Source organism: Bidens hawaiensis, unplaced genomic scaffold (genome assembly GCF_021521415.1).
Source record: "Bidens hawaiensis isolate Kalapana, Puna unplaced genomic scaffold, B.hawaiensis_p1.1 tig00017340_1, whole genome shotgun sequence".
NCBI classification, from domain to species: Eukaryota; Viridiplantae; Streptophyta; class Magnoliopsida; order Asterales; family Asteraceae; genus Bidens; species Bidens hawaiensis.
In genome coordinates, this window is record NW_027492621.1 from 389215 (window position 1) to 445415 (window position 56201).

At 36.1% G+C, this 56201-nt stretch overlaps 1 protein-coding gene and 3 pseudogenes across 2 annotated transcripts; 2 read left to right on the plus strand and 2 right to left on the minus strand.

Moving 5' to 3' along the window:
- The first annotated feature begins 17751 nt into the window (after nt 1-17751).
- Nucleotides 17752-19630, plus strand: LOC143553572 (uncharacterized; annotated as a pseudogene).
- Nucleotides 19631-22700: 3070 nt separating this feature from the next.
- LOC143553593 (uncharacterized) lies at nt 22701-26952 on the minus strand (annotated as a pseudogene). The gene is made up of 3 exons (XR_013138854.1): nt 25698-26952; nt 24356-24967; nt 22701-24325 (listed from the first exon to the last, which is right to left on the minus strand). The product of XR_013138854.1 is annotated as an uncharacterized LOC143553593 (transcript).
- Nucleotides 26953-31784: 4832 nt separating this feature from the next.
- Nucleotides 31785-35768, plus strand: LOC143553594 (putative disease resistance RPP13-like protein 1). The gene is made up of 2 exons (XM_077043560.1): nt 31785-34952; nt 35016-35768. The coding sequence occupies exons 1-2, from the start codon at nt 31860-31862 to the stop codon at nt 35766-35768; spliced, it is 3846 nt and encodes a 1281-aa protein (XP_076899675.1). The 5' UTR covers nt 31785-31859.
- Nucleotides 35769-36864: 1096 nt separating this feature from the next.
- On the minus strand, nt 36865-44649 carry LOC143553607 (kinesin-like protein KIN-5D; annotated as a pseudogene).
- Between the last annotated feature and the right edge of the window lie 11552 nt (nt 44650-56201).

Sequence of the window (56201 nt, forward strand, 5' to 3'; positions counted from 1 at the left end):
CTTTCAGGCTCAAGAAAACCCGTAAGTACAAACTTTATTTTCAACTTCATAGCTTAATATCATTAACACTTATCTTCTTTGTGCAGGCGTGGATGTTGACGCATTCCAGGGTGGAGCGCAGAGGAGTACCCCTCCGCCCATGACGGTAGGCTTGGTCAGCCTACCTGAGGCGACGACCCAGGCGGCTGCGCCTGCGCCTGCTTCCACTGGTTCAGTTGCTCACTCCGTTGAGCCGACTGTTCCAGCTGTGATGACATCACCGCCGGCTGTCAGTGCCATTTTTACCGCATCTTTCACTGAGCCGGCGGTTACTTTTGCTGCGGATTCCGCGGCGGCGACCGCGGCGGCTTCTACCATGCCTCCGTCATCGGCAACGACGGCCGATCCTTCAGGTATGCATGGGGCTTCTCGCCAACCTCTGCCTCCTTCCCATCTGCCTGACCTCTTGGATGGATTTCCCTTGGGTTCAGGTGATGAGTTTGGCGGCTATCGGCCTGTTGTTGACCCTACAGGTGCGTAGGGTTCTTTTGGCCCTTTTCATTTTTTTATCATCTTTTCCTAACTGCTTTATGTTTTTTGCAGTGTCGGATTCCAATGAAGTGTATGTTCCACGATGGAACATTCACCGAGGAACAACCCTTCGCACCCCTGTGGAGTGCGTGGAGTGGGCTCGTCACGCAGCTCCCAGTGGTGCGTTGGGGGAAGCCATGGCTAGCTACCAGGAGGGTAGGCTAACCAATGAGCTTCGGGTTCTCCTGGCCCGGATGCAGCCGCGCGTCGAGCTGCTTTGTCGTGAAAACGACAAGTTAAAAGCAGCTCGTCTTCAAGAAGTAGCTCGGGCGCGGGCTGTCCGGGAGGAGAACGTAAAGCTTACCGCAGCTGCTGCGGAAAAGGAGAAGGCCTTCAAGGCCCTCGAGGTTGAAGTTCAGGCCAGGCTCGAGGCCCGTTCCAAGGCTGCCCAAGCTGTTAATGAACAGCTTCGGCAGGCTAAGGAAACTGCAAGGAACGCAACCGAGAGGGCCACCAAGGCTGAAGCTGTTGCTGAGCCTCTACACGTGGAGAATGAAGAGCTTAAAGCCAAATTAGAGGCTCTCCAGCAGGCTCATGATGCCTTGGCGATGGAAGACGCCAAAAAGCTCCAAGAGATCTTGGACCAGAGGGGGGTGCTTGACCACACTGAGCGGAAGCTAAAGGGCGTCGAAGAGGCTGCGGCTAAAGAAGTGTTGCTTGCCAACCTCAACAAGAGTGAAGCCGAACGCGCCCGTAACGAAGCTCAAGCTGCCCTCCAAGAAGCTCTGGTTGCCAAGGAATGGCTTCTTCGAGAAGCGTTGTCTCAGGTATACTTTTCATTTCTTTACGCTTTTCTTTGTAAATAGAAAAGGTTCTGATACTTGTATATTTTCTTTTTTGTAGGTTGTGCATCGAGTCTTCACGGAGACGTCTTATGACGATGCTATGAGCGCAGCCCTCAACGCTTCTCATGAGGATGGGGAAAAGGCCGGCTTCCTGCTTGGTCTAGGGTTCGTTGAGAAAGGCATCCCGCCTTCCAACTTCCCTTTGTATAATGTTGATACTGAAGCTGTTTACGACCAAGCAGTGAATCAGTATGCCGCCTTCCCGCATCCGGTGGTGGAGAAGGTGAACCAAGTTGCTGCTGCTGATGATGGGCTAGCTATCCTTAAAGCTTTCCTTGAACTGCCACGCTCTACTGATGGTGCTGGTCCAAGTAGAAGTGGCCCTGAAGCCTGATCCTGAAGATCCCTTCCCACTGCTATGATAGATTTAGCTTGTATAGATTTATATTCTTGTAGGCGGGTAGTTACCCGGCCATTCTTGTAATGAATATTATGAAATATAAATCTTTGTGCGGGTAAGACCGCTTCTTTCTCTGGATTCCTTGCTTTATAAACGTTATATGACTTGCATACTTTAGTTTAAATTAGCAATTTTCCAAGTGTGTAGAATAAGTTAACCTTTGAACGTGGTAGATAATAGGTTAAAGTTTTGCTTCCTCTTTCGTGATTGTGCGGGTAGGACCGTCACTTGCACTTAGTAGGATGGCTAAACTTTACCTACATCTGACCTGCGTGGAGGTTTTCCTCATCTTTTTTGAAATTTCTAAGTGTTTAGGATAAGTTAACCTTTGAACGTGGTAGATAATAGGTTGAAGTTTTGCTTCCTCTTTCGTGATTGTGCGGGTAGGACCGTCACTTGCACTTAGTAGGATGGCTAAACTTTACCTACATCTAACCTGCGTGTAGGTTTTCCTCATCCTTTTGTTAGAAATTCTAAGTTTTGAATAAGTTAACCATTCGACGCGCGGTTGTCAATAGGTTCGGTTTCCTCTCATGATTTGTGCGGTTAGGACCGGCACTTTCATTTAGTTGACCAAAGTTTACCTATGACTGACCTGCGTGGAGGTTTGCCGTTTTTTGGGTTTATGCGGGTTTTGCCGCCTTCCCCACGCAACGACTTTCCACGTAATTATGTGGTGAAAACCGGCATATCCGTGTTGAAAAAATTAACCGTTCGACGCGCGGTTGTTAATAGGTTAGTGTTCAGTTTCCTCTATCATGATTCATGCGGATAGACCGGCACTTTCATTTAGTGGGATGACTGAACTTTTCCCCTTCAACTGACCTGCGTGAAGGTTTGTCGTTTTTTGGGTTTATGCGGGTTTTGCCGCCTTCCCCACGCAACGACTTTCCACGTAATTATGCGGTGAAAACCGGCATATCCGTGTTGAATAAATTAACCGTTCGACGCGCGGTTGTTAATAGGTTAGTGTTCAGTTTCCTCTTATCATGATTCATGCGGATAGACCGGCACTTTCATTTAGTGGGATGACTGAACTTTTCCCCTTCAACTGACCTGCGTGAAGGTTTGCCGTTTTTTGGGTTTATGCGGGTTTTGCCGCCTTCCCCACGCAACGACTTTCACACTTATGTATGCGGTAAAAACCGGCATCAGTGTTGATAGTTAAAGTATAAATGTAAAATCATTAGCGTCGATGTTCTAAGGAGAATCATTTCCATTAGAAGTGGCTCTGGGCCTTTTCTTTACAAATTTGGAATTGATCTACATGCAAACTGTGTAATTGAGCTCCCTTCCCTGTTGTTGGGATGGGAGTGCCATCGAGCCGATATGCACCTGGTTCGGGATCTCGTTGTTTGCGCAGTATGTAGTCTCCAACATTGAAGCTGCAATTTTATTCGTGTTTTCCCCAACTGGGGCTCTACACGCATCAGCCTGCTCAGCGTTCATTGCGCCACGAGGTGCGCGAGCGTCCCATCTCTGACAAATGCTTCGACCATGTCTTTTACGTCTGTGCATTCTTCAGTGTTGTGGCCTTTTGTCCTGTGAAAGTCACAGTATTTGCTCCGATCAGCATTGGGACGATGTCGGATTATTGGAGCCTTTGGCCATGGGAGCTCCTCAGTGGCGAATATCTCGGTGACGCTTTTGGTGAGTGGCGTCCATCTGGAGTTCTGGTTCGACCGTACGTTATCCCTTCCGCCTAACCGATGTTGCAAGCCGGATGAGGTGTCAAAGTTTACCCTTGACTGCCAAATGCCTAGCTTCCGCTTTTTGTTTAATCGGGCGGTAAGGACGTTGTCTTATCTTGTTTTCTGGGTGTAGAGGTTTGTGCTCTGTGGGAGATCTCTACCCAGTTGCTTCTCCGTTTCCGCAAAGCGTTTAGCTGCTGTCATGATGGCATCCCATGTGGATGGCATGCCATCTTTACCCGTTAAGGTGCGGATGAGCTCTGGGTCGTTCGCGCCCTGAATAAAAGCAGCGCGAACAAGATCTTCGCTAATGTTACCCAGACTTAGCTTCTTTGAGTTGAAGCGAGTGATGAAGTCTGGCAAAGATTCATCTTCCTCTCGAATGCATTTGAGGATTGTCCATTGCTCCTCGGTATACTTTCGTTGTTGGCTGAAGTGTTGGCTAAACTTCTGTTGGAAGTCTGCCCAGTCGTAGATGTGGTTGACCGGTAGACGATCGAACCATGCTCTAGCTGGCCTAACAAGCGTCATTTGGAACATGTAACACCACGTAGGTTCCGTCCAATTGCTGACGGTTGCCCCCGCTATGAATCTGTTCAAATGATCATCTGGGTCAGATATACCATCATATGTGCCTATGTTGGACATTTGTTTGGCACTTTTTGGGGCAATTGCTTCCGCAATGTCCCTTGCAAATTTGGACGTTCCCGCATTTGCAACAGTTGGTCTAAATGTTTTGGAGAAGTCACGTGGGCTTCCACCTGTGTTTTTTGGTTTGAAGGCTTCTCCAAAACGCCTTCTCGGTTGGGAGTCCGTTTCCTTACGCTTCCCTTTTGCCCTATGGCGAGGGTTCGCGTCGGTGTCGGATTCCTCCGAGTCATCGTCCAAGTATTCGAATTCGTCAGCCTGTTGGACGGAACGCAAGCGTTCGTCCAACTCAGCATGGAATTCCTTCTGACGTGCCTCCGCCCATGCCTTAACTTCATCGAGTGTTTGGCGGGGGAGTCTTGTTCTTTTCTCTAACTGGGTATCGGTGAATCCCAGTGAGCGATTATTTACTGCACTTGCCCCAGCTTGGGTAACTGGGGTAGTGTTCGTAAAATTTACTTCACTTGCCCCGGCTTGGGTAACCGGGGTAGTGTTTATAAAGACTGTGTAGCCGGTATTCCCCCCAGTAGCTGGGGTTGTGGTTACCGGAGTTTCTTTAACCATCTTTCCAGAAGTTTGAAAAAACTGAAAAGAAATGAAGTTCAAGCTTTTATCCCACGGATGGCGCCAATGAAGAAACACTAACCGGACCCCGGGCAGATTACGGGTAACCTGGGGGTTAGATAGATGTTTCCCACGAGGGGTTAGACCCGGTAAAGATGGTTCTTCTGATAACCTGCAAAACAGACACCGTGAGCTTGTCACTGAGAAGGGGGGTTCCTCCTTGTGACCACCCTCCGGCGTGAGAATCAGACTAGATTGCTCTTTAAATATAAATGTATATTAAGAGATTGCTAGAGCAGATATCAGGTATAATATGATGATAATATGATGAGATGAGATGATCATACCCTTTGGGGTATTTATAGCCGAAGGTAGGTTTCCAAGGAGGTGTGGCCGGCTGAATAGTGTTCCTGTTCCACCAACTGTGGCCTACGCACGTGCCCTGCTGGTAGTTGGTGGGTAGGCAGCGGCTGACAGTGACCAGACCTGCTGTGTACTATTCCTTTTCCACCAACTGCCGGCTATGCACGTGGTATGACAGGAGTTGGTGAGTAGGCAGCGGCTAATAGTGACATACAGTACAAGAGCATGCTGCTCGCCATACTGTTGTCAATAAGCTGTCGTATCTTTAGTCAGATCTTTTGCCCATACCTCGTCAGGTACAGTACAGAAGATCTTCCCGTATCGTACGGACTGGCTTAGTTGGGCGGGAGTATTCCCCCTCCCGCCTTTGTGCGGGATTGTTCCCGGCTTTGCTCATTCCTTCAGGTGACACTGAATGATTGAGAGCTAAGTGCCTTGTGCGTGTAGCCTTGCTGCGCGGGTGGCCTTCCCTGATGGCTTGTATCCGCAGCCGCGGGAACAGGCAGAGTCCTTCACCATTGGGAGGCATTTCCTGCGGGAACAGCTTGCGTACTGCGCGTAAGGACGTCACGTCTCTGAGCATGGTTGGTCCTGCGGATCCAGTTGGTTTCTGCGCAGACGTCCCTCTTCAAGGTGAGTCTTGCGGGTCCAACTGGGCTCTGCTGGGACCTACCTCTTCAGATCCTGTTCCTGCTTTTCTGCTCACCTCTAAATCAAGTGGTATTAATCAGTAAAATACCAATGGAAACTTGACATAAAAAAGTAAAGAAGAAAAGAAAGAAGAATATCAACTAGAGGTGCACAAATCGAGTTTTTAAAATATCTGGTTTCGGGTATGGAACCGGGTTCGGGTCTTGGAAATACCTGGGTCGGGTTCGGGTCCGGGCATTGTTTCTAAAAACCATACCCTATGCATCGGGTTCGGGTTCGGTATAAAATCGGATATTTTAAAACTGAGTATTCGAATACCCTATTTCTGGGTATTGAAAAAACCCTATTTTCGGTTTTTTTTCGCGTGTAGATTGGATTTTCTAAGGGGTTGCACTTTTTAGAGGTATTTTCTGTATTTTTCATGTATATATCGGGTCTTTGAAAAACCCGGTTTCGAGTATGGAACTGGTTCCAGTTTTCGGGTATTACTAGGAATAAATCGGGTCCGATTCCGGTTATGGGTTTTGATACTGGAATGCATACCTTATCCATACCGTACGAGTAGGGTCGGGTATTAAAAATACCAGTTTCCGGTATTTTTTCGGATCCGGATCCGGTTCCGGGTTTGGGTAATTGGGTTTTTCTTTCACCTCTAATATCAACAATTAACAAACATAGGCCCAAACCTACTAGTAAGTAGAAAACAAAAGGCCCAAAGGACATCAAATGACCGAGTACCAACTATGATTTGTTTTGTACATAAAAATAATTTTAGTTTTATTCAAGATGACTTTAACTTTGTCTATTTTATTAAGAAGTGATGAAGTCGTCTAGTTAACTAAGAGTGAAAAATGGGTATCACAAGTCTATAAAAACAGGGAATGTTAGTTGTCTTATTGATGACGGATCGATCCGATCAAATGACCGAATACTAACACTATGATGAACACTAGATGCTCTTAGCTAGTCTTCATAAAAGTGATAAAACTAAAATAAATGTAACTGTTAAAGAGTTGGTTTGTTAAAGACTGGATTAGCTTCATCTTGCATTCTTGCTTAATGGTATGGTTATTTTGTTTACTTAGTAAATGGTTAAGTGTGAATTAATTGTTCGAGTAATTCTTAATAGCGTAATTACTTTATTTACAAAAATGTTACCGCGTGTTTTTTTTCCTTTAATTTGCACGATTCGTATGGTACGGACCATTTTTATTTGATCCTAACACTATACACACACATATAAGCAAATTAAATTTTCTAAAATAAATATCGTATATTAATTATTTAGTATGAATAGATATAAACGTCATATTGAAATTCTTATATGATCCCATCTCTATAATTAATAGAGAAACAAAACTAAGTTTTTTTTATTAAATTTTAAACTCGGTTCGATTTAGTAAAATACCCACTTCATATATTTTTTTTCGTTGAAAGAAAGAGAAATAATAATAAGAAGAAGAAGAAGAAAGAATTGCTATTTAATTGAATAGAACTACATATTATAATTTGGTGTAAGGTTTCTTTTTCTTTGTTTTTTTTTTGAACGACCAACAAAAATATATTAGAACTAAATGAGACGCTAGGAATAATACAAACATCAATCACTAAAACACCAACAAACCAGAAGCCACAAAACAAAACACCACAGACAAAATTAAACTTCAAACTGGCGCCAATCTTTTCCCGTAAGGCCTCTCTTCTTCCCTCTATCTTTAATCGAGTTTTTTTTATCAAAATAGGGTGAGAGGAAAAAGTATTTACTAAAATAGGTTATTTAAAAAATATTTTCCAAAATGAGTTGTTTTACTCACTTTCTTTAATTTTAACTAATTTAACATAACTTTTTTTTTTCCTTTTTTCCGTTTATAATGCTATAATGTAACAGTTATCATTTCTTGTTTTTCTCCCCTAAAATTTTAAAAATTATAAACTTAATTACATTTGTGTTATTGTTTAGTCAATAATTTTTCTGTGCATTTAAAAATTACTATAATTCCTTTTTATGTACTCTTAATAAACCCATGTTAAATTCAATTAAAATAATAATTTAAACGAACTTTAAATATAAAAAAATCATCTAAATAATTCTTTTTTTTTTAAATCTAACTTCCTTCGCAAAATCGACTTAGTTATTCTCGTCGTTAACTAGTTATTAAGTAAGAATCAGTTGGTTTGCCATTGATACCGATATGGTATTGCACTCGTAAAGATTTCGATTTAAAAATTTTATATTATTTTAGAATGCCGAAGAAAAGAAATTAAACATTGCTGTGAAGAGTAGAAAAACGGGTACGGTAGTCGGAATATGCTCGATTTGCCATGTGGTGCCGTACCAACACTCGGATAATTTACGATACCAAAAACAATATTTTGGTTGAATATTACTCAGTTTTTAACAAAATTTATACTAAAATGTCGAGAGAAAAATGAAACACAACTACGTTTTTGGTTTTCTTTTCTTTTTTACTTTTTTAAAAAATGTTAACAAATGCAAGTCATCTTTGATGCATTAAAAGCATAAAGATGAATATGAAATAAAATAAATAAACAAATAAAGGTTTTGTTGTTCGTGGTTTTAATCTTATTTTTTTTTTATTTTTTTTTTGTTCCTTCATTTACCTTGACGGTATTGAAAAATTGTGTTATCCATCAAAGTTTATCTCCAAATCAAAGTTTAAGCAACTTTAATATATACAAACAAACAGGCAACAGCGTGAGTAAAAAAGAAACAGTAATATAAAAATAAAAACAATAATAAAACCAAAAATAATAATTTAAACTTTTATTTTAAATTACTTTTACCCAATAAGATTAGAAGCCAGATAAATGGGACTTCTTTTAAAAAAACCACATATTTTAGTAAATATTTTTGAAATCACCTAATTTGGTAAATACTTTTTCCTCCCATCCTATTCTGGTAAAAAACTCTCTTTAATCCAGAGGTAGCCTAGCACATTTATTTCCTCCACTAGCCCCGAGACTTAAACCGTCATCCCACTATGCACAACAACATTCCTTTTTTCCACAAACACCAAGTCGTTATTAAACAAATAGCAGGGAACACCTTTGCCTTCTCCTTAGGCAGCCTCAAGAACTTATGAACATTCAGTAAGTTTCGTAAGCTGAATAAGAAGAATGAGGGAATTTTACACCAAAGAGATAATACACTCCATAAGAATTGTGCCAAGTCACAAGAGATGAACATATGATCAATCGACTCCTTCACTAGACCACCAAACGGACATAAGTTCGAGATCACCGGGATATTCCTCTTTTCGAAGGCGACTTACATTGGTAACCGAGCAAGAGTCACTCGCCAAGCCACAAAACCCACCTTTTTAGGGACCAAACGGTTCCAAACAAACTCAGCAATCAGGTCTGAACCGGTATTTGCTGATAACAAATTTTTTTATCTGTTTTAGGTTTCTAAAAGGTGAATAGATTTTATGAATAAATATGTTTTTTAATCAATTACATAGACAAAGATTAAAATTCCAAGGTAAGTGGTCCAAACAGATTAAATACGTTCAAATTCAACTACATTATTATGGATTCGAATTCAAATAATGAAAACTAAATAAAAGACACTATGATGGAGGTAATTAAGGTGCATTGTTATTCTCATTTAATTCTTTCTGTCAATCTTTGAATAACACCATGTCATGTTGTCTGTCCTAACACATTCATCATAATCACATATTTATAAATTCATCGCCATATATGGTACGTGACAAAGTGTATAGTCCCGTTTATTGCCTTTTAATTTTTTTTAATCTTTTGATTGGATCTCTCTATGAATGGAAAAGGGGTGCTTCGGATCGGGAGTAACCACCAGCGATAGGGCAAAAATCGGAGCATGGACTTATCATGCTTCCCAATTCCACTAGCATAAAAGAGCAGATAATCAATCGACTTTCATTCAGTAGTGAGTTGTTTTTATAATAAGTCAAGCAAGAATCATAATCTAACCTGAGTCTCGGTTAAGAACGGCGATGACCTATGTTTGATTTATGAGTCCAGGCATATTTGAAAATGTGTTTCCGGGCTCATATATCTAAATTTTAGACTAATCTTAAATAATGCGTACACGTGAAAAAGGCCAACCGACTTTTTTTAAATGAACGAAAGTAAACTCAATCAACACCTTTAGCTCTTAATTTATGATTTTTGTTTTACACAGTACGATGATGTGGAAATGAGATTAATAGTAGGAAAAAAAATTTAATATAAAAAATGTCACAAAACACGAATATCGTAATTTAATAATAGATATAGTGCAAAGCATAAAATTTATTCTGATAACATTCATGATGTACATTGAAAGATTGTCACTTTTTGTGTCACAAGATTGCTAAGTACTAAATACTTTAATACAATAATACTCACTCATAAAAACCTAATTAGTCTCATCATCAAATCAGCATAATCTTCAATCATTTTGTTCTCACTAACATATTACATAAACTAGACACAACTAGCTATCACTATGTTATAATTGTAGACTAGCCTTTAACTTATTGCCTACTTTTTTAAAATGGTAAGAAATGTCTTTAATACTAACATATCATCTTTGAATTGAGAATCCATCAATTTTTTTTACGACAAACTACACACCACTCCTAAATTACATCATTTTGTTCTGAACTAACGTCATCCCAAGTATCAATATTAATTAGTAGATCTATATTTTAATAAGCTACAAATGTATTTCAGTACTTTTCTTGTCGAACTATTAAAAATAATCGAGGGATGAGAATAATGTTGAGGTTTGTTTATCAGAAATTTCTTCATTTTAATTTACTAAAACTCGACAAACCATATTTGATGTGTATACTCTATAATTAACTTTTTGACATTTTGAAAACTGAAATTTGATTATTTTGAAATTATACAAATCCTTAGGCTAAAAAGAGGAAATAAGATATCTATCAAAAACTTTTTGTAATCCACTATTTGTGATACTCTTGACATAAATACAAACATTGTACAAACAAATGCCTACAAAACTATGGTACCAAATAAATTGGAAAATGTGAAGTTTTAAAGAATGCGGGTCCAGAACTTATAGGGGGTTGGAAGACAAGATATTGGTGTCATTCATGGCATCTCCAAAATAATTGATAGTTTTTTTCTGAGAAAAAACAGTAATAAATGCACATAACTAACACTCGTGCTTCATCTACAACTTGTAACCATGATGAGACATTAATTAACGAGTCTTACATTTACTTTTAGGCGCTAAAAGAATTATTGTCTCAACTATCAGAATTCAACATATGTCTCCTAATTTTAAGGTGTGGGGCCCGCGCCAGGACCATTTCACAATCTTTAAACATTGCGTCAAAATGGAAAGAGCCCTCGTAGTCGTTTACCTTTACTGGTATCAAAGGGTTAGATTAGGTTTTGTATTTTCAAAGGGCGAACTCGTGGGAAAAAAAATTGAAAATGTCGCCTAAAATAGATAATTTCTTTAATAGAGATATCCGGTATATATCCTTATATTCCTATTTTTACCATTTCAAGTTGCTTTGTGATATTACTTAAGGCGACAATGGAAAGAGGTTTAGTTTGTGACATCTAGCATAAATTTATGATTTCAGCATCTTATTATTTAGTCATCATGTGAAAAAAGTATGACTAATTGCTAGGTGTAATATGACGGTTATATAAAATTCATGTTTAGTGAATTTTTAGTGAATGCTCTTACAACTAAATGGTTGTCACTATTATACAATAACTAGTTTGGTCTAGTGATAAATATGCATACCGTACCATCAAATGGTTGTAAATCGGTAGAAAAAAATTGGTTGATAAAAAAAATAATAAAATAAAGAATGCTCTTAATTAAGTGGGCCCATCGAAAGAGTGCTGAAGTGTGCCCCCATGTAACAGTTAAATCCTTAAATGTGAACGTTTGTTTTAGCTGTTAACCAATGGCCCCTTAGTCTGCAAGTATTTAACTATTTTAATTATGCTAATATATGAAAATAGTCACTGTAACACCTGAAAAGTAGTGACGAGGAAAAGAGGTTTTCGGTTTGCGATGGACGTTTGGGGCGTGATCGATCGTTGTTAAGATATTGTTAACACTCAAAAATTTTAACCTTGTTGGGTTGTCTTGGTTGAAGGACAATATATGTTAGCATATACTAATGTTTGTAATATTGTGTGTTTTATGAAACCATAAAAATGCTTTGGGTTGAAATATACGCTTGCTAAACTGTTTACATTTAAACTTTTTATTTATTTATGGTTGCGTTGTTTATAAACATCGTCTAATGTTCAAAAGCGCACGCATATACAAGTTTACGTGTGAAAAGTGAGTATTTGAACCAAAGAAGCTACCTTTTTTAGAACTAGAAGTAAATAATAAGATTTTCAATAGTCGCCATCTTGACTTGAGGAATCATTGAAGATGGAGAAGATTTGGGCAACCTTAAAGTGAAGAACATGTTCAAAATGTGACAATCGTCAATTGCAGGTTAACTCCGTTAACGCAACTCCGTCAATTCAAACTTTAGATTTATTGAATCTAAACGCAAACCTCATTACATTTAAACTAGGGTTTAAATGACGCTTAACACTTACTACATGTGTAGTAGTCTTTCGGGATTTGCACCGAAACGCAAATGATTGAGGAATAAACGAAACACACTAAAACACTAATTATGTGATAATTATATGTTAGGATTATGTGTTATGTGATAATATTATTGTCATGTTAATTTAATGTGCAAGTTATGATAGAATGTTCTAGAAAAAGTAATACTTAATGTTAACTTAATGTGCAAGTTATGATATAATGTTCTAGAAAAAGTAATACTTAGGAGTTGAGGGGCCAAAGTGTAACATATTAGTCTATAAATACATGATAACCCAAACCCTAACTTCTATTCTTTCTTCCTCACAAAGTTCCGATCGGAACCTAATCCTAACCCTAACCTTGCGATCGGAACCTATACACACACACTCAAGATTTTTCAAGTTTGATTGATGATTAAGGTGCTAGGAAGGTATACACAACTATTCTATGCATCCTCTATGTTTAATTGTTAGTTTTATTGGGTTAATTGTAAACCTTTATGGCTGATTTCTTGGTATTATGATGTTCATGTGATTCTTGATATAATTGATGATGATTGATAACTGGATTTGATATTGTTGCATGATTATTGTTGTCTTTGAGTTTGATATCAAGTAAAACCCTAACTATGTATGTATGGTATGATTGATAGGAGTTATGATGTCTAGAATGTTCTATGAATGATTTGTGATCTATAGATAGTTAAATTGTTGAGTTTGGATGCAAACAGTTTCTGGACAGATTGTGTTATTGATGTTTGAATGATTGTAACGGGATGTAAAAGTGGAAATTGATTGAGATAATTGATACTACAGTAAACTAGGTTGAGTCTAGTTTCTAAAGTAATAAACTTGTAATTTTTGGACATGTGAAAGATAACTTTTATGATTTTACAAAAACGTGGTGCAAAGCTGAGTTGTTAGACCTGCTGTTAGGTTGTTTTGTAAATGTTATATCTCATGATCTACGAGACCAATTGGGTTGGTTCCACTTCTGGAAGTTGACTTATTGAGTTAGGAACCTAACCCAAGTGGTCTTGCATTTATTAGATTTGTCGTTTAATGGGAATTGCAAATAACATTCTGTTGCGCATGAATCTGACTGATATGAGTTTGTTGTAGTGTTTTGATCATTATGAGAAATCTATGTGGAATAAAAATAAAATAAAATATGTTCTGGAAACCTAAGACACGTATGCTTTAGTGATGATTTTTGGTGAATTAATTGAGATGTTATGATCGGTGAAATAGTACAATCTTTCAAGTAGAAATTCTGTCTCGATGAAATTAGCTGCTGATTGTTGTGAAATTGCATGAAATATGATAGTTGTTAATTGATTATCATAAATTGACCAAATTGCCCTTACGGGGATAATTGCTAGTGAAGTATGTTATTAATACATGACACGAAAGTAATTGCTCACTCACGTATCGTAGCACAAGTGTACTTGTTTAAGTCACACACGATTCACAAACGAAACACGAAACATGTTATGTGCATAGGTATTATGTGCCGAGTCTAGAGACTCGTTAAACGTTCCGACACTTAGAAAATCTCTTTGTTAATTTAGAACGCTAGAGAGAGTTTTCAACGACGCGCATCACTTGGTGATCTAATTTGGGAATTTCTTCGCAAACAGTGAGTTCACTTACCCCACTATTAAACTGTTTTCAAACGCTTTTCACTTGGGGGAGATAACATACTCCGATAAACGCATTTTTGAGATAAACGCATTTTTGAGATTTTGTTAATAGATTATATATCACTTGTAAAGGCTAAGTGGCAAACGTAACACTTGAAGTCCCACACATCGAACCGGTTAATATTGGATAATAGCGAGTCACTGTTGAGTAGTACTACTGGGTTTGACAAACCCCACCCGACGCTAAACTCAACTGGAGGTTGAGTGGGTGTAATTTTGGCTAACACATACCATGGTCTGGATTGACCTGGTGACGGGCACTTGATAAACAGTCAGCTTCGGTATCGAGACACTTAGTAATACTTGTTGTATAGATTAGCTACCTATCGATATATAATTGTTTTAACATTATCTGGTAACGCTGACGCAAACGCTGAATGCAAACGCTGACGCAAACGCTGAACGCAAACACTGAAGGCAAACGCTGAACGCAAACGCCGAACGCAAAACGATTTACGATGAACACTAAACGCTTATTTTATTTATTTAAACTTGTGAACTCACCAAACTCGTGTTGACCCTTTTAGTATGTTATTCTCAGGTAGCCGAGGCGGGCGCGCGGTTTAGGAACATGCATTGTTTGAATCATCTTTATCTATGCAAACTTATTTTATACTGCAAATTTTGAGTCGTCCTGCGTGACGTAAAGTTTGTTTTTATGGTTTACGCTTCCGCACTTATTTGCATTTTTATGGTTTGATTATAACTAATGATTCCGATCCTGTTAGTTCACACCCTCTGACGGTAAAACTCCGTTAGTGGATTTTGAGGGTGTGACACAAAAACATTTCCACTGACCAGAAAAATTGATGTACGTAGTTTCCAAGCAATTAAAACTTCCAATATATAATCATACAAAACTCGTCTTTTAAGAACCTTCCATTAGGGATGGACCTACATAGTAGGGTCCGAGTTCATTGAAACCCACTGAGTTTTAAAATTTTAATAGAATGACTACCTACAAAAAAGTGTAATGAGCTCATATGTTGAATATAGAGTGATCCCATATACGAAAATGAATAAGGGTCTAGTGGTTAAGGCTTGGTCTCCCTTACGTTTTTTTGAATGATCTTCCATCTCGGGTATGTTCATTGCTTGATTTTTTTGAAACATTAATTGATTGTGTTCATTCTAGTTAAATATTAATTGATTGTTCATTACTGATTGGTATAAGTATTAGGATTTAGGGTTATTATATTTTGTTGAGTTAATTTGAATGTTCACATGAATTAGGGTTTAGGGTTGTTAATTTTATGTACAGTTGTTTACTTATTTATAGGTTTTAGGAGTCCTCTAGGTGAAATTTATATCCCTGAATCTAAAATCAAGAAAATTTTAGGTGATTTCTCCATCTGAGTCTAATTCGAACAGTTAAACTGGCTTGAACTGTCGAACCAACCCGAAAAGTTTTATGTTCTGTTATATTAGATCCTAGTATCTAAAAATAGTGACACAATTAAAAAAAATTCCTGAATTTGCCAACTTTATAAATAAAATATCCTAATTATATTACAAGCATAGCATATATATAAAAATAGAAAACATATGTGATAATGACGTTATAGAGCTAATATCGGTGGTTGGGAAGATTACTGATTTTCTGTAGGTCCTGCGGGCTGCGACCACTTGAGTAAGGTTTTTAATTTTTGTCTTTCTTGCTCCTGCTGTTTTTATTGCCTTACCCAAAATATTGAATAAATTTATCATAATATAGAAATTCTGTTCATTACTTGTTCTAGTTATTAGAGTGCTCAATTTATGGATTATGTGTTTTGTTATAATTAACCATTTTTTTTCTGCAAAATAAGTTAGGATCTGGTAGCCAAAAGCTAGATGAAATATCATACATATATAGTATATATAAACATATAAATAAGTTATATATTACAGTGATTATACTAGTCAAACTTAATTCTAATAGTTATACTCGGGCTGATACATAGATCGTATAAACACAAAAAAGCAGGTGTGGCCCAACCATTTTGGGGCCTAAAGCGTAGAAAAATTCAGGGCTCTTTTCTAAAGTCAGAGAGTTGAAATTACATAATTTATAAAGTTAATTCTTAAAATTTATCAAGCGATTGCCATGTTTTGTTTCTATAATTACAAAATTTTCAATTTTTTTTTTAAGAAAAGGAGTTTGATTATAATACATATCAAAGAAATGCCCAACTTTCTTTTATCTTTCCCAATAGTAAAAAAAAGGTTATATGTAACAACTGAAAATTTTAGAAACAAAGTAAATAGAAAATGTCTATAGAAAACAATTAAAATAAATACTTCTCATTATCATAATCGAACTTAGGGTGAAAAACTCTTTAGAAGGTAGGTGCCTTTTAACTTTAACCACTAGGCCAACATACAATATTGTGTTAGTTTTTAGTTACATAGTTTAAACTTTCTAAACAGAGGCCCTATCTTTTCGAAGGGCTCAAGCCCTAGCTTCATCCGACACTACTATAGGACCGCCCCAGCACAAAAGTATATATTGCTAGTTACTACAACCACTAGACTATAAACAAACATTAGTTTATAACTTTAGTTAATAAATATCAAACACCCAATATCCATAAGAATCATGGCTTAAGAATAAAAACATACACACACCATTTTACTAAATAATCATAACTTTAAAATACTGAAGTACGTTCTTCTTCACCAAAATGATAAAAGAAGATTAGTCTCTCGAACAACTGAGATGCAAATAAAGCAATTAAGAATGGCTCTCGGAGTCGATGCTCTGCATGAGGAATGCTCACCAACAAACCTATATCGTCTGATTTTTCTATTAGTTATTCATATATTTAAAAGCTTTTCGTAATATTACATACAAATGCCAATGCTATATATATATAAAGATATTGAACTAATTAAATACCTGTCCATTTTTTTCCTACTTTTAAACTTATTTATATATATTATCACACTAGCTTTTATCCCCCGTATAACGAGGTTGCTTTACATTATTCGTTTATAATATTTTTATATTTTTTGAATTTAAATTTTATTTACTGCAAGAAAGCTAATAATATACTTAGGATTTTATGATTAAAATGTTTCACAATAAATGAGATGTTATAACACGGTTTAAAAGCTATCTGGGTTTGGCATGAGACCCATGTCGCGCTTATTTTTATTATAAATTTGTTTCTTAATTATAAATAATATTTTTTTAAAAAAATTGGATATTAATATTTTGTATATCCCTATTTTATAAGATTTTTATATCAAATATTTGGTGAGATTAATTTTTAATTTAATAAAATGTTCTAACCTGTTTAAGGGTTATCTGGGTTTGGTGAGACTCAAACCCGTGAATTCGGGTCAAATACATGAGAAGTCTCAATTTAAAAATAAAGCAATATGATTACTTGAGAGAATTTAAGGAACAAACAGATTGCTTTTATAGGTTTCGTTTATATATATTTAAAATTTAAGATATAATGTAGGAAATATACCTAAATATATATATGCACATAACCTACACATTGACAATTATGCAAATGCTTCTCGTTTACTTTTTATGAATCGTATCTTATTTTTTAAACTCTTGCTTCTTACATAAAAATATCTATATATGTTATATGCATAAAATATATATATATCCATTTAAAAAGATGGATCATCATGGCTCATCAACTCAAGTTATCACTTCACCCCTTCACCCCCCTATAAATACATCATCTTCAAGTCTTAAACAAACAAATTAACAAACACCAAAAGAAAGAATAATGACATCAGCACAGGCGCGGGTGACAACAGGCAGCAGCGGTGGTGGAAGCAGGTGATCTCCGACGCCCGAGCAGGTAATGATGCTAGAGGGAATGTATAGAGGTGGCCTAAAGACACCAACGGCAACTAAGATACAACAAATCACTTCGAGATTGTCGGTTTACGGCAGAATTCAAGGCAAAAATGTATTCTATTGGTTTCAGAATCATAAGGCTCGTGACCGTCAAAAGCTTAGAAAGAAATTGATGGTGTTGTATCAGCAACACCGTCTTTATCCTGTTCATGATCATACGTTTCTTCCTCTTCATCAGGTAATTGTTTAACATTTTATATTAAGATTTTCTTCATATTTTTTTTATATAATATGTATTAGAAAACATTTATCTGCTGATCATGTTTTGTATGTGTTTTCATGCATGCATATTGTATATAAGACGTCTATACCTTTAAAAGGTGGTCAAATTTTCAAGCTTCTTTGATGCGCACACACATAAACATACACACAGTCACACACATATGCATATATATTTGTGTGTATATGTATATGGTTAGGATAAAATAAAAACTTATTTGAGTTGACAAAACTCTATAAATTCATTCTCAACCACAATATTTTTAATTAAAGTTTGAATCTTGGTTCCATAATTAAAGTTAATAAAAAATGTAAAAGTAAAGTTATATTTTCCCTCTCCTTAAAAATATGTTTAGAAGTTAAAAAAATGTAAAAAACAATAGCCAATTTTTTTTAAAAAATTTTTTGATGTTGGTTTTCTCGGGTTTTCTCAACTCTGGGTTTTCATTCTATACATTGCGTTTGTATATGTATACACACACACCACATATATGTATGTGTAGGTAGAAGGGTTATCTTAACTCTGGGTTTTCATTTTATACATTACCTATGTGTGTGTATATACACACACCACATATATGTATATATGTATGTGTAAGTAGAAAAGCTTATGTGACATTTTAATTAGGATATATAGTGAGAAGATGATAGGTTTTCTAACTGTCTTTTATTTTTTAATTACTTTCTTGTCACCTACGTGATTTGAACTCTTTGAAAGACAACATTATCTAACACTTTAATACAATTAGGCGATAGTTAACGTTTCTCTTCTGTATTCATTCATGTTTATTTGGTGGTTTAAATATTGATATACTTTATAAATTAAATTTTTTAATAGTGAAAAGGGATATCAATATATATTGCATAAGAGAAAAAACAAATAAATTAGTTAGATCATGTGTAGTGACATAACTATAATTTTATTTCAAGGAAACTAGAATACATATAGAAAAGAAATGGCACACCGTCCTGTCTAATGTTTGAACTTGGTGGCGACTGGCGTAGAATTTTTATTTTTGTGTTTCGTAGAAAAGATGGTAGAGAGCCTCTGTCGGCTCTTATACCATCTAAGATGGCATCAAATGATTATTATTGAATAATGCATAATAATATATAGAAAATGACGTGCAAACCAAAGATACCTCTTATATAAGCTCGTAATAATACACTTATATTCAATACACCTATGATCATATATATGTCTTTTATACATATTAACTTTGAATACCAGCCTATTATGACTATTTGAAGTGTGAGTTAAACTCCTTTAAAACTTCCCTAACAATTTTGTGTGTAATGTGTGAATAGGTTGCTGCTGGAGTTGAATATCAACCAAAATGCAACCCAATGATCAACAATTGGAAGGCTGATCAACTCATGTGTGATTGCCCACATATGACAATGATGATGGATCATCCATATTGCACAAAAGTACCACTAAAAACCCTACAACTCTTCCCACTCACCACCACAGATCTCAAAGAAGCTGATTAATCCACCACCTCCAAACCCTAATCTACTTTTGACTTACATGTTCTTGATCATATATAATAATAGTTAAAGATGAAAATCAGTTAAGTTCATCTAGCTAGGGTAGGGTCAGGATATTATTATATTTATAAGTTATGTGTTTTTGTATTAATGTCACTAGGTCTTATAATAAACTATAGCATTGAATATGTTTTTGTGATTGAAGTGTCTATTTCATATTAATCCTGGACTGGAGTATTCAGTGGTCGGGATTGGAGCGTGTGTGCGTGTTGTGTTTGATAGTTAATAGTTAAGACCAGGGCTGGCTCAACGAATATGAAGGCCTAAATTGAAACAAGATTTTGTGGTCTTTTCATCACAATTGTTAAGAAAAAAGAATTTGCTTATTACAAGTTTTGAACTTATAATCTATAGTTTAGTAACAACCAAGCCTACCACTACATCAATACAGTACTTTGAGTTTACTTTACCCATTATAATATATCTATATATAAAAAAAATTTGGACTTGGAGGCCTTAATTAAGAGGAGCCTAAAGCCGTAACTTATTTTCGCTGTCCCACGAGCCACCCCTGGTTAAGACACGATAAACAAGACAATTAGGAGACGTATAGTACTTTATGATTTGCATGGACATGTCGTTACAAAGTCAGTATTAATTACTTGGCTTACAAGACAGTCAGCAGCAAAGTAAAGTAAATTGTAGTTGATGCAAATGTAACCCTACAGTCCATTAATTAAAATGTTTTATTTTGAAGTAAAGTGAAATATTTAAAATATTTGTATATGTCAATATATATAAACATGGGAGCTTTTTTTATTTTATTAAAATATATAGATTTAAAACAATAATAACAAACCTCTCATTACTCATAGAAAATAATTAGTACTATACCGTATACAAGACGAACAATAACAAGTATAAAACCTATAACTTATACAACAAAGTTACTCGAATTGATGTCTTCATAGATAACTTCATCCGTGCCATGTAATATCCTCCATTGCAAGAACGAACCAACAAATCGTTGATGTTGATGGTCAAGGCTTCTTGTTCAGTTAAAATGATTAAATGAATTTCAAGTACTCTTGCCTAAAAGACCCCGTCTGTCTTTCAAAGTATAATAACCGAATCAGTATATACCATCAAAGAGGGCTCACACCCCTGAGGTTTTACTGGGTAAAATGATGTTTTTGTTCTTGTTGAAAATTAAGGAAGAAAAAAAACTCATAAAAAATGACCAACATGGCCATTATATAGCCTCAAGACTCAATAAACAAGAAACCGAAGGTCTTATTATTGTAATAACTAATATTAAACACCATCTTTAAATGAATGAAAAATGTGCATGTACTCTTATTCTTGAACATTTAATTTTAGACGAGTTTAAGCATTCCAGAACTCATCGATTGCACCCACAAGCAAGCTTAATTGCACGTATGCAATCCCAACACACTCATCAACAATGGGAACTTGCATAAGTGGCATTAAGTCACCACCCCAGTAGTGGAAACCAAGTCACTACCCAAGTGGTGGCAATCGCATAAGTTGCAACCAAAACACTACTCAAGTAGTGACGGTTGCAATTGCTGACTTGCATTAGTGTGGAAACATCCACTGATCGAACATACTTCCCTAGCAGTGGGAACATCAGTGGCTAGCGAATCTATCTTAAAAAATATAAAAGCGTCCCTCGAGCTATAATGCGAAGTGCAAACTAGGTCATCAAAGCGTCACAATGTGTCCATACAGAGATTAAGCATTTTAACTAAAATACAGAGACATTAACAAAAATCTTTGCACACAATATAGCAGTCAATACGTTAAATGAAAATTTGCATGCAATACTCTTGATGAATGCGTACACAAATAACTTGTTAAAATAGAAATAAGTATGTGAAGGACCGGAAATACCCGAAACATTGATACCAAAAACTCAAGAAATACATTATGTAAAGTTAACAAGAATTGTATGGTATAATCGACTCGATGGTTATCTAAAAAAACTAGAGATATATATAATTACGAATTAATTTGCTTATGTGTTTTTAGTAAAAGAAAAATACGACGTTTTTAAATACTAAATATATGTTGATATCAGGGTCCCCTTAAGAAATCTAATTAAAAATTATTATAAAAGAAATAGAATGAAAGATGGTATAACAAAAATATACATATATGCGTAGGACAAGTGTAAAGCAAATTGGAGGGACCTAACATAATAATTTACAGGTCACTAACTCATCCATCATCTCTTATAAAGAAACACACTATAGGTGAGAAAACGCCTAGCCGGCAAGCCCAACCTGGGAACTCCTACTTTCTTTTTTTTCCTGTTTTTCTTTTGTCACGAGTAGGACATGAACCTAAGAGTTTTCATTTTAAATTGAAGTATTTGGATGTCTCATATCAACCAAATATAAAACTACCAATACTTGAAATTTTAAGCAGCCAACGTAGTGCCAGGGCCGTCTCAGACCCCATACAGAGCTGGGCCGACGTCTAGAGCACGATCATGATAAGGGCATATATATACACACATATGTTTTGTTAACCTTTATTAGTGAACTGGGCTGAAAATGGATAATAAGAAACCGTTAAGACCCAAAAATCTGTACAAATATATTAAGCACTACCTAGTGACAATCATCTTTATAGTAAAAACTATATATGGGCCATTTATTAGTTCTTTTTTTTGGGTATAAAAACTTATATAAGAGTCGGTTATAAGTATTTGTTTTGAGCATTCGAAATCTCAAAGACGACCCTGAGCAGTGTCTAAAAGGCTTACATTAGCGTTAAATAACGAGTAATCCAGCGGCAGCAGATAATCGATTAATCCATCGGTAGCAAATAAACGAAAATCATGTTAATTCCTCTAGAACTGTATACATACATAAAGATATTAATTTATAAGCATTTTCATTATTACACACCTCTTAAATTTTATGTTTCCATCTAAACCGACCCGACCCGTTCCGTTTCTTAGAAAATAACCAGTACTTAAACCACCTGTTATATCTCCAAAGTCCAAATACATTTTCTTCCAAAACATATATAAAAATTAAACAGTTAAATCACTTAACCAATCTTCAACAAAACTCATCAACAAACACTTGTATTATTATTCAACACCTCAACATCCTCATCAAAACTCTTTTGACCTGACTGTTCGATACTTAAATCAACATCGGTTGGCTTGGCTGGCTCACCGGTTACATGATAAGTCAGTGTTGGCTCGGCTGGCTCACCGGTTCCATTATAAGCCAATGTTGGCTCGGTTGGCTCACTGGTTCCATTATAAGCCAATGTTCGCTCGGTTGGCTCACCGGTTCCGTTATAAACCAATGTTGGCTCGGTTGGCTCACTGGTTCCATTATAAGCCAATGTTGGCTCGGTTGGCTCACTGGTTCCATTATAAGCCAATGTTGGCTCGGTTGCCTGAAAAGCCAATGTGACCGAACCACCTGGCTCAGATGCTTCAACCGGCTCAGACGGCTCTTTCTTTTGTCTTTTCCATTTCTTAGTAGACGAGGTCCCGTCATCCTCAAAATCTTCCTCTTCTCGGTCCCGATGCAAGTAAACCCATAATTTTCGTTCGCCATCAAACTGCACACACGGGTCTCGCTCGTAATGCAACCGGTCCAACGCGCCACTAACCACTTGGTTCACTTGCGCATCCGATACGTCTTCGACTATGTATTGCGAGTCACGAATTAGCGTGCACACGTCCGCACGTGTCCCGATACTTCCAGGTAACCGTGCAGCCGCATCGCGAACGAGACATAATATCGTCACATGAGGCGGTCGGTCGCGTTTGAGCATGAAATGGTCACGCGCTTTCGATGTCGGTTTACCCGCGCCTTTTCTTGACGGAGCCACGGTTGACTTTTTACCGTCGAACGCGGTATACGCGAAAGCCCGATCGGGTATTAGATACCGTAAAAGTTCCTCTTTACGGAAATAATCGTGAACTTCTTCCGAACTTGGGTTTATCGTGTTGAGACTCTTTTGAGCGCGCAAGTCTCGAAACCGTTCTTTTTCATCTAAGCTGGCCTGCATTAAAGACAAAGGCGGTTCGGGTAGACTCCCGATTTGTTTCAACGTTTCCTGACCGCTTTTTAGCCAGTTAGCGAACGAGTCAACAAGTTTGACCATCATTTTGTGTGGAAGACCCCATGATTCGGGACTTGTTACCTCTTCGACGATTTCGTGATCGGGTGATGTTTGAGAAACAGGCCCGACCCATGACCACGATTTGGTTGACTTTATGTATATAACGAGCGGTTTCCATGCTTTCGCTCCCAACGGTGCAGTTTTCGAAGCGAATATCTTTAAAACCCCTCGTACTAAATCTTGAAGCGGTTCTTGAGTTTCGAGAATGCACGGGTCCCCCGGGTTTGACCGGACCCGGTTGACTATATCTTTAACGGTCAAAGACGGGACGTTCGGATTTACATTCGGGTCACTACTGGTTGTACCTTGATCTCCGTTAACAACTTCTTGTTTTACCTCTTCATTAATATTATCTTCAGGAAGTTGCGTTACCATCGCAATTCTTACTGCTGATAAAAGGTGTATAATTGAAAATGAAAAACCTGTGTGAACAGTCGGTGTGATTAATGGAAACGGTTTTTTCTGCGTTTTAATTTCTAAATCCGCTTCTTCCTTGGTTATATCCATAACCGACACCTCAGGAACCATGTTTTCTAAATTGAATTGACTTTGACCTTGACCTTGACCTTGACCTTGACCTTGACCTTGACCTTGGCTTTCTTGACCATAATCATCAATATAAACCAACTCGTCTTTAACTTTACGTTTCTTTGTCCCCGAGTTACATTCCACTAATCTTACATCCACCATACCGCGATAATCTTGACCATACACGTCAATCATTTGACCTTTTCTAGCGAACCTCGGCTCATCAGTGGCATAATTGTTTATATGCATTGGTGGAAGGGTAAAATGGTCATTTCCGAATTCTCCTTTTCGTTTCTTCCCATATGTTTTTTCTCAAAAACATATCATCACCATTAGAGTCAATAAAAAGATTGTTGATTTGTGTTTTACCCTTTTGTTTGTCAAAATTCTTTTTTGAATTTTGTAATGGCCCATCAAAATCCTTGATGTTTTTGTTACCGTTTTTGCCACCTAGTTTCGGTTTTTTGAAAGTGGGCCCGGGTTTAATCCCACTCGGGTAAGCCCATTTGCTTCTCATTAACGGGTTGTCATCATCATCTTCACCGAATTGTTCGGATGAATCAGATTCTGTTTCTTCACCTTTTGCTAACATCTGTATTCCTTCGGCTGCTGCCACAACTCGTCCTCCGTTTTGTGTATTGACCGTTTTGCCCTTCTTCGTTCCCATCCTATTAACACACAAAAAGTCAAAACTTTGATATCAAATATTCCCTAAAAGTATGTTTGGATGCTCATTTTGGAAGTGATTATGCTACTAGAACAGTAATAAACGAGCTACTCGAGATCGATCCGCTAAAAGCTAGAGTTAAGCCACAACAAAACAAGCTCGAGCCAAAATATAAAATCGTTTAATAACCGAGCATGAGCTTCACACATCGAGCTCGAGCTGGCTCGCGAGCCTAAGCTAGCCTTTTATTTAAAACATTAGATATATATTTATATAATAATTATTTAAAACTATAATAAAAATAACACATAATATATCTTATATATAAACAAGCTGAGCCAGAGCCTAGGCTGAGCTTCAAAAAGAGCTCAAAACAAGCCGAGCTCGAGCTCACATAAGTTAAACGAGCCAAGCTTGAGCCTAGTCAAGTCGGGCTCAGCTCAGCTTGTGAGAGGTTTTTCAAGCTCAAGCTGGCTCGAGTTCAACTCCTATATTATTTATTACTTAGTTTATAATTACTATTTTGTATAACTTTTATTGATAAATTTATATATAAGATGACATATATTATCTAGTTATTTTATTGTATACAACCTTAAGTTAATGTTTGAACAATTTTACTTAACATTAAAAAGTAATAATTATAAGATAATTAGTTCTATATCACAAATCCAAACACCCTTAACTATACATTCCATATATGATATATTTTAAGATTTATATCAGCATACCTGTAAAGATCAACCGATTCTCCAACCGATTGATGCCAAAACGAATCTTGTTGATTATCCATCTGTGAAAGATTCAAACCGTGTGGATTCCTATACTTCAACGCATCTTTATCATCAATATTCTGATTATAAGCATTATAATCACTCGGTTTCAGCTTCTTCCCATAATCATAAGGAAACCTCGAATTAGACGGTTTTGCAGTCAACACTTTAATATCCGACAGCTGATTAACGGGCCTGTTTCTTCCAAACGTATGCATATAGGGCCTCAACACCACAGGCAAGCCCATTAACGTTTCGTTATAATGCTTCAAGTTATGATCCCGATGAAGAGTGACATCATACATCGTTTGTTCTTGAGCCCGATATGATGATGAAACTGAAGGACCTGCGTGTGTAGACGTTTTCGAGCCCGAAACCTTTAACATCCCTTTTGGATTTTGCTTTCTGGAAGCGGGTTCTAAAGCTGACGTTGAGCCAAACCGGGCCCGCGCTCGGTTATGACTTGATTCATCCGAAGATTCAGTTTCTAGCTCTTCAAACTTTTCAAAAACCAAACTTTTTTGACTTTTCATAATGTTTAACACGCGAAGCTTTTCGTCAATACTATACCCTCAACACGTTGACCACGCGCTATGAATCTGAACGAGATTGTTGACCATGGTGTTTTGATGTTTCCTAATGGTATGATAATGGCGATGTTTCTGAAAAAACCCAAGCCCTTGTCGGTAAAGCGAGACTCTCGGTTCGCATAAACCGCCTTTTAACATATTAAACAGCTTGTTAATCGGAACTCCAAAGTGAAAATTCGAACCCGTTAACAAATCTTTCATGGTCCTGATAAAATATTCTTGATCCATATCAGGAAGATACTTGGTAAGACTCAACCGTTCGTCTTCCGTTAACACATTGTTCCAAACATCCATGGATAATATATCTTCCAAACCTGGAAGATCGTACAACTCAAATGGAATACTACACGTCTGATCCCCGATTTGACAGAACTCCTCACCGGTTTCGCCCAACTCCAACAAATCAAACTCGTCAGAACCGGCACCGGAATCACAGTCGTCGAATTCATCGTCGTATTCGTCCAACTCACCACCGTGTTTCTGGAACTCTTCGTCTTCACTCGACATGGTTAACTCGGAGTCTAATCTAGGTTTGAAACCGTTCTTTTCAATCGTCATCAAAATTTGAAAACCCTTGATTCTATCAGACTCTAGTTTACAAACCCCCAATTCATCACGAACCCTAATTTCAATAACAAAAAAACAGGATTAACGCACTGAAAATTATACTAACAATAGTATCGATAATAATATCAATAATAATAATAATAATAACAATAATAATAATATACACTAGTTCAGAAACCCCTAATTCATGATGAACACTAAATTGAACACCAAAATAAACACAAATTCAAATTATGCTTTAATAATATCAATAACAAAAACGGCTTGAAACTGTTCGTCATCAAAATTGCAAAATCCTACTTTAAAAATCCCCAATTCATCACAAACCCTAAAATGAACAACAAATAAAAACCCAAATTCAAATTGTAATCTTAATGCAATTAAAGAACTGAAAATCATACTAAAAATAATGGCAATAACAATGATAATAATTATTATTATAATAGTAATAAACCCCAATTCATGATGAACCCTAAATTGAACACCAAAAAAAACCCAAATTTAAATTGTATTCATGGGATTAAAGCAACAAAAATCATACTAACAATACCCATAACAATATTACTACTAATAATAATAATAATAATGGTTAACAGATGAAGCAAGCCATGAAATTGAGACGCGTAACGAGCATTAAACGTAAAAGGGTAGTGGAATTGAGCGATGAAGTACCTTAATTTGAAGAAACTTGAGATAATCGGAAGGAAGGAATTAGGGGATCTTAATATTGGAATGGAATTGAAGAATGAAGAAGAAGATGATGTGGACGTGGAGGGATGTGGGCCGTTGGATTGGTGGTAATAATTGAGATGATAAAAAAGGTGGGATTATTAGGGTTAGAGAGAGAGTTAAGCGTGTGGTGTGGTGTGGTGTGGTGTTTGCAGACAGAGGAAGATGGTGAGTTTTGGTGGTGTGGAAGGAAGAGGAGACGACTGAGTCACTCACTCCACTCGACTCGGTTGATTTCGATAAAACAAAACTCAGTTTTTTTTTCCTTTTTATTTAGACATTTACGGTAAGACCAAGTGGTTGCAGATCGTCTTCCGGCCGACCCCCGTTTGAAACCCCCGAGAGTTTCTCCTGAATGGCATAACACTTGGTTTCTAGTAGGGGTGTAAACGAGCTGAGCCCGAGTAAGCTTGAGTTCGGCTGATTTAACTTACATAGAGCTCGAGCTCGGCTCGTTTCGAGCTCTATTCTAATAGCTTTGGCTTAGCTTGTGAGTAGATTTTCAACCTCGAGCTTGACTCGGGCTCGGTTCGTTTACTATTTATCAATTATTTTTATATATTTCTTTCTATTATAATTTTATGTATTACATAATATATATTGTTTAGTTATGTTTATTTATTTCTTTCTATTATAATTAATATAATTATATATATATTAATTAGTAATTAATAAATATATATTTTAAAAAATTATATAAATGACAGGTTCGTTTAGGCTCGCGAGCCGACTCGAGCTTGATAAGTGAAGCTCGGGCTCGGACTCGTTTATTAAACGAGCTTACTTTTAGGCTCGAGCTCGTGCTCGGGCTCGATTAAGCACGACTCGATCGAGTTTTTGACGAGCCGATCTCGAGTAGTTCGCGAGCAGCTTGGCTCGTTTGCACCCCTGGTTCCTAGGTTCTCCTCGCGTTCCGGGAGGAACCTCTACCCCTAATGCCACTTGACACCAGTTGCGTGGCCAAAAGAGTGAAAACTCTCTCTCTAGTGTAATGTAGGCAGGATAAGGCACCCCCCCCCACACACACCCCCACCCACTTATATTATATGTGAATACTAGCTTTTGAACCCGTATATTACACGTTATTTATCAAACGAAAAAAATAAATAAGATCTGTTATTTCAATTGTGATTCTCAAAATACTTTTGAATTAATTTAATGTAGACTTAAAGGAAAAACAAACGAGTTAACAAAAATTACTGAAATAGCATGGTTTTGGAAACGTTGGGTGTGGATTTGCAAGAAATTTAAAAAATGTGTTAAACTTGCGTGGTTGGTCAAACTTCAGGTATGAAAATGACACAATGTTATAAAATCCACACTATGTTATAACCCGCTTGACAAAATAATTTTGACTCATAACCCATGAATAACTAGAATGAATGAGATGAGAGATTAGAAATTAAAAGATTATAGGCTTGACACCTAAGCTTCAAAATTTTCTTTTATTAGTATTGTAAGATGTAAGATAAGATTGTTTTATTTATTTATTTATTCATAAATTTTAGAGATGGTTAGTTCAGTCATAATTGATTATTCAAAAATATGGTTTGGTTTTGCCGTGTAGCATAACCAAATCTGATTCTTACTAAATCTTCTTTGATGAACAGGTATCGTGTTAGAGATTTTACTACGTTTCTCTCTCTATATCTATCTAATCATATCTCTCTCTCTCATTTTTTTTCTCTTCTCTATTTTTTTCTAATTTGTGCTTGTCCTAATTATGGGCAAATTCTACTTATGTTTTGCACACTTTGAACTCTAAAGTCACGAAAGTTATGGGCACCTTCACAAAAGGCTTTTCCTCTCTTGTTGAAGATGCTTTTAATGGTAGGAGTGAAAACTAGTGTCACAATGTTTAAGCCACTTCCATCATCGATGCCCATTTTCCACACTTTCTCTTAGTAGTGTCAAGGCTGGTCATGTTATTTTATTTCATTTTTGGTATAAAACAACTAGATAGAAGATTATTTATAAGGATTTTAGTATTCTTGGATCAAAATTTTATATATCTTTTTTATGCAATAAAGATATTTGCTGGTGTAACATGAATTTTATATAAATATATACAATATTTCAATTTTACTGATATATAAAAGTATAATGTCACCCATTGCATAAATAGTTATGTACACAAGTTAGGGGTGTTCGTCGAATCGGTTTGAAGATATTGTCAGTCGGAAAATGAAGATGTACTCGTGAGGTGGTCATGGAATCCTTGTATGCGTATGTAATTTACCCCTTGATACATATAAGTCACCTAGGAAAACGAGTTGTATTGTTTAGCTGGTCTTGGAATCTTTGTTTTTTGTATGTCGTTTACCCATTTGTACCTGGCAAGTTACCTAGGAAAATGAAGTTGAACGGTCTACAACATAATGCTTTCTTCTTTTTTTCTATGGAGTGATCGCATTATAGCGCGTGAGTCTCCTAGGAAAACAAAGATGCACTGATGAGGCAGTCTCAGAATCCTAGCTTCTTACATAAAATCCTATATTAGTGAAGGTCTTGAAAATTTATGTAATTTTGTACAAAATTGAAGTTGCGAATTTGATAATTTGATAATCTTTGATATGATCTTTTCACCATTTCGTAAAAAATATTTAAGGATTCACACATTAGTTCAGTTAATAAATAACTAACTTCCTTTGAGAAAGCATTACATGCCCGTTAATTAAATCATCGCCATAAACTACTGGTTTATGATTGGACGTGCTCTAGATTAGTAATACTTATAGCAACATCATTACAACTCTTACAGTCAATAGATGAAACAAAAAAACAGTCTAGATTCAAAAGCCTATATTTCAATCTAGAAATAAAATGATAATTTTCACATATGTTTATGTATATTTATATGTTTCTCAATTAATAGCTGCAAATGGAAGTCTAGACTACACTAGCTTCACATCTCTATTTCACTTTCAATGAAGATTTTGAATCCAAGTATTGTTTCAGTAGTTCCTCAAATGACGACGTTTGTAGTTCTTCAATGGATCTCATACTTGGAAGATATATTGAATGCCTTTTTTTTGGTGTTGAACATTGTAAAATCCAAGACCGAGCACGACTAGTGTCTCCACGAGGAAGATCTATGATTTCATTGATCAAATGTGATGTACAATAAAATATATACATCAGCAAGCAAAATATATGATATTCAATCTATAACTCTAATAATCATGTTAATAATGACGTCTCCGCCATGTCTTGAACTCACGAGATCTGGCTCATGTTCTTCTTCTCGTGGTCTATCTCAGTCGACTCGGACCTTTCTTTTGTGGAGATGTCCATGCTAAGAAGTAAGGAAAATATAGTGTTGGGTATGAGAAAGAGATTCAACAAGTCCATTGTATAGGAAGGGAAATGGGCCTAAACCTTAATGGGCTGGTCATAACCTGGACTTGCCAATCTTGGCCTGCTTGGGTTTGGACAACTCGTTGGACTGTTTAAACCCGAACACAGTAAATACTTTTACTTGTATCAAAAAGATCACCCTTATCCCGAACACTTAAAATCAGGTAACCCAAAGATTAATCGTTTAACCAATTTATCTAAACGTGTCAAACGGATTGGTGGTCATCATATTATACTTTATACTTTAATTTACCCATAGGAATCACCTCTATTGGTGATCTTTTAATGAGAAGCAAATGGGCCTACCTGAGTGCCATTAAACCCGGGCTCACTTTCAAAAAACCGAAACTTGATCCTTGAGGCGACGATTAGTATTTACAAACTATTCTGGAGCCCATAATTCGTAGCGTGCTTTCCTTAGCCCATAAATTCACAAAATATAGCATGAATTATATATTTTTGCATCGAAATAGAAGGCAACCGGGCAGCGCTGTTAGCCCTTAATTGAGCGTTTGTAACGTACACCACAAGTGACTTAACAAACATTGTGCATACTTTAGGCTCAATACCTGAATGGCTGAATCCATTTAGAAGACAGAATGGCCAACATATATATCTCGGATCAATTCTCTTTCTAAACATGGAAATAATTTATTCAATGCAATTTTATATGAAACTTTTAATTATTTTTTGTTATTGTGATAAATATTGTTGTAAAAGACAGGTGCATATGGAGAGGAGACTTTAAAGGTGGACCTGAAGTCCACTCTCATAATCATCCACACAAATTCAATCTCTTCATCTTCATATTTCATACCAATCATAATTTCCATCTGCAATCAAAACCCACAAACAATCTTTACGTTTCCGAATTACAATGGCTATTGCTGAAGTCTTTATTGGAGCATTCATCACTGTGTTGTTCGAGAAGCTGGCCTCGAGTGACGTCATCAAGCTGGCTCAGTCTGCAGGAATTGATTCTGAGCTCAACAAATTAAGAAAAAAACTTGAACTCATCCAAGCTGTACTTGTTGATGCAGAAGAGAAGCAAATAAAAGTCACATCAGTTCAAACTTGGTTGAATGAACTCAAGCATTTGGCTTATGAAATAGACGATGTGCTTGATGATTTGGCCACCGAAGCTATGCGGCGCAAGTTGAATCAAGAATCTCTCGCCAACACCAGCACAAGGAAGATATCAAAATTCATTCCGACCAAATTACATGCTCTTAAGTATGGTCGTAAGATGAGTTCTAAGCTAGATGAGATTACGACCAAATTGCATGCTCTAGTTGAGGAGAAAAATCTTTTGGGTTTGAGTAATAATGCTGAAAGTTCAAAAAGAGTAACTAGTAGACAAAGGGAGGAAACTTCACTGGTTGATGAATCCAAAGTTATAGGGCGAGAAGGTGATAGAGAAGCATTGTTACGGAAGTTGTTGGGCGGTGAATCTTCAAGTAGTCAGACTCAAAATGTTGACGTCGTGTCAATAGTCGGTATGGGTGGGATTGGCAAAACAACTCTTGCCCAACTTTTGTATAACGACGAGAAAGTGAAGGATCATTTTGAACTCAGTGTGTGGGTTTGTGTTTCCGATGAGTTTGATGTATTAAACATTACCAAGGCCATTTGTCAAGCAGTAGGGGTAGGGAATCAAGACTCTGCTAATCTAAATCTGCTTCAGGAGTCCCTTAAAGAAAAGCTCTCAAAGAAAAGGTTCCTACTTGTTCTAGATGACGTCTGGAATGAAAAATATAGCGGTTGGGAACTCCTCCAACGGCCTTTTACTGAAGGCGCTTCTGGAAGTAAAGTTCTTGTGACAACACGGAAGACCACGGTAGCATCTGTTATGGACTCTGTTCAAACATACCCTCTCGAGCTTTTGTCAGATGAAGAAGCTCTGTCTTTATTTGCTCAACATGCATCGGGTAAGCAAAACTTTGATGTGAATAAGGCACTTAAATTGCATGGTGAACGTATCATCAACAAATGTGCTAGGTTGCCTTTGGCTCTGAGAATACTTGGGAGGGTATTTAGAACAAAATCCAGTTTTGAAGAATGGGAGGAGCTCTTGAATAGTGAGATATGGAATTTAGATAAAGGAAATGAGATTCTTCCGGCTCTAAGGTTGAGTTACTATGATCTCCCACCGCATTTGAAGCAAATCTTTGCGTATTGTTGCTTATTCCCAAAGGATTATATCTTTGACAAGGATGAAATAATCCTGTTGTGGATGGCCGAAGGGCTTTTGGATAAGCGAAATGGAGATAAACCACTGGAGAATTTGGGTGGTGAGTATTTTGAAGAACTAGTGTTCAGGTCGTTTTTTCAACATTCTACCAAGTTTAACTCACAATATGCAATGCATGATCTCATAAGCGACTTGGCAACAAGTGTTGGAGAAGAGTTCTTTTTTCTGTTGGATGATAAGATTGACGTTTACAATGAGCATGAATCTTTAGAGAAGGCCCGCCACCTTTCATTTATTCGTGAACGGTATGGAGCATACAAAAAGTTCAAGGCACTACAGAGAGCTAGACATGTGAGAACGTTCTTAGCCACGTCGGTTGATCAGTTATATGACCGGCAGAGATTTTATGTATCAAACAAGGTTCTTACAGAACTACTTCCTCAAATGAAATTCCTAAGAGTGTTGAGCTTAGCTTATTATAATATTACAGAGGTACCACATTCCATTGGTAATCTTAAGCATATGCGGTACCTCAATCTTTCAAACACTCCGATCAAATGTTTACCCGAACAAGTCGGTGACCTTGTTAATCTACAAAGCTTGTTATTGTCACGTTGTGATAGATTATCTACCTTGCCAAATAGTACTTTGAAGTTAATTAACCTACGACATCTCGACATTGCTAATACTTCATCATTAGAAACGATGCCATCGGGACTTGATGGGTTGGCATGTCTACAAACTCTATCCAGATTCATTATTGGAGGAGCTGGTGAGTGTAGAATATCTGACCTAAAAGGTCTATTGCATCTTCGAGGTCAGCTTTCCGTTGAAGGGCTGCAAAATGTGAAAGATGCATTCCACGCAAAGGAGGCGAACTTACAACTAAAGGAGGGAATTTGTGATTTGAAGATGAAATGGAGTGATGTCTTTGATAATTCTCGGAATGAAAAGACTGAATATGAAGTGCTTGAAGGGTTAAGACCTTTCGAGAAGCTGACAAGCCTCGAGATTGCGTACTATATGGGAACAAAATTTCCTAGTTGGGTAGGGGATTCTTCATTTGTTTGGTTAACCCAGCTAGCATTACGTGGTTGTAGAAGATGTACATGTTTACCAACACTTGGACATCTACCTTCACTTGAAATTCTGGAATTTAAAGATATGGAGAGCTGGGAGGAATGGTCAACTAGTGGTGGTGACAAAGATGGATTGTTTCCTTGTCTTCGTGAGATGTCTATAATTAATTGCCCAAAGCTAGATGTAACGGCAATGGAGTTAATACCATCACTTCAAGTTTTACATGTAGAAGGATGTTCTTTAGCGGTGTTAAGAAGTATGGTCGGTGTATCTTCTTCAATTGTTAGATTGACAATGAATAATATTAAAGGACTTACTCAGCTCCATGGAAAAGTTTTAGAGCATCTTAAGGCAGTTGAAGATTTAAGAATTTCCAAGTGTGATGAACTCGTTAATTTGTGGGAATCAGAGGCAGCGGCATATGCAATTCTTGTGAATTTAAAGAGGTTGGAGTTAACCGGGTGTGAAAACTTGGTATCATTGGGAGAGAAAGAGGCGGACCTGGTGATTAACATAGAATCTTTTATAGAAGTGATAATCGAGGATTGCCCGAGGTTGGAGAGTTACAAATGTCCCAATAGCATTGAGAAGTTGAGAATAGAGGGTTGTGCTTCACTTACATCGTTGACCTACCCAACAATGGACGACCTTCCATCCACTTTGAAGCGTCTTGAGATTAGGCGTTGTGATAATGTGGAGGTAAATTGGATTCTCATGCCGTCACTTGAACATCTTGACATTTCTTATTGTGATAATGTGGAGGTAAATTGGCTTCTCATGCCGTCACTTGAATATCTTTCCATTTGGCCAATGCGAAATCTGAGGTTGTTTCCGGAAGGATGCTTAGCTCATCTCACCAGATTGGAAATTTGGGGTTGTGATAAGATAGAATCCATTCCAAATAATGGTTATGGTTTTCTTCCATGCCTTTGCTTGAGATACCTGAGGATTTTCAACTGCAAGAATCTGAAGTCATTTCCTCATGAGCAATTGCAAAGTCTCACATCTTTGAAAAGAATGGAGATACGTAAATGTCCAAGTCTGGATGAGTCCTTCCCATGTGGTTTGTGGCCTCCTAATTTAAGTGATTTATTTATAGGAGGGTTAAAGAAGCCAATTTCAGAGTGGGGGCTACAAAACTTCCCAACCTCACTTGATTTATTATATTTATTTGGTGATGAAAATAAATATGGTTTATATGAGTCAGGAGTGGTTTCATTTGCCAACTTCACTTTCCTTCTTCCTTCATCTCTCACTTTTCTACGTATCACTAAGTTTAAGGAGTTGGAATCACTCTCAGATGGCCTGCAACACCTCACCTCCCTTCAACATCTTCATATTACGAGCTGCCCAAAGCTAAGAGATCTGCCAGAGACACTGCTGCCTTCACTTTCGAGTTTAAGTTTGAGGAATTGTTATTCCCGAGAATTAAGAAAAAAGTGTAGAAGAAGTAGAAAAGGAAAGTACTGGCCCACCCTCTCCCGAGTCCCACGCCTGGATTTGCCTTGGGAATGATCGATCAGCTTTACAAAAGCTTCTATTTGGGATTCATAATAAAGCCAGGTATGTAAACTACTAATTACCATTACTCCATCATATATATATATATATATATTTCTATAATTCATGACTATCATTGTATTTGTTTAATACAGTTGTCATTGTGGAATGAATTAATGCATCCTGTTTGTTTTGTACACTGTATTTAGCTTGTGCCTACAAGATGTTCGATCAAATGCTTCTGTAAGAATATATATGAAATTGATATATATTCTTCACTGTAGACAATGCAATATGTATCTAAGTCTGCTTTTTGTACAGAGAATCATTTTAAACATTTTTAAGCATGCTTATATAGCAGCAGATTGCAATGAAAAGAAGGTTAATCAAATACTAAAATAGAAAATTCTTGGATAAAAAAAAACAAATCTTGGATATGCTTATTGAATCATATATTTGTTGAACCATCTCTAATTTCATTTTTCTTTTTTTAGTAATTTTGAATGCTTTTCGGTCTCTCGAGGGGACAGCGATATCATCAACACGTATTGTAGTATTTGTGAACATTGTATTATTCTCTTTGTAAAAAATACATGAGTCGATATCTTTTGCGAGACAATCACCAAGTCATTTATATCACACCCATCGCGACTTGCGACTATAGTTTATCTCGTGATTGTTGGTTTCGCAATCAATTGTAAACGTTTGGCGACTGTCTCAACAAAAGCAAATTATGGATGCATACAAGTTACACGAAGTTCAACACAATTTTTTTATCGTTAATAACTTAAGAATTAAGTTCAGTATTATTACTAAAAACAAACCTCATGAACTTCAATTTGCTACATGATAGTCATTTAGACGATGCATTAGTATATTAATTACTCTAAACGATATTATATATTGCACAGTACAAATTCTTATAATCAACACCAATCAGTAAATGTAAAAACAAACCAATTATGATGCACTGAATTAGTTATACTCATAGCAACACCATTACATAGTACAAACTCTTACAATAAACCGATGAAACAAAAACAGTCCAGATTCAAAATCCTAACTTTGAATCTAGAAGTAAAATGATGATTTGTACATATCTTTATGTTTCTTAATTAATAGCTGCAAGTGGCAGTCTAGACTCCACATGCTTCACATCTCCATTTGGCTTCAATGAAGTTTTTGAATCCCAGTATTGTTTCAGTAATTCTTCAAACGATGGCGTTTGTAGTTCTTCAATGGATCTCATGCTTGGTAGATTGAATGCCCTCTTTTTCGGTGTTGAACATGAAGGTTCATCAACCTTTTATAGCACAACATAATATCATCCCAAAATTAGAAAAAAATTGCTAGAGTACTTTTAAATATATTCGTTTTATACGTGCAGTTGTCAATCGGGTTGAATTCTTCAACCCAAAAACAGTTCATAGTTTAATTCGTATTAAAAACATCAACCTTATCCCACACACTCATGTTATGAACATCTATAGTTTAACCAACTTATCTAAATGCATGTGTCAAACAAGTTGTATAAAATGGGTTAAACGGGCCATAAGCAGGTTAGCGGGTTGACTTGTTTAATTGAACGCAGGTCAACCCGAACACGACCCGCTTATTAAACTGGTTACATGTCAACCCAAAACCTAATTATCTGTGTCATGTTTTCGGTCGTGTCGGAAATTGTGCTCGAAGTAATTTTTAGTTTTTGAATAATCATTTGGCGGGAAGTTTGTTCATTTATCAAACAAACAAACATTATTTTAAGTTCGTTTACTATTCATGTTTTTTTCTACATTAAATAGTTTTAGACTTTTAGTAATATTTATACTTAAACAAATAGACATGAACTAACCAATATTTACAATAGGCTTTCTTAATAAACATGAACAAAAGAGTCAGGTCGTTTAAGGGGATTGGAATAGGAGGTAGAATGCGCAAAAAAGTAATTTTACTATATGATTTTGAGGTAAAATGAGAAAACTAACCACGTAGTCATTTAACAACGTTTTTCCAGCATTTTCTGAAATCTCTATGATCTTATGATAGTGTCCGCCCTTTAATTCCCTTAATTCTCCACAACATGGAACAATGATAGAATCAAGATTTTCACGTGCATCATGGTCCAGTTGTAACGAATCTGCAATGGTTTTTTTGTCAATAAATTAGTAAAAGCATAATTATAAAAACACATTGAAATCTACTCAATTCACATGCAAAGTTATATAAGAAATGCTTACGGTCGATTGATGAAAGTAAGTTTTTGCTTGCAACGCTCGTGTCGTCAAGTGCAGATGACATGGCAGCTGAATACCGTGCACGCAAGATTTGATTGGCTTCCAAACCTCCCCTAAAAAAGGTATAAAAACAGTTAATTTTATTGGTGAAATCCATAACTCGAAACGTGCACGCAAGTAGTGGAAATTGGTCGGATTGAGTATTGGGTCAAATAAGTTTGGAGTGAAACTTGTGTGAGGGTCAAGACGGGTTGGGTCAACCCGTCAACAGAACGTTGAACACATTTGAATACACATCAGCAAAAGTTGATTAGTTTAACTCGTTTGACCCATTCCATTTCCTTTTTAGGTACCTTGTTAAAGATTTTCCAACTTGACCTGTAAAATATCTTTTACCTGACTATTTCATCCACAGATGCAACATTGCTCTTCTCTAAACTGATCAACGATTCCTGAGCACTGTTCCATTGCTGCGACCCCATTTTCGTCTTTTGCAAACTGTAACATTTGATAAGAAGTCAACAATATTGATCAATAAAGAAAACCATTCTGTGATTATTTCCATATGTTTTGAAAGAAAACTAAACAGTAAAAAGTATGCATACCAATTTTGAAGAACCTCATCGAGGTCTATTTTTCCACTTTCAACAGCTGCAGTGTCTTCAAGATAGTGGCTTTCAGCCTTTTTGGTGTAATTGATCCAGTCATTCCTTATGCAGGAGCTTGAATCTTTCATTGTAGCCATTTCTTGGTCAAATCTTTTAGCTTTACTAGCTGCACTCTCTCGTAGACCATCAACCGCCGTTCTAACCTGTTTAATATGATTAGCATAACTTACAAGTAAAAGTCTTTTAAACAGCCAAAAAAAAAAAAACGCAAACAATTCTGCAACTTTGAGACAGTAGGTTTTGGCCATACCAGTTCTTTCTTTCTAGCATTTGAAACTGCAAACAATTCTGCAACTTTCTCCAGAAGTTGTTTTTCTTCAATTGCAGCACATTCCTGACACAATAAATAGAATGAGAAGACCAAATCATGTTAGAACAACCACAAGTTAAACACGATTTTATTACCTCAAACTTTCTTTCAAGTTCACACAGTTTTTGGTCATTGACCGTTTGACCCTCTTCAACAATTTTGATCAATTTTGTTGCATGCACATCTAAAGTATCAAAAAAGTTCATAGTAGTCTTAGATATTGTTCTGGAAGTTTCCACAGCTCTAGAATGTGCCTGCATATCACATGTAAAAGGTGACATTACTAAAAGTACCAAAAAGTATTATGTTTAACTTGTCATATATCTAACCGCTCGTTGTTTTTGTGCAAATGCGGTTAGTTTATTTTCCTGACTGTAGAGAATGCTCTCAAGATCACCAAGCAGTTTTTCAGCTTCTGATGCAATACCCTTGAAAAGCTGGAAATGAAACAGAAGCTAAGTTATGACATATTAATGTAAACATTGTAACTTTTGAGACTTGAGAATAAAAGTTAATATGTATTATATGCATACCTCCCCAAGAGCAGAAGAGATTTTTGAGACTTGAGAATTCAAAAGTTCAAATGTGGACTGTGAATTCCCGTTAAGCTCATCAGCTATATCGTCTAAAGCTTTAATTCCAGAACCATACATTGTTTTTAGTTTCTCTAGGGCAGCTCGAAGTTCTTCGGTTGCCTACACTCCCCAGAAATTCACAATGTATTCATATTAATGGGTCAAAAAGGCAAAATAAACACAAGAGTTTAAAAGGAGAGGTTAAATTAGTCAAGTGGAACGGAAGTTGCCCAAAGTGTATCATTATTGCTTGAAATATTCTAAAACATTGCAATTGAATACTTAGATTATTACTGAAATAATATAATTTTTGTAACTGTATCTGAGACCATAAATATTTATTAAATTTTTAAACGTAAGAAACACCCTAAGTCCTTTATTCAAAGCATTTAACTATTACTGAAATTCAATAAAATATGTGTAATCCTATTTGATACCCTAAATAAAAACCTGAAAGTTTTAGGCAAAAGGTGTTTTGGGTTAACCTGACTCACTTTGTTATCTGGCTAAAATAATAATATATACCTCGGTCTTGGTGGATACAAAGGATTGCATGTCTTCCTCCATGCCTTTCAACTGTTGCTCTTGTTGTGTTACAGAAGCCGCGATAGTTTTATGCAAAGTGTCAAGTTGTTTGGTTAACTGAGATTGAAACCGTTGGACAAGAATTCTGTTCTCATCTTCAATTTGGTCTTTGCGTTCTGTTAAAGTCAACATGATAAAGAAATAAATGCCAATTTTTGCTCCATTCATGAAAGAACATTTATAAATTATAAATTTTGTAATTTAAGGTTCGTACCAATTTTGGTGAACAGACGAGACACATCTGATGCAGCATTCTCAAGCTCCCCACGAAGGTCAAATGCCCGATCAAGAAGTGCTTTTTCTGTTAATATTAAAAATACCATTGTTATCAGACAACTTTGACTTTTATCACAATCCGTATTCTCAGCAGAGGTGGCAATATGGGTGGGTAATGCAATTTGGATACAGGGTCAAATGGCAATCTTTTAGTATGGGTCAGGTTGACCCGAAATACTTTCTTTCCACCTTTTTAGAAATAGGGTCAAATGATTAACTTTGGACCAGTTCGGATACAGGGTCAAATGGTAATCTTTTAGTATGAGTCAGGTTGACCCGAAATACTTTCTTTCCACCTTTTTAGAAATAGGGTCAAATGATTAACTTTGGACCAGTTTGATTTTTGTGATCCATTTGACCGTTATAACAAATTCCTAGTTGACCAGTTTATATGGGACGGAATTGTCATATTGTTACTCTCCTGTTATCCTGAATAATTAACTTACGACAAAACATTGCTATCAATTGTTAAAAGGATTGAATAAAGTTTGACTTACCAGATTTTAAAAGGTTGGAGATAAGAAATTCTTTCTCTTTGATTATTACATTTGCTTGTCTATGCTTTTCTTCAAGATCAAATAATGAATGTTCAGTGTCTTGGAGCTTTATCTGAAGGCAAATAAAAGTATGATTCTTTAATGTCAGAAAAATGAAAACATCATACCAAGTTTCTTTTCTAAAAGGAAAAAGCATTCTCAAGCTTCTCAGTTAAATTTGCAGTTATTAACTGCTGAGAGTTATAAAGTTCCTGTAGCTCCATCATTTGCTTTTTTACAGACAGAAAACCATATTAACAAAAAATCTAAAAATAAAATAGAAAAGGTGGCAAATTTAACATCTTTTATATATACCTTTCCCCTAGATTCATTATCAAGTTCCATGCGCTCAATCTTCTCAGTCATTGCCTGAATAATTTCATTATAAAAAATCACTAAACTTTCAATACAAAGAGAAAGATAATAATTTCAATCAGGCTAAATGCAAATTGATGGAAAATTACTTTTTTCTCCTCTTCTTCCTGAAGATATCTGTCTTTTGGTATGTAAATCCCATTTTTCTCTCTAGCAGCATATACCTCTGGTCAACCAACAGTAACAGTATACAGATTGTTAAGTATGGGCTACCTTACTGTGAGAGTTTAAGAAACAACTGGTGATGAGGTAATTTCACAACCTTGCTTAAGCCGTTCAATTTCAGAATACAAGTCCTTCATCATTGCTGATTTCATCATCTTCTGATTGATCTAAAACATCAAAAACAAAAGGTCCAGTCATCACATGCTGAATAGGCAGAAGCTTGTCAACTAACAAACAAACTGATGTAGTCAGCACTAACCTCGGGTTTGTTCTTGATATTTTTTGCGCGATGAGCGTAATCTAAAGTACTTAATGTTTCTTCCAGTGAATGGATTGAAGGGGAGATTGTAGCAATTATGCATGTCTTTGTTTTCCCTCCCAATGAGTCTCTCAGCAATCTTGTTAATTTACTATCCCTGTTGTTAAGAATAAAATATAAAGCATTTAGATGGTTCATCCAGATTTGTGTTAATAATAAATCAATTAGAAAAATAACTAATAATACCTGTAAGGTATGTGTCCTGAACGCTCAACAAGCGTGTTTATGACTCTGCCAAGTGTAAGCAAGCTTTTGTTTATCTCACCAGCTTCCCTAGCTCTACCCTGTAATAATTGATTTCATGAAAATTTCTAATAAAGTTTTTTTATCCATTTATAATAGGGATAGTGTATATATTGGTCACCCAAGTATTTGGTGGTTCTCCTTTGAACACACCGCTAAATATATTTATATGAAATGTGGAAATAACAAAGAGATTTAACATGGTCAAAACAATTACAGCCTACTTTCATACCTCTTTTGCACCAGACCTTGAAATATTTTCTGAACCAGCAAGATCAACAAGGTTAAGCTTTCCACATCTAATAACCTCTTCACCCTCTGGGGTACGTTCCTTGATATGAATTGTGATAGAAAATATAGAATGCGAACGACTACTTTGTTTATTCATAAGCGTTTCTGCTGTACGTCTTTTAGCAGAACCTTTTTCCAATATTCTGTATATTTCATCAGCAGTAGAAACTATCTCCTCTTCTAAGCCTCTAACAAGCACACCACCCTTTCCATCTTCCGTTAATGCTATGGGTTTCTTGGACTTATCTTCGGGAAACTTTGAAGCCTCTTCAGGAGCTAAAAGATCAGTTATTTCCTCATTGTACAGCTCTAGAAATGTAACTTTCATGCTATATTCTGCATTTTGAGCTTCTAATAGAATGCGAACGACTACTTTGTTTATTCATAAGCGTTTCTGCTGTACGTCTTTTAGCAGAACCTTTTTCCAATATTCTGTATATTTCATCAGCAGTAGAAACTATCTCCTCTTCTAAGCCTCTAACAAGCACACCACCCTTTCCATCTTCCATTAATGCTATGGGTTTCTTGGACTTATCTTCGGGAAACTTTGAAGCCTCTTCAGGAGCTAAAAGATCAGTTATTTCCTCATTGTACAGCTCTAGAAATGTAACTTTCATGCTATATTCTGCATTTTGAGCTTCTAATATGTCAAATATTTGCCTAACAGCCCTGGGAATCACACCTGCATCACTTGGGAATTCCCCCTTCTGAATAAAAAAGACGGTTAATTTCTGGAGAAAAAAATCACAAAAAACACAAGGGGTTCATGGTTTCATTCAATTTTGGGTAAAAGTGTACCTCTTTTCGCCCTCCTCCTTCCATAGTGTATGTTTTTCCAGTTCCTGTTTGCCCGTATGAGTGCAGTTGTAGCCCTCAAGAACTTCAAAAACTATGGGAGATACTGCTGAATGATACAAGTCCCTTTGTTCAGATTTTGGACCAAATACCTATGAATATTGTTCCACATTAGCACATGAAACTATACACATATACAGATTTAACTACTTTCCCCTTTTAGAGATAAAACAGTACACATGTTTTGTCGCTGTAAAGGTGACTGCTTGAAGAGACATTTGGCAAATACACATACCTTATCAAACACAAATGATCTATCAATCTGCTTGTTAGCTATGGTTTGAACTGCACATACTTCCCTCTTGTTTTCTGCACATGTAATCACCACTGGTGTGTGTAGTCTTTCTTCATCAGGATTCAATGGTCTACACATTCAAAAACACCACACTAATACAACTTTTCATAGACTAACATTCAAAATTTAGAATTATATTTATAATTTATGCTTGAAGACGAAAAAAGTACACACCTGCATCTCACAACAACCTGAACATTTACCCCCTTTTCTTTATCATGTTTCCCACTCATATTTCCTTCTACATGTCTGAGTTCTCGTGCTGACTTGTCAATAGACCTTGGAGTCTGAGATGGTGAACTTGGAATCGTGTTTCCTCCCTTCTTCTCCATAACTTTACAATTAAGTCTTCAAATCAAGAAATTATTTTTTGAAAATTCACTGAAAAATATGAAGCAGTCAGTAAACCTGGAGTTAAGTAAAAACTTAAATCTAACACACAAATATTTAAGAAGAAATTTGAATAATAATAACAATCACAGTATCCAAATAACACAAATTATTCACTTCCAGATCAGATCACAAACAATTGAGTATACAGTGCTAGTTTCACCGGTGGAGTCAATGAGTCAACTCGTTCACAACTAGAACTATCTTTGCAAGGTAAGCATTAGCTATCACAATCCCACAAAATGCAGATTAAAAAAAACCCTAAACAATAACATCAACAATTCACCAATATATAATCGAATCTCATCATTCAACGACTGCTCGATCTGAATAAGCGATTATAACAACAGCTTCAACTGATAAATTCAAACAAAACCTAAAATCTGCTTCAAATCAGCAATACAATACCAAATCTCATCAATCAACAACTGCTCGATTTGAACAGTGACTATAAAAACAAATTGAACTTATACTAGCAATATATAACCGAATCTCATCAATTAATAACCGCTCGATCTAAATAAGCGATTACGACAGCAAATTGAACCGATAAATTCAACAAAAACTATAAACAAAACCTAAATCTGCTTCAAATTAGCAACATATAACCGAATCGCATCAATCAGTTACTGCTGGATCTGAATAAGTGAATGAAGCAGCAAACTGAGAGTGATGGATTAACAGAACACAATGAGTATACCTGAAATCGGCGTCAAAATGATGTTGAGTGAGTGTATAGAGATTGAGTATAATTAGGTTAAAATGTAGAGAGAGAAAGTGAGAGTCCGTGAAGATGATGTGAGTAATAATATATGGCCGTTAGAAGGGTGTTTGAATTTTTATTAAAGCTGACAGAAGGGGATATTTATAATAATAATAATAATAATATTTATTTGTAACACTAACTCTAGTCTCCTATCATCACCTGGGACCGCCGAAACTAAATGATGGAAGTAGGAATCGAACTGGGTCACATGTAACACTAACTCTCTTCCTCACCACTCAATCACAAGCTCGTTAACTTAAATAATTACTTATTAATATTAATAGTGATTCTTGGTTATGGGGTGGTTTAAAAAGTGGGTTCAAGCAAATTCTGGAATAAAACCTTTTGTTTCACGGGAATCTTTAGTATCATTACTTTTGATGGATGAGTTTGGGTTTTTAGTAAGGTTTGTATGGCGGGTGGGTTAGTTCGGGTTGGGTTTTAGGTTGAAGTGGGGTTGAGTTAATTTGAGTTATTTTAAAAAGTATCATCTTAGTTAGGATTAAAATTTGTTTGGACTAAAATAAAATTGGGTAAAAATGTGTCAGTCCAAAGAAATAAGTTATTCAAGTTGGGCCCTTCTTTTTTCTTTTCTATTTTTTTATTGCCAGTAGGAGACGGTCGGTGATTGTCGCGATGGTGATGGTGGTGTCATAGGAGGCGATGGAGGTTATGCAGCGATGAAGGTGGTGATGTTTGTGGTGGTGGTGGCTGAAGAGGTTTAGTGGTGACAATCAATAGGTGGTGGCAACAGTCGATGGTCATGTGCACATTTTAAGTTAACATTGGTAACGATTGACTCGTTATTTAACTTGAGTTGATGTAAATGACTAATTGTGTAACTTAAGTAAATTATAATAGCTCATATACAATGTTTTCTGTAAATAGATACTAACCGACCATTTTGATTTAGTACTACTGTATATAGAATTGTCTCTATTTTGCACTAAAAGAAAAGTTGTAATTTGTAAATCTCCCACATTTATTCTAATTAATTAATCTAGCATTCCTCTTTAGTAGACTTAATTATTGCAAAAATCATTAGTTTTTTTATATTATAAATATAGTTTTATAATTTACAAAAAATTAAACTAAACTATTATATAACACATTCACGTAAGTATCATGTTGTCCTCCCACATGTATCATGCATGATATGTATGACTATAGAAGCAATCGGAAGTAGGAAAGAGCGTGTGTATATATAAATAATATATTTAAAAGAGAGAATATTTTCTTGCCATAAAGTTGGAAACAGTGAAACACTATCAAACAATTTTATAAACATGTATATGTGGGTTAAAGTTATTTTACAAATGGGTCAAAATGAAAAGGATTTATAACCATAAAAAATAATAAAAAATTAATAAAAAAAAATCGTAACTCAAATTTTAATATAAAAAGGGAAAATGTAAAAACACAAAATTGTTTCCACCATATTTCTCGTTTTCAAAAAACACTCGAAAAAGACACAATATTGAGTGAAAAAGATAATTGTGTCTTTTTGTTTATCATTGTGTTTTGTGTTTATTTTTATCATTGATTGTGTCTTTTTTTTTCTTGATATTCTGTTATATAACTCAACATTGTGTCATATGTTTGTCATTACATGTGTTATATTTTGTGATCTGTTGTGTCTTTTTTGGTTTATCATTGTGTTGTTTGTTCATTTGTGTCTTTTCATCGTTTTTCTTGGGAACGTGGATGAGGGGGGGGGGGGGGGTGTCCATTTTGGTTTTTTTATTTTTTTATATATTGAGTTATGATTTTTTTTTTAAATTTTTTTTGCATTTTTTGTGGGTTTTTTGTGTGACCACAAATTCTTCTTACACTTCTCATTTTTATTTCTATTTGCATTTTTAACTTTACCCCATGTATACGCATATAACATTTATTTACAAACTACATTTTTGTTGTTAATCCGCAATTAAAATTTTACAGAAATGCCAATAAAGTTTCACCGACAAATTTAAAGTTTTTTTTTCATAGCTAAACTTTACGCCCGATTTCCATAAAACTTCACTAACAGAAAACCAATATATGTTTGATGACAATATAATAATACTTACATAAAAGTTTTAAGATTTTAGAAAGTAATACTTGGGTAATACACTATACATAGTGCGTAGAGATTACTTTTGTACCAAGATAGTGTTAAATTTACATTTGGAATCCAGAAAGTGCACATACATAATATTAAAATTTAATTTAACCTTAAAAGTAAATATATTTACAACTGCCAAAACATAAGCCTCACCCACCTCACATGGCCACATGCATGATCAAGCCAGGCCTTATGGTAAAGAGTAGTTGGGTCTATCAACAAATTCAGCTTTCTTCCTCCACACGTTAAATTCGTAACACCCTCTTTTATTCTTCCAAATCTTAGGTAAAGAATAATAAAAGGAGTGCCAAATCTAGTATATTTTTGTTCCATATAATATCAAATAAAATGTTTTACCTCAGTGTAATTGTTCAAAAATATAACTTGTTATCCTCCAAAATATACACGTGCAACTAGTCGTAATAAACTATATCTGGCCCTTCTTGTGTGAGTTATGTGTTACCGGGTTATCGTTTTTCGGCGAGAGCAACAAGTCAATCACCCAAACTAGCTTAGCAATGTTAAAATTATATATCAATGTACTCATCTTAGTGTTTGATTATTTATTTTGATATGTACTAATTTACTTAAGGGCTATTTGTTTACATCTGAATGGAACCATTCAGATGGAAACATCTAATTCATTCAGACTTTAAACTGTTTGGTTCCAAACGGAATAGCATCTGACTAGTTAAAATTGGGTCTGAACTCTGAATCATTCAGACTTATGTTGTTGCTGAATGGGACAGAGGCTAATGCAGATCTGGCTCATTCAGATTTGAATGAACCAAACAGCCCCTTAGATTGCTTATTTTTTTGTTACTTCTTGTAATATAAAATAAAAAGTGGAACATGCAAATTAAGTTTCAATATCAATCAATCAATCATGCCCAGTAAAATCCCACCGACAGCAAAGCTATAAGTAGGGTCTGGGGAGGGTGGGATGTAGGCACACCGTACCTCTATCCAAAGGAATAAAGAGGTGGCTTCCAGAGAGACCCTCGGCTCTAAGAACATGCGTATGAAGCAAAATAAAGGAAAATAAAGCAAAATAAAGGAAATCAAATTTTAACAGTTATTTAAAAACTACTACTAATTATAATAATATTAATATTAATATTAATATTATTATATAATATTAATAATAAGATCACAGTTTAACAGCTATATAAAAGCTAATAATAATAATAATAATAATAATAATAATAATAATAATAATAATATATGCAAGGGAAATACCATTATGGTATGTGGACTAAATAAGTTAAGTCTAAGCCCTAAGGTATTCAATTCTCTCTAAAAATCCTTAACTTTAATTCTACTTCTCCACGAATTCCTATCCTCAACCATGTCCTCGGAGAGGTTTAGGTCTATCAAATCATGCCTAATCCTCTCATCCCAAGTCAATTTCGGTCGTCCTCTACCCCTCCTCCCCTCTATAGTAATGTTTTCTACGGATCTAACAGGATTCGTCGTCTGTCTTCTCTTTACATGTCCAAACCATCTCAATCTCCACTCTCTTATCTTGTCTGCTATGTTCGCCACCCCTAATCTCTCGCGAAACACAACGTTTCTTATTCGGTCTAGCCTTGTGTGCCCACACATCCAACGTAGCATTCTCATTTCTGCTACCTCCATCTTCCGCAATTGTGCCTTTTTGATGGCCCAACAATCTGTTCCATATAGCATTGCAGGTCTAACTGCCACCCTATAGAATTTTCCCTTTAGTTTAGTCGGGAAACTCTTGTCGCACAATATACCTGTGGCTGCTTTCCATCTACACCATCCTACCTGAACTCGGTGGGTCACATCACTGTCTAATAAATAAATATATAAATATCATTTTCAAAGTAAGGATATAATTATGCTTTTACACTGCTGAATATTCATGATAAAATTGCTTAAACTAGTACTTTGCAACTGTTTATAAGGACCCAAAAAACCTAAGTCCCAACATATGACTCCAGATAGCCAAAAACTAACCAAACAAAATCTCATAAAGATGGGTCTCACAAGTCACAACTAAATAATTACCAAGAGCACAATCCCAAAATCATGCTCTTTCAATTGTTGGCTTATCATCAAAATTAACAAAAAATAATAATAATAATAATAATAATAAACCAACCATAAAGCCCAATAAACATTCCAACAGCCCAAGCCCCAAAAACCTCTACATCACTAATCACTAATCACAATAAGCCCAAAATATAAAAGGCCCAAATATGGATCTGATTCAACCGTAAGCCCACAAAACAAGAAGCACACCAATTGACAACTCCATATTATTTCTATTGCTATGATCAACATCCATAATTAAAATAGTAGCAGATGGAATTGAACCTTCAATCGCCCGATTAGAAGCCGTTTCTAGTTCGGTAGCGTGTGCCATAGAAACACCGATACTATCACCATCCGATTCGACCTCCTAAATAAGCATATTATGAATGTCACATTGCTTATAATAGACAACTTTAGCTTATCTTTACAACTATCAATGACATTTTGCTAGACGAATTCTCGAAAATCAATTTACTCAAGAACTTCATCTTTCCCATCTTTTACAAGACTCGTCTTCATCAAAATCAGCCGAAGATCCTACACATCATCATCATACATTTGCCCACCCAATTTGAATATCTTGCCAGACCGGGACCAAGATCGTTAACTTGACTGGACTGGACTGGGAGAGAGGGGGGTTGGCAGTGGCGGATCTAGAACATAATTCTAGGGGTAGCACAAAATTTTTTTTGATCATACATTACCAGAAATCTTTTTACTCTTTTGCGCTTATTGGTAGCCGGTTTCGCGTTTTGCGTGTATAGGGCCCGGTAATGCGTTTCGCACTTCCCCAGCCTGGTTACGCGCTGCATGTACCGGCGTTAAATTATCTGTTTCGTGTGTACTGGCGCCCAGCTACCAGTTTCGGGGGTTTGGTAATGCATTTCGAGTGTACTGGCGCCCGGTAACGTGTTTCACTCATACAACCACCTTGTTATGTGTTTTTCATACATCCCGGGCCTAGTTTAGCAGTACGCGCGTCTCCACGCCTGGTCACCCGTTTCATGCCTACCTTCACCCGATTATTTAAGTTAGGCTTTTAAGTTTTAATTAAATGGTAGGCTTTTAATCATCTTGCGCTTTTAAAACTTTAAAAGGTAAAGTTTTGGGCTTTTCAAAATTTTTGAGGGGTAGCGTAATATAATTTTCAGGGGTAACGAATGCATAAAACGTAAAAATTTCCACTTCGCCGGAAAAGTTGAGGGGTAGCGGGTGCTACCCCTCCTTATAAGCTAGGTCCGCCTTTGGGGGTTGGTCTCGAGTCTAATGTGGGTTTGGTCGGACTGTTTTATGATCAACTTGATTTTATGCTGGATTCATATAAACTTAATGCCAACTTATGCCACTTTGAGAGACGGCTTTAGCAAAAAATGCATAACTAATATTAATATTTTTCACCAAAGTTCATTAGTTTTGCAAGTAAACCTCGGGTTATGATCCAAAATCAATTTCAATGATATTTATAACCATTTTTGTCAACCGGTGATGACTATAATACAACTCAAAATTTTGTCAACCGGTGTTGATGGGTTGACCCAACCCGTCTTGATCCTCACACAAGATAACCTGTTTCAATCCAAAAACTTATTTGACCCATTACTCAACCTGACCATTTTCAACTACTAACACGGTTTCGAGTTATGGATTTAACCAATAAAATTAACTGTTTTCATTTGTTCCTTTTTTCAGGGGAGGTTTGGAAGCCAATCAAATCTTGGGTGCACGGTATTCAGCTGCCGTGTCATCTGCACTCGACGACACAAGCGTTGCAAGCAAAAACTTACTTTCATCAATCGACCGTAAGTATTTCTTATTTAACTTTGCATGCGAATTGAGTAGATTTAACCTTATCGCTTTAATAAACTAACCGACTCTTTTGTTCATGTTCGTTCCTATGAAAACATCTAATAAATTAAGTGACCATATTTGAAAAACTATACATACTTATTAAGAAAGCCTATTATAAAAAATATTGAGTTGCTTCATGTTTGTTTGTTTAAGTATAAATAGTACTAAAACTGTTTCATGCATAAAGAAAACATGAGTAGTAAACGAACTTAAATAGTGTTTGTTTGTTTATTTGATAGATGAACAAATTTCCCGGCAAACGATTATTCAAAAGCACAAAAAAGGAACTAAAAAATTACTTCGACCACAATTTAGGTTTGGGATGACATATTTAACTAGTTTAATAAGCGGGTTGTGTTCGGGTTGACCTGCGTTCAATTAAACAAGTCAACTCGCCAAGCTGTTTATGGCCAGTTTAACCCATTTTATACAACCCGTTTGACACATTTAGATATATTGGTTAAACGATAAATGTTCAAAGCGTGAGTGTGTGGGATAAGGTTGATGTTTCTGATACGAATTAAGCTGTGGAATGTTTTGGGGTTGAAGAATTCAACCCGGTTGACACTGCATGATTATAAAATGAATATATTTAAAAGTACTCTAGCATTTCTTTTTTCTAATTTTTTAATATTATTTTTATTGTGCTAATAAAAGGTTGATGAACCTTCATGTTCAACACCTAAAAAAGAGGGCATTTAATCTATTAACAAAATTTCCTAGTTGGGTAGGGGATTCTTCATTTGTTTGGTTAACCCAGCTAGCATTACGTGGTTGTAGAAGATGTACATGTTTACCAACACTTGGACATCTACCTTCACTTCAAAAGTTATTTGTTAAAAGCATGGATGGGATAAAGAGTCTGGGTTGCCATCAGGACTTGGTGGGTTGACGGGTCTACAAACTCTATCCAAAGTCATTATTGGAGGATCTGGTGAGTGTAGATTATCCGACCTGAAGGACCTAGTGCATCTTCGGGGTCTGCTTTCCATTGAAGGGCTGCACAATGTGAAAGATGCATTCCACGCAAAGGAGGCGAACTTACAACTAAAGAAGGGAATTTGTGATTTGAAGATGGAATGGAGTGATGTCTTTGATGATTCTCGGAGTGGAAAAAATGAATATGAAGTGCTTGAAGGCTTAAGGCCTTTCGAAAAGTTGAGAAGCCTCAAGATTAAGTACTATATGGGAACAAAATTTCCTAGTTGGTAGAAACACTAGGTGAACCCGGCCGATTACGGATAATCTGGGGGTTAACTAGCTGTTTCCCACGAGGGTTATGTCCGGCAAAGATGGTTCTTCTGATGACCTGCAAAACAGACACCGTGAGCTCGTCACTGAGAAGGGGGGGTTCCTCCTTGTGACCACCCTCCGACGTGAGAATCAGACTAGATTGCTCTTGAATACAAGTGTATATTAAGAGAATGACTAGAGCAGATATCAGGTAATATAAGATAAGATAGGATAAGATAAGATAATACCATTTGGGGTATTTATAGCCGAAGGTAGGTTTCCAAGCAGGTACAGCCAGCTGTCCTTTTCTACCAACCGTGGGCTACGTGCCATGCTGGTTGGTGGGTAGGTAGCGGCTGATAGTGACAAGGCCGGCTATGTACTATTCCTTTTCCACCAACTGCAGGCTATGCACGTGCCACGATGAGAGTAGGCAGCGGCTGATAGTGACATTTCGTACTAGAGGGTGCTCCTCCTCGTACTATTGTCAGTGAGCTGTCACCCTGTGATTGGTTCATGGGCTGCTTTGGTCAGATCTTGTCTATTTTGTCCATACCTTGGCAGGTATAGACAAAATAGACAAGATCTTCCAGAAGCATACAGACTGACTCATTTTGGGCGGGAGTATTCCCCCTCCCGCCTTGCTCATTCCTTCTTCAGGTGACAACTGAATTATTAAAGAGTTAGTGCCTTGTGCGTGTAGCCTTGCTGTTAGTGCGGGTAGCCTTCCCTGATGGCTAGTATCCGCAGCTGCGGGAACGGGCGGAGTACTTCGACCATTGGGAGGCTTTTCCTGCGGGAACAGCTTGCGTACTGCGCGTAAGGACGTCATCTCTCTGAGCGTGGTGGGTCCTGCGGATCCAGTTGGTCTTTGCGCAAACGTCCCTGTAAGGAGTCTTGCGCGTACAACTGCGCAGACGTTCCTCTTCGAGGTGAGTCTTGCGGGTCCAACTGGGCTCTGCTGGGACCTACCTCTTCAGTCTTCAAGGTAACCAAGAATGCTTGGTAATATTTTGCTGATAAGTGACATTATAGCGGGCGGTGATGATTAGAAATAACCAATGGATATGATGAATTGTAAATGCAATTCGGTCTGGTTTTGGGATAAAACCGAACTAAAGACCAAAGCTTTGATTTTTGAATTCTTGAAGGTTTTTCCGTTTTCGGTTTTGGTGCTTGAGTTTGAAATTTTTGGGCCGAAAAAGAACTTGGCTCAAAATAATGAGTATAGGCCTAAATCATTTTGTTTATTAATAACTAATTAATTACTATACATTTGGTTAAAACTAATACCAAACCGTAAGTTCAGTTTTTACAAAAACCTAAATTGTCGGTTTATGTTTTAGCTTGTTTTTTTCGGTTTCATGCGACCCCTAATTCTTGCATACATGTTAGAAATCACTCAGAGGAACCATTAAATAATTCTCAGTTTGCATGAAAGTGACAGCAAAAGACATATCTGAAAATATGACAATTAATAGATTCTATAGTTTGTATTAAATAATTCTCATTTCTGTATGGATGCTTAGATCTATGCTTGTTTGGCTTTTGTCGGTGCTTTTGTTTGCGTATAGACTTTAGGTGTCTTCTTGTATAATAAACAACAAATTAGTTAAGTGTTGTAAACCATGTATTAAATCCGAAATAACTATGACCAAAGCTTCCAGTCATAGGTTCCAACACCACAAAAGCAGGTATGTTTTCATTCCATCCGCTTTTTGTTACGCATACTCTTTTTATCCTTTAACTATGTTACCTGTATAGTTCTACTACTTCATACATGTTATCCTCACTTGCTTACTATAAGACTTGAATCCAATTGTTTGTCAACATATCACAACTGCTGCTAACAAAATATAATCAAATTCCACCACAAATTCAAATATAGAGCCAAATTACACACCAAAATATGTAATTGATTAATATGATTAGAACACCTAATACTAAAAGCTTAAACAAATACTAAATTCAAAACTCTAAAACGACTATAAACGAAAAATAAACAAAACGCAAAAAAACCACTAGGGGTGCAAATGAATTGGGGTGCTCATGAATTACTCCAGATCGTAGAAATAAAAAGCTCTAAATTAGTGATAAATCTTGCATTCCATAACACATATGCTAGTTAACTTCAAGTCACTGCTACATGTTCCGTAATTTAATAAATAGAATGATTTGAATACTGGTGACTTAGTTTCAATTCATTTTCTACTTGTAAATGTATTATAATTGTAACATCACGGATTGAACTATATTTATCCATAATCTTGTATCAAGTGTCCGGTATCTATTTTGTCTATTAATAAGGAGTACATAATGCACTGGCTATATGATGTCAATTGCTTTCTATGAATAATGTACGCAGTTACCTAAACTAACCATTTTTACTATTTCACACTTACTACCTGTTTCTACAATAAATTAAACTTATTACTTGATGATTCGTATATTTGTTTTGATGGTTGATTATTGCTATCTTACTACCTTTAATAGGTCAAAATTAAAAACTAACTTTCTTCTCTCTCTATTTATTTCTTTTTTTTCCCCTTGCTTCACCCGACTTAAACCAACATCGTAAAAGAACCATTTTAAGTGTCTTACCCTTACTACCGCCTTTTAAAATAAATGTAACTTACCAGTTCATGATTCAGCAATGCAGCATCTTAAGGTAGCTCATAATGTAAGCCATAATGTAAGCAAATTTGGTGCAAGATAATAGACAATTACATATTAAGTTTAATACTTTTGCCTTTTTGATGGATTGTAATTGGGTTTTTTTAATAGAGACTTCGATTAATATTTTTAAAGGATAAAAATGGATGCGTAGGTGAAAGCTTAACTTGAACGAAGCTGCAGCAACGCGCGGGCATGCGATTATTGGCTCAAGGCACTTTATGATAACTAAAGACGATAACAAAAGGTTCCTAGAACAAAATTCTTATAAATTCATACTTAATACAAAAAACTAAAGAGCTAAATAACCATGTAACCCTATTGATACTAGACAAATGAAAATAAACGTATATATAACATAATAAAAGATATAAACTATTAAAATAAAAGATTCCAATTAAATGTAATGCTTTTGTATCAATTTATATAAATGATTTAATGAAGGTAGGTCTTCTATCAAGAACACACCATTGAAACATAGTGAAATTTTATTGATTTTGTCAAGAACAAGGGAGTGATATCCTTGTTTACGAGTTCATTCACAACGAAAATCTCAAAGAACTATGGTAGCCTTTTGATAGTATTATCTATATAAAGTTGAATTATTGTTTTATATCTTTTAATGAGAAAAGGGTGGTACATTTAGAAAATTGAACATAGACTCAATTGGATTAAACGAAACGGTTTGATATCGCTGAAGAGTTTGCCATAGGTACGTGCAACCATTTTCTTACAAATTTCCACCATCATGCTTCATATCTAATATTAAATATTATAATTATAATGGGATTGTGATTGTTTTAGGAATCGAGTACCTAAAACTTGTTGTCTCCCTTCTATTATTCGCAAACTTCAAAACAGACAACATTGTTATCAACAACATGAAAGCCAGAGTTTCATATTTTGGCCTCTCAATACTCGTGGTTGATGGAGTTTTGCACATGCCATGTATAGTTTAAGGGCATTGTCGACTAGATTGATCACGACTAAGTCATTGTTTGACACCTTTTTTTCTCATATTAACAACTAATGTGAAGCTAATTTTGCAAATATTATATATCCAATCATTTGAACAAAAAAAAAGATATCTAGAGTTTTGGATCATCTTATTCAATTGATATCTGGTAAAGAAGCAATTTCAAACGATTTGGTATAAATTGTGTAACATCGACCTATGGGTACGTCTGGTTAGGCCGGGCGGGCCTAATGTGTTTCCTTTTTAAGGGCGACAAGTTTTGATCGTTGGGCGTGTGCCTGTTTTTTTTTCGAAATTGCATATAAAGAGTGGAGGCATTCAAGGGATAATTGATCTGGCTTTATGAGACAAGTAACATATTTGGTCAAATGGTAAATGTGGAATTTGTTACCAGCATCATAAAATAATCAGAAAAGTTTATTTAGTGTTAAATTTCTTTGGAATTGAATTTGACATGCACAAGGAAATTATGAATACATGTACTAATTATGAATAATAGTAACTATTTATCGGTCGCAGCAAGTTTGCCATCAAGACTCTAAACTAAAAACCACATTTATAGATCTAAGCCCTGCTCCCGGATTGAAGGTATGTCATTTTGCTTACTTGAAGGTAACCCATATACCTACTTTGTTAACAAATATTTCACAAAACACGATGTATACAGTAT

Coding starts and splice junctions, on each gene's coding strand:
- LOC143553594 (XM_077043560.1), top strand. CDS start 31,860: ATGGCTATTGCTGAAGTCTTTATTGGAGCATTCATCACTGTGTTGTTC. Junction 34,953..35,015: donor GGCGTTGTGATAATGTGGAG/GTAAATTGGATT, acceptor GATAATGTGGAG/GTAAATTGGCTTCTCATGCC.